Genomic DNA, 72,089 nt, shown 5'->3' on the forward strand with positions numbered 1-72,089 from the left:
CAGATTTGCCACTCCATTTACATACAAGTTTTTATCTCTCCTACCTGGAACGATCGAGTCAACACAAGACGACGAAAATATTTTTTTTCCTTTAGCTGAAAAGCTGTGGATACAAAACAAAGGGCTTCAGATTCAACGGATCGGTTTTTTGATTCGTTTTCGAAATTCAACTAAAAATCCCACTTCAAATCCCGCCCAAAAATGAGAGACAAAACCCTAATTTTTCTACTCCTATAAATGCCTCTTGAACACTTCAGTCGGGGGGGGGGGGGGGTTGTTTTCGGTCATCAAGCCTTGGTTTTTATCTTGATATTCTTTTAAATCAGAAAGTACTTCTGCGAAATATAAGATTTTGAGGCTGAAAATTATCATCAACATAGCCTCAGTCTAAAAATAGCCATATATTACTCCATTTCCATTTTCCGAGCTGAAATTTTAGTTACTTTAATCGGGTTCGGGAGTGTAGATTCGAGACCGTCGACGCCTTATTCGCTGCACCAACAAAAGGTCATTGACTCTCCATCTCTTTTGCTTCAGTTATGTCCTTTGTGTTTAATATTTTAGTTCATTTATATAGAATTCAGAATGCTAGTTAAGGTCTAATCGTTTAATCTCAATCGGAATGGAAATGAGTTATAGCTTTGTTTCGATTTATGTCGTTGTGCCGTTGTTGAGATTATTTCTCTTTTCATCGAACTTGCGAAATATGAGCCCATTACAGTTCTCGCTACCCTTTTGTTTGTCCAAAAATGAACTAGCTTAAGGGGATTAACGCAAAGTATAAATTAGGTTCTATTTGAATCATATCTTCGAATCTCCTCCCACATTCTTTTTTTAGAACTGTCTTCAGATCGTTGTTACTAATCAGTAAAGTTATTAGTCTGTTGATTGATAAATTTATTTGAAGCGCAAGAATGATTTCTTGCATAAGGTTGAGTTTGTTTTATGCTTTGAGATTTAGTTTAGTTATAAGTTAATAAGGATTATTCGATGCTTTCAGCCTGTTTGTTTTGTCATGTTTATTTGCTAGTTCTGTTTTAGTTTGTTTTAAGTCAAGAACCAGCTGGTTTGATTTCATGGACAGTTTGATTCTACCTCTACGCAAAGTTGTAAGAATCATGCCTATAAGATATTCATATATGAATACACTCTATTCCATCTCTTGGGCTAATAATGTCCCCTGTCGCTTAGAAACAGCGTGCTAGATTTGGATCTCCCCCCATTTATTTTCAGTTTGTTATTTTGTTTCAAGAGTGAAAATAACCGTTTCAGTCAACTGCCCACAATGTCTTAGTTTGATTCAACTCTTCTATTTTCTGCATAGTTTCAAATTAGGGTAGCAGGTATACCGTGTCCTATTTTGCTTAAGGAAATTAGCGTAATCAGTGTTGAATCTTTGTTTAACAAAATTAGTTTGTACTCTATTTGGATTATGTATTCGCGTCATGGTATTAACACTAATTTTGCTTTAAAGTAAGTTCGTGCTAGTGCAGCCTATACATATGTTTGAGTACCAGGATTCTGTCATTAGTTTTCAGCGTTGAGAATTGGATAAAAAAATATGTGCATTCTGTCGTGGAGAACTCCAGTTTTGTAATTCTCAAATTCTGCCTTTACCTCCTTGCTATATGCCTTCTTTGCTGTTTTCCTTCAGTTTGATATAGCCTAGATATGTATGCGCTAAGTCAAATTAGGAATCTTAAGCTTGCAATTATTTTCTTTGCTGATACGCTCAAGTTCTTTGTTAGCAAACACATGTATTCTCTATTTTGAAAGAAAGGAAGTTTATATGGGTTCTTTAGTGTTTAATAAGATCGTATGAGACAGTTTGATACAATACTACTACTAGGTGGTTTTCCCCATTTTTTAGTTGTTTTAGTCGATTGCTTCACGTTGGGATCACGTTTACAGCCGACGAGTTTAATGACTACACAATGCCATAATCGCCTGAGACTAAGGCCCATAATAGATCAATCTAGTTTGATATAGGATGTGTATGCGCATTCATGATGACATTACATGGTCTTAGTAATATTTTGTCTAGATATCATGGTCAGTAAATCTGCTTGGCTGCGATACAATTGGTTTAAATATCCTTAAGGATAGATTTCTGTCTCCATTTGATTAAGTACTTACTCGTTATTTGTCTCGCTGATTCAATTGTGTTCCGTAAATGATGTATTACACTATGATAAGAATGGACGAATGCAATTTTCTTTGTTTCCACCAGATCTGCCCATATGATGAAATCAAAATGGATCACTGCTCTATTCCTTCTTTTGAATCTAATTTTATGTATTTGGCCTTATTTGTGGATTACATACTAATCTTTCCTTCATTTTTTATGCATGACCTTCGCATACGAGTCCGAGGGATTCGTCTTCCGCATTCGATGTTGGGCCGAGGCCCAATGAAATATCGCTTTCCCCTCTCTGTCCGTTCAGTCCGCAACAACAAAATAAAGAAAGGAATTTTTCTGGGCCAAAGCTCAAAAGCTAATGGCGCAGCAGCAGTTATATAATGGGCTGAGCCCACTAATTATATTTTCCTCCTCTCTTTACTTTTACTTTGTGTGTTTAACTTGTATTATGTAACTAACATTTTACTCTGTTTTGGGCTTCTTAGCTAGAATGAACCTTAATAGAACTAGTGGCTTAGTATTAGTATAATAGGTAGTTAATCTCACCAACTACAACCTTTCTATTTATATTCTACACTATTTATAACATCTATGACATTTATTTGGGTAATTGATTTTCAAATAGTATGCCTACATGTCTTTAGGTTAAAAGAATCACGATTCGCTCTTACTATCTTAGGAATTTAAAATGTCACTAATACGCAAGTATTAAAAATAAGTCTAGACTTTTCTATATCGCAATAATCATTGAATACAATTTTTATCTAAAGTTCGCGTTTGTTGAATCTCCTCTACAAGTATTATTTTAAACAGCATTATCATACTCTCGCCTAAAAGCCTTAAGGGCATTCACGAGTCATATTTTTAATAGCATTGGAAGTACTCTTTTTTATAAATTATTATTTTCTACAAATCCTATTTCAAACAGCATTCTTACATATCTATTTACAACTTTAGTCATACTTATAAAGTTACGTTCTTTTCTATAATACTATATTCACACTTAGCCTAATTAACTATAAGTTCGGTCCGTTAACCATTATTAATGGAATTTAGAGGATGCCTAATACCTTTCCTCTAGATTAGTTGAACCCTTACCTAGATCTTTTGATTTCGTAGACTTTAAAAACAAATCAACTTTGGATAATTACTCTAATTACTTTAGGTGTCCTAATTCACCATAACTAATTAGGTGGCGACTCCTTAACTTTAAATAACCCCGGAATTACCCGGATGTTGTAAACTATTTTGACCCCGGTTAAAATAGGGTTCTCTTCGTTTGTCTATCAGGACCTGCAGACATGAAATGTAGCGCCCACGACAAAAGGGACGTCAGTATGAAATAATATACCGAGTATGTAAGGCAACTGAATAACTGTAACTGATGTAAATACAAAACTAAGAACCAAGGATACTCTGGAAGCACACTTACCTGCTCTGACTCATCTCTTATATAATATAATAGTATAGCTAGCCGACCATATATAGGGCACGGTGTAACTCTGTCCGGTCATATAAGGCTCGATATTTCTCTGTATATCTGTCACGACCCACCTAATGGACCATGACGGGTACCCGGAGCTGACTACCGAGCACCACTCATCATGCTATCTATCATACTTAACCTGGACATATATCATTTTCAACATAGAACTTGTCAAAGGCCAATTTTCGAATCTCCAAATATATATATATATATATATATATATATATATATATATATATATATATATATATGCATGAGCTCACAAGGCTATAAAGTGATGTACAACATATACACTGAAGAAGTCTTATAACATCTACAACCCACACATAAGTATCTACGATCCTCTAACTAAAGTACTGAAATCATGAGGTCGGGACAAGACCCCTCCATGCCCCAATATATACACAAAAAAATATACCAAGAAATGGCGACTCCGAAATAGTGGATTGCTCCTGCAAATATGCTGAGTAGGCTCCTAAGCGTCTGCACCACCTCCCGGTGTACCTGTGGGCATAAACACAGCAGCCATAAAAGAAAAGGACGTCAGTACGAATAATGTACTGAGTATGTAAGGCATGTAAATCAACATAATTAGTAAATGAGAGAACATGAGCTGAAGAGATAACCTGTGACTGATTTCCTATTAAGGCGGAATCATGCATGCTAACAAGAAACATCATATCATGCATACATATATATAAACTGCCCTACCATATAGGTACGGTGTGATCATCATTAGCCCGCGTCCGGGGTAAACATCTCAAGCCGCTCACTAGTGGTGTCTGCCCATGCCATATAGACATAGTGTAATCATCATCATAGCTGCCCACTACGCCTGTCGTAGTGGTGACTGCCCAGCCATATAGGCGCGGTGTAATCATACGTATACATAACATAATGCATGCATGGGAGCTCAAGAAAAGCTATAATTCTATCGCAGTGGCGTAAGGTCGGCAACCTCTGATTACATTATAGAATATCCATCATCGTTACGCCTCACCTTGGAAGGACTAATATCATGAGGTGAGACAACAACAAGAGGCAACATCAATGAAATCATAAAAATAGGTTTATCAAGCTCATGAAAACATCATTATCATCATCACTATCATAGAACATATCTCATAAGAAGCCTTTGAGAATCTTTAACTCTCATCTTTTGGGATGTAAGAAGGTCATGGGAATATAGGAAAGAAATCACAATATAAGAGTCATGCCTCTGAAAGAAGGGGACTAGCCTTACATACCTTTACGTCTCCTTAACGACTAAGCGTTCTCCTTCCAAGCTCACGACTCTACATCAAGAGAATTCGTACAAGATTAGATGATTGAAAACATACTTAAGCTTAAGCTAAAGCGACTAAGAGCTAATGGAAAGTGGGCAGCATATCCTACGTTTCAGCGACTTTCCCCATATAATAACAACTCCCAAGACATCATAATCAATAAACTTCTTCAAGTTAAATATTATCCAATTCCTACATTGCCCTTCCAATGTCACCCATAACCATAACTATGACATAACACCCTATACATTCTCATACAATACTCCTTTAACATCATTTGTATTATTTACCACAAGATTGTTCTCATAACATTTCAAGAACTATAATTCAAGTCAAGTTATTATTCAAGAATATCATTATTTCCCTATTTGCACTCCATACTCTTCTTCCTTCCATAATCCAAGTCTTTCAACCACTCAATATTCTTAATAACATGAATTGAACATAAAACTCACCTTTGATGATGTAGGAATGAACTTTGGATGAAAGTACTTCACTTGGAGAAAACCCCACTTCAATACAAAAGGACTTCTTGATCTCTACAAACCCTAGTGAGCATCTATACGCTTGATTTTTACTAATTCTTGGTGTTTAATCCTTGATTTCCCTTGGGTATATGATAATATGGTGTGAGGAATGTTCTAGAGCTTCCAAGACTTAGAGAGAAAGTGAAATCTGAAAATTATGGACAAGGGTCGTCTATTTATAGCTGAAACCAGAAAATTCCAGAGAGGCGGTTCGACGGCCGGGTCGACGGTCCCGTCGAGACGATGACGATCTGTCGACTTGTCCCATCGAGTTGTGCCAGCAGATTCTAGTTTGCAAAAATGTGTTGATGGTGCACAGTGACGGTCCGTCGACGGTGACTAATATCTGTAGAATTTCCTGAATCCGTTCAGATTTCGTCTATTCGATCCGTTCAACTTTTAATCCTGTAAATCACCAGGAATACCTGCTGGTACATTTGTGTATGGGGTAAGACACTCTCTATCTTAACTTTCTCCAATGAGCATTCCTCTCTTTCCTCGAATGTCTTTAGAAATCTTAATTAGAATCATTAAGTATCTTTTCTTACTTGTAGGGACATCATATACACCTTAACTTGCATTAGTCTACTTACCGCACAACAACATGAAATTTTTCGAGGTGTAACATTCCCCCCTCCCCCCTTAAGAACATCCGTCCTCGGATGTTAAATTCCCGGGGATTTTATAGAAATTTTGCTGGAGTTTCTCCTGTAATATGGCACATCATCCTGTCACAACACCCCAAAATAACATCGCCTTACAGGGCCACAATAACAACAGTAAGAAAACATGGCCACACACGACCAAAAGCATTAAAAGAAAGCATTACATACCTTATGCCAATGGCGTCTCGTCTTGAACTTCTTCTGGGGGTGTAAACAAATGCGGATATTTGGACTTCATATCTTCTTCCACTTCCCAAGTCATTTCCTCTCGGTTATTGTTTCTCCACAAGACCTTGACTGAGGCTACCTCTTTGTTTCTGAGTTTCCGCACTTGCCTATCTAGTATGGAAATGGGTACCTCTTCATAAGCCAACTTTTCTGTAACTTGAACATCATCCACTGGCACGATTCTAAAAGGGTCTCCAACATATTTACGGAGCATCGACACATGAAAAACTAGATGAACCGATTCGAGTTCTGGAGGTAAATCTAGTTCATAAGCCACTTGGCCCACCTTGCGTACAATCTTATAAGGCCCAATATATCTGGGACTGGGCTTGCCCTTCTTGCCGAATCTCATTACGCCCTTCATCGACGATACTTTTAAGAACACCCAATCATTGATTTGGAATTCCAATTTTCGTCGGCGATTGTCTACATAAGACTTTTGGCGACTTTGAGCTATCAACAATCTATCTCGGATGAGCTTGATCTTATCCATCGCTTGTTGAATCAAGTCTGGAGCTATCAGTTGGGTCTCCCCAACTTCAACCCATCCAATTGGCGATCTACACTTCCTTCCATAGAGAGCTTCATATAGAGCCATCTGGATGCTGGAATGATAACTGTTGTTATAAGCAAATTCAATAAGTGGCAAATGATCATCCCAATTGCCTCCAAGATCTAATACACATGCCCACAACATACCTTCCAAGGTCTGAATAGTGCGTTCAGCTTGTCTATCGGTCTGTGGATGAAATGTTGTGCTGAGTCTCACTTGAGTTCCCAAACATTCTTGAAAGGATTTCCAGAATTTAGCAGTAAATTGTGCTCCTCTATCTGTAATAATAGACACTGGGACACCATGAAATCGCACTATTTCTTTAAGATACAGCCTTGCATAATCTTCTGCTGAATATGTAGTTCTAACTGGAAGAAAATGGGCTGATTTTGTAAATCTGTCCACGATTACCCATATGGAATCATACCTACGCCGGGAACGAGGCAAACCTACCATAAAATCCATGTTGATCACTTCCCATTTCCAAGTTGAAATTTTCATAGCTTGTAACAATCCTCCTAGCTTTTGATGCTCGATTTTCACTTGTTGGCAATTTGAATACTGAGCTACGAATTCTGCTATATCTTTCTTCATTCCATCCCACCAATATATTAACTTAAGATCATGATACATCTTGGTTGCTCCTGGGTGAATAGAATAACGAGAGCAATGAGCTTCTTCTAGAATCTGACGACGTAGTCCTGCAACGTCTGGAACACATAGCCTGCCTTGATACCTGAGAATTCCATCTGCAGAAATCTCAAATGGTGACTTCTCTTTCTGAGAAAGTGTATCCCTATAGTGACTCAACTGGGGATCTTCATATTGGCACCTTTTCACCTCCATGTCCAGGAATGAAACAGATGGGTTGTGAATATCAACTCCCACATTGCCTGAATCGATTAAATGAACTCCGAGGCTAGCTAGCTGGTGGAGCTCACGAACTAATTCTTTCTTCTCCGGCTGAACATCACATGGACTGCCCATGGATTTGAGGCTAAGAGCATCAGCCACCACATTTGCTTTTCCTGGATGGTATATTATACTCACATCATAGTCTTTCAATAACTCCAGCCATCGCCTCTGTCGTAGATTCAACTCCTTTTGCTTGAAAATATACTGGAGGCTCTTGTGATCCGTATAAATATCAACATGAACACCATACAAATAATATCTCCACATTTTCAAATCATGAATAACCGCCGCTAATTCAAGATCGTGGGTTGGGTAGTTCTTCTCATGTTTTCTCAGCTGCCTGGAGGCATAGGATATAACCTTCCCGTGCTGCATCAACACGCAGCCCAATCCGACACCGGAGGCATCACAATAAATAACATAACCTTCTGGCCTTTTTGGTAGCATCAGAGCTGGGGCTGAAGTCAATCTGTCTTTCAATTCCTGAAAACTGTGCTCACAAACATCGGTCCATTAAAATTTTGCTGATTTCTCAGTTAGCTTGTTTATGGTGCTGAAATAGAAGAAAACCCTTCCACAAATCTTCTATAATAGCCTGATAATCCCAAATAGCTTCGAACCTCTATAGGCGTTGTAGGCCTCGGCTAAGTTTTTACAGCTTAAATTTTCTGAGTATCGACTCGTATGCCATCAGCTGAGATAATATGGCCCAGAAAAGTTACAGAATTCAACCAGAACTCACATTTTGAAAATTTTGCATATAACTCTCGAGTCCGAAGAATTCCAAGGACAATATGCAAATGATCTGTATGCTCTGTTTCTGATCGAGAGTATACCAGAATGTCATCGATAAATATGATCACAAATAGGTCTAGAAAAGGTCTGAATACATTATTCATCAAAACCCAAATGACATTACCCGAAATTCATAATGATCATATCTAGTTCTGAAAGCCGTTTTCGAAATGTCTTCTTCCCTAACTCTCACTTGATGATACCCCGATCTCAGATCAATCTTGGAAAACCACTTAGCACCCTGCAGTTGATCAAACAAATCGTTGATTCTTGGAAGAGGATATTTATTCTTTATCGTCACCTTGTTCAATTGCCTATAGTCAATGCACATTCGCAACGAGCCATATTTCTTTCTTACAAATAGGATAGGTGCTCCCCATGGCGATGAACTGGGCCTAATAAATCCCTTCTCGAGCAAATCCTTCAGTTGTGCCTTTAACTCTTTTAATTCTGCCTAAGCCATTCTGTAAGGAGGAATAGATATAGGTTCGGTGTCCGGCAACACATCTATAGTAAAATCAATCTCCCGTTCCGGTGGGAGACTTGGAAGCTCATCTGGAAATACATCCGGAAACTCATTTACTACCCGGATGGATTGAAAAGTTGGTGGCTTCGCTTCGGTGTCATGAACCCGGACCAAATGATAAATATAGCCTTTTGCAATCATCTTTCTTGCTTTGAGGTAGGAAATAAACCTACCCCTAGGAATCGCTGTGTTACCTTTCCATTCAAGCACTGGTTCCCCTGGGAATTGGAATCGGACCATTTTTGTTCTGCAATCCACATTGGCGTAACAAGAGGCCAATCAATCCATGCCCATAATCACATCAAAATCTAACATTTTCAGTTCAATCAAATCAGCGTTAGCCTGACGATCACATACCACAATCACATAATTTCTATATACTTGTCTAGCTATCACCGGGTCACCAACAGGAGTAGACACCTCAAAAGGTTTAATGGGCTCAGGTTTTACCCCAACACAACCAGCAATGTAAGGAGTGATATACGACAAGGTAGAACCCAGGTCAATCAAGGCATAAACATCATAGGAGAATATGGATAGTATACCTGTAACCACATCAGGGGAGGACTCCAGATCCTAGCGTCCGGCTAAAGCATAAATACGGGGTCGAGGGCCACTCGAACTAGATGCTACCCCTCTGCCTCTACCACAGCCTTCTGAAGCCTAAGGAGTCTACCCTACGGGGCGCACAGACGAAGAAGAACCTGCTACTGATCTTGTAGCTGAGCCCCAACTCTACCACCTATCGACGGACAATCACGCATCATATATCCAACCTGACCACAGGCATAGCAAGTATCTGAACCTCAGTGACACTAACCCGAATGTAATCTACCACACTGGCTACATCGTGGTAATGGTGGTCTCCTCTGACTAAGATCTCCCCCAAACTGGGAACCCAAAACTCTCGAGCACTGACCCTGTCCGGAATAAATGGGGCGGTCAAATCTCCTGCCCGCAAATCGAGGAGGTGCACTTGTCGCATACAGGCCTGAGTATCTGGAATATGACTGCCTCTGACCCCTTCTATACTCGCTACTAGCACCGGCAGATCTGGTCCTCTTGCTCTGCCGTCTATTCATATCATGCTCACCCCTTTGCAGCTGTTGTTGCTCTTCTAAATTTTGAGCGTGTCCTGAATACTGGAGATGTCCATCCCCTCCTGTAGCGAAGCTGTCAAACAATCTTTGAACTAATGCGGCCCTAAGTCACTCACAAATCGATGTACTATATCTCCCATATCCGCTACCATAGTCGGAGCATATCTAGCCAATGAGTTGAAGTGAAGACTATACTCCCGAGCACTCATATTTCCTTACTTTAAATTCAGAAACCTGTCAGCTCGGGCCTGACGGACCTCAGGTGGCAAATAGTGGCGAATGAAAGTATCTATGAATTCCTGCCAAACCGGGGGAGGTGCATTCTCCCTTCTCGAAGATATCCAATTATTATACCATAGAACAGTGACATCCCGCAATCTATATGACGCTAACTCCACTGACTCAGTATCAGAAGCATGTATAATTCTCAGCGTCCTCAACATCTGGTCTATAGAACCTTGCAGGTCTACATCCGGTTTTGACCCGAAAAATTCTGGCGGGTTCAAACTTATAAAATCATAGGCTCTGGCACTTGTGGCTCTATCACCCAGACCCGCACTCTGTCGCTGAGCCTGGGCGGCAACTAGCTGAGTCAACAGTTGAATAGCCTCGGTCATCTGCTGACCTGAAGCACCCGGTGGAGGAACTGGAGGCACTGGAGCTGGAGCTGAGGCCCCTTCCTACTCCTCTAGAACAGGTGGAGTGTGAGAGGTATGAGATGAAGCCTCATTATGGGACTCACCCTCCTCTATATTTGTCGGTGGCTCCTGTTCAACCCGCCTTCCTGTCGCAGTCTTGCCCTTCTGGGAGGTTGTTGCTTTTCTCTTTACCGGCATCGCTGAAATCATAACGCACAATTAGGGAAAAAAATCTTATAATATAGCTCTACCGCGCGATCTATGAAGAAGAAAAACGATCATTGTTCCTAAATGCCCCACAGCCTCTCATTTATAAGTGTGGCACGCTTCACACCCATAAACAAGACTCTACTGGACACGGCTCGTAGACACACCCGAGGACGAAACTACTCTGATACCATTTTTGTCACGACCCAACTAATGGACCATGACGGCACCGGAGCTGACTACCGAGCACCACTCATCATGATATTTATCATACTTAACCTGGACATATATCATTTTCAACATAGAACTTGTCATAGCCCAATTTCTGAATCTCCCAAAATATGTATATATGCATAAGCTCACAAGGCTACAACGTGATGTACAGCATATACACTGAAGAAGTCTCATAACATCTACAACCCACACATAAGTATCTACGAGCCTCTAACTGAAGTACTGAAATCATGAGGGCAAGACAAGACCCCGCCATGCCCAAAAATATACACAAAAGAATATACCAAGAAATGGCGACTCTGAAATAGTGGAGTGCTCTTGCAAATCTGCTGAGTAAGCTCCTAAGTGTCTACACCGCCTCTTGGTCTACCTGTGAGCATGAACACAGTGTCCATAAAAGAAAAGGACGTCAGTACGAACAATGTACTGAGTATGTAAGGCATGTAAATCAACATAATAAGTAAATGAGAGAACCCGAGTCAAGAGATAACTCCGTGGGATCGATTGCCTATTAAGACGGAATCATGCATGCTAACAAGAAACATCATATCATGCATACATATATATAAACTGCCCGACCATATAGGTACGGTGTGATCATCATTAGCCCGCGTCCGGGGTAAACATCTCAAGCCGCCCACTAGTGGTGTCTGCCCATGCCATATAGACATGGTGTAATCATCATCATAGCTACCCACTACGCTTGTTGTAGTGGTGACTGCCCAGCCATATAGGCGTGGTGTAATCATACGTATACATAACATAATGCATGCATGAGAGCTCAAGAAAAGCTATAACTCTATCGGAGTGGCGCAAGGTCGGTAACCTCCGATTACATTATCGAATATCCATCATCGTTACGCCTCACCTTGGAAGGACTAATATCATAAGGTGAGACAACAACAAGAGGCAATATCAATGAAATCATAAAAATAGGTTTATCAAGCTCATGAAAACATCATTATCATCATCACTATCGTAGAACATATCTCATAAGAAGCCTTTAAGAATCTTTAACTCTCATCTTTTGGGATGTAAGAAGGTCATGGGAATATAGGAAAGAAATCACAATATAAGATTCATGCCTCTGAAAGAAGGGGACTAGACTTACATACCTTTACGTCTCCTTAACGACTAAGCGTTCTCCTTCCAAGCTCACGACTCTACATCAAGAGAATTCGTACAAGATTAGATGATTGAAAACATACTTAAGCTTAAGCTAAAGCGACTAAGAGCTAATGGAAAGTGGGCAGCATATCCTTCGTTTCAGTGACTTTCCCCATATAATAACAACTCCCAAGACATCATAATCAATAAACTTCTTCAAGTTAAACATTATGCAATTCCTACATTGCCCTTCCAATGTCACCCATAACCATAACTGTGACATAACACCCTATACATTCTCATACAATACTCCTTTAACATCATTTGTGTTACTTACCACAAGATTGTACTCATAACATGTCAAGAACTATAATTCAAGTTAAGTTATTATTCAAGAATATCACTATTTCCCCATTTGCACTCCATACCCTTCTTCCTTCCATAATCTAAGTCTTTCAATCACTCAATATTCTTAATAACATGAACTAAACATAAAACTCACCTTTGATGATCTAGGAATGGACTTTGGATGAAAGTACTTCACTTGGAGAAAACCCCACTTCAATACAAAAGGACATCTTGATCTCTACAAACCCTAGTGAGCATCTATACGCTTGATTTTTACTAATTCTTAGTGTTTAATCCTTGATTAACCTTGGGTATATGATAATATGGTGTGAAGAATGTTCTAGAGCTTCCAAGACTTAGAGAGAAAGTGAAATCTAAAAATTATGGACAAGGGTCGTCTATTTATAGCCGAAACCAGAAAATTCCAGAGAGGCGGTTCGACGGCCGGGTCGACGATCCGTCGACTTGTCCCGTCGAGTTGCGCCTGTAGATTCCAGTTTGCAAAAATGTGTTGACGGTGCACAGTGACGGTCCGTCGACAGTGATTGATATCTGCAGAATTTCCTGAATCCATTCAGATTCCGTCTATTGGATCCGTTCAACTTTTAATCCTGTAAATCACTAGGAATACCTACTGGTATATTTGTGTATAGGGCAAGACACTCTCTATCTTAACTTTCTCCAACGAACTTTCCTCTCTTGCCTCGAATGTCTTTAAAAATCTTAATTAGAATCATTAAGTATGTTTTCTTACTTATAAGGACATCATATACATCTTAACCTGCGTTAGTCTACTTACTGCACAATGACATAAAAAATTTTGAGGTGTAACAATATATCTGTCCGACTATGTAAGGCTCGGTATATCTCTATCCCGCAATGTAAGGCTTGTTATATCTCTCTCCGGCCATGTAAGGCTCGGCATATCTCTGTACAGTAATAGTTTTTATAATTGTATATATAACCCCTCTACTCGTTCTACTAACATAGAACAAGCAGGAAATGACGATAAGTTCCTAACAAGAAATACTATGACATGAGTAAGGTGAAACAATATGAACATAGGAACTTTATGATATACTTTTTCCTCATACGATTGTTCAACTCTTTCTTGTTATGGATTCATGCCAATGAAAGAACGGGGCATACCCATTACATACCTTAGTCAAACTTCCTTTAACAATTCCAACAAATATACCCCGTACATCACGTTTAATCTACAACAAAAGATAGGGAAACTATCGTCAAGCTAACGGGAAGCTAATATATGGTATATCGAGCAGCAAGCTCATCTCACAACATATTCAATATGTGTTTACATCTCTTCCTTTCTTCATAGCACACATAGCAACCACAACAATGACATACTCAAGCTATTTAATCAAATTCCATCCATATAATTGTCACAATATGAACTCAAAGTAGCCCAACAACTACAACTCACGTACATGACTTCAATAGCCGATTCCCGCAAGTTCTTACTTCGAGCAACTATTGTAATGCTTCAACAAGCTCATATATACATAGAACAGAGTAAATCTTACCTCAAACAACGAAGGAAAAGAACTCAATTCCACTAAAGCTTCAAATCTGAAATTTCTTCAACCTGGGGTAAGCTTCCAGCCCAACAACGAAGGAAAAGAACTCAATTCCACTAGCACCACATAATTCTCGAGACTTGATTCACGTTGTTTATACTTAACTTTGGTATTGGATCATAAGAGAACCTTAGGATAGGTTTTTGGGATGCTTAGGTTCTGGAAAATGAATGAAATAAAATGTTAAACTCAACCCACCGATTTATACTTAAACTTGAAATTTCCACCGCCTTCATTTTGCGCTAGGATCTGCGACACAAAATACCATCTGTGAACGCAGATCCTCATGCATTTCTAGGCAGTATCCTCCCCCAAATCCTTGGCCAAAATGAGTCTCATTCTGCGAGGCATAATGTCTTCTGCGACACAGAACACTCCTCCATCCTGACGAACTTCGTCGAAACTCATTTCCTTCGATTCGTTTAACCTCTAATCCCCATGATAGTTACTTAACACTTGATAAACATCGTTTGAGCACTTAAAACCTCAAATATAATCTCGTTCTTCAGACTTACGTCGACTAACTTACAACAAACTTAATGTACAAAAGTATGGGATGTAACATCCTTCCCTCCTTAGGAACATTCGTCCTCGAATGTGGAACTCTCAGAGACTTATGAAAATTTTGACAGAGTCTCCTCTATAAACTGGACTATACTTAACCTGCCACGTAGCCAGAAAACACACAATATACACCACATAGTGCTATAAACAATCAACGACATCTCATTGGCCCATGCGGCCATCAATATCAAATAAAAGTAACTCACCTCGAGTATAAGTAATTCTGCATCTAGGAGTGTTGTGATGCTTCAATCTGAGTATCATCTGACCATAAATTTGGGGGGGGGGGGGGGTTAGTCTATAAGCACATAATACAACTAAGGTAATCTGTACTCAAATCATAGTTTATTTGGACTCCATTTCCTTCTCAGCTTTCCGCGTCATCTCCTCGACGTTCTTGTTCTTCCATAGTAATTTCAAGGAAGCCACCTCTTTGGTCCTCAACTTGCGGACTTGTCGATCTAGAATAGCAACTGGATCTCTTCATAAGACAAGTTTTCTATGATCTGAACATCATCTGCTGGATAACCGGATAAGGGTCTTTGATACACTTACTCAACATCGACACATGGAATACCAGATGAACGGACTCTAGTTCTGGAGGTAACGCTAGCTCGTAAGCCACTTGGCCTATCCTGCGAATGATCATGTGAGGACCAATGTACCTTGGGCTGAGCTTGCCTTTCTTATCGAATCTCACAATGCCTTTCATAGGCGATACCTTTAAGAATACCCAATCGTCAACCTGAAACTCTAAGTCTCATCGTCGCACATCTGCATATGACTTCTGGTGACTTTGGGATGTCAATAATCGCTCCTGAATGAGCTTCATACTTCTTTATAGCTTGATGGACCAAATCAGGACCTAATAGATCTGACTCACCTACCTTGAACCATCCGATGGGAGGTATGCATTTCTGCCCATATAAGGATTCATAAGGAGCCATTCTGATGGTGCAATGATAGCTGCTATTATACGAAAACTTAATAAGTGGAAAGTGATCATCTCAATTCCCCTTGAAGTCTAGCACGCACGCTCTTAACATGTCATCTAGCGTTTGAATTGTGCACTCGGCTTGGCCGTCTGTCTGTAGATGAAAGGTTGTGTTAAGATTCACATGTGTCCCCAAACCTTTCTGGAAAGATCTCCATAAGTTAGCTGTAACTTGTTCCCCTCTATTTGATATAGTAGATGTTGGAACGCCATAGAGCCACACTATTTCCTTAATATATAATCTCGCATAATCCTCGGCCTTATTATAAATAGTCCTAACTAGTAAGGAGTGGGCTGACTTCGTGAGTTTATCAACAATCTCCCAAATAGAATCGAACTTACGATATGAACGGGGTAAACCTGTAATGAAATCCATATTAATCATCTCCCATTTCCACATCGAAATCTCTATATTTAAATTAGCCTACCGGGCTTCTGATGCTCTATCTTTACTTACTGGCAATTAGGACACTGAGTGACGAACTCGGTAATATTCTTCTTCATATCATTTCACTAATAGACTCCTTTAATATCATGATACATCTTAGTCGACCCTGGGTGGATAGAATAGCGAGAATAATGAGCCTTCGCCATAATCTATTGTCGAAGCCCTGCAACATCTGGAACACATAGTCAGCCTTGATATCATAAGACTCCATCTTCTGTTACCCGAAGGCTAACACCTCTTTCGCTGAATCTTCTCTCTAAGCTACAATAAAATAGGATCATCATACTACCGCTCTTTCACTTCTGTTACTAGCTATGATACTACCGTGTCCTGAATTGCAACTCCGCCATCCCCTAAGTCCAATAATCCGACTCCCATACTAGCTAGCTAATGTAGCTCTCGAACTAACTCTCTCTTCTTGAACCCTAAATAGGATAAATTGCCCATGGATCTAGACTATGGGCATCAGCTACAACATTATCCTTCTATGGATGGTATAATATATCAACAGCAAAAATTTTCAACAACTTTAGCCACCATCTCCACCGCAAATTTAGCTCCTTCTACTTGAAGATGTATTGGAGGCTCTTATGATCTGTAAAGACATCAACATGAACGAACGCCATATAAGTAATGCCTCCAAATATTGAGTGCATGCATAACTGCAGCCAACTCTAGATCATGGGTCAGATAGTTCTTCACATGCTTCCTCAACTGTCTCAAAGCATACGCAATTACCTTACTATGTTGCATCAAAAAATATCCTAACCCGACGACCGAAGCGTCACAATAGACTGCATAGCCCTCTGAACCTTTTGGAAGTGTTAGAACTGGTACTGATGTCAATCTGTCCTTCAACTCTTGGAAACTTCACTCGCAAGCATCTGTCCACTGGAACTTAGCTGCTTTTTATGTCAGCATCATTAATGGTGCTGAAACAGAAGAGAAACCCTCTACGAATCTCCTATAATAACCTTCTAACCCCAGAAAATTGTGAACTTCTATCGGAGTTGTAGGCCTAGGCCAAGTCTTCACGACGTCTATCTTCTGCGTATCAACTTTGTTGCTTTCGTCTAATACAACGTAGCCTAAGAATGCCACAGAGTTCAACCAGAACTCACACTTGGAGAACTTCACATATAACTTACGATCCTAAAGTACTTGGAGCACTGCTCGCAAATAATTTACATGCTTCGCTTCGAGCGTGAATAAACCAGGATCTCATCAATAAATACAATCACAAACAGATCTAAGAACAGCCTGAATATGTTGTTCTTCAAGTCTATAAATTTTGTCGGAGCATTGTCAGCCCGAAAGACATCGCAAGGAACTCAAAGTGACCATATTTGGTCCTGAAAGCTTTCTTTCGAGGTATCCTTCTCCCGAACTTTAACCTAATGGTACCGGACCTCAAATCTATGTTCGAGAAACATTTGACGCCCTGCAACTGATCGAATAAGTCATCAATCATCAAGAGCGGATACTTATTCTTTATAGTCACCTTGTTCAGCTGCCGATAATCTATACACATTCTCAGCGAGCCGTCTTTCTTTCTCATGAATAATACCGGTGCACCCCACAGTGAAGTACTGGGTCTGATAAAGCCTTTCTTGCGAAAATCCCTCAGTTGTTCCTTCAATTCCTTTAGCTAGGAAGGAGCCATTCTATAAGGAGGAATCGATATCAGCTGCGTATCTGGAAGTACATCTATGGCAAAGTCAATCTCTTGCTCTGGTGGAATACGTGGAAGCTCGTCTGGAAACACATCTGGAAACTCACTAACCACTGGAACAGACTGAAGAGTCGGCGGCTTTACATTTGCATCTCTAACTTGGACAATATGATAAATACAACCCTTAATAATCATCTTCTTCGCCTTGAGATAGGAAATAAACCTACCTCTCGGTGTTACCACATTACCCTTCCTATCACGACCCAATCGGAGGGCCATGACGGGCACCCGGAGCTAACCCACCGGGCACCTCTCATCGTACATTCACATTCACATCTAGGGGATCCACATGGCCTATTAACAATTCTATGCCTCAATAATGCCATTTTCAACGGCTAAAACACCTTTATATCAACGTCAACAACTATGCCCATATACATAGACACAAGCCGACGAGGCTAACAATGTAATATACCAAAATATGAGTCGACAAGGAAAAAGACAGCTACTATACATGACTATCTACGAGCCTCTAAGAAGAGAATGAAACATCATCATAAGGACGGGACAGGGCCCCGCCATGCCCATATATACACAAAAGAATAGTACCAACAGTTGCAGCTCTGAATCAAATGAAGCTCCTCTATGCAGTCTCTGAACAAGCAGTCTATGGGTCAAGTCTATCTCCCTGTCCACCAGCGGGCATGACGCAGCGTCCACAAACAAAAGGACGTCAGTACGGATAATGTACTGAGTTTGTAAAGCATAATCAATAACATAATAGAAGCATGAAAGATAACATAAGAAAGAAGAGTCATGGGGTAATAGAGCTATTTATACCTCTAGCGACTTTCATCATATTTACTTACCCTTTTTCTAATGGGAACCTTCCATTACATACGCATATACATATAGTAGTATCATACCCGACTATAGAGGTTCGGTGTCTTACGTACCCGACCATAACAAGGTTCGGTGTCTCGCGTACCCGACCATAACAAGGTTCGGTGTTATACGTACCTGGCCTTACCAAGGCTTAGTGTTATCCGAACGCAACTGCAGTAGTGCGCGCGCGATAGATATCGTACCCGGCCATATAAGCTCAGTTTTCTTAATAATCATACTTAGATATATACATGCATATACATAGGAGTACATAAGTATCATCAACATCATCATCGTCATCGTCATTTTCATTATACCTTTCTTTAAAAGATCAACTATCATAAGATGGGACTAATAGTGTCATGGGAATACCAAGAACTGTGAGCTTTAATGATTCTAGGAAATGAAGTAATCATGGAAGACGTCATGGAATTCATGTGAAGGTATATGACAAATGGGAACTGTCACGCCCCGAATCATGGCCTGGGCGTAATACGGCACTCGGTGCCTGATTACATGTGACCGAGCGAACCATATGGCTTGCTGAATCATCATGAGGCATACATGAGCGGAAATATAACGTGAAATGCTTGATGAACCTTTGTAAAAGATAGTAAGTCATAATATTAAACATAAGTACTTGGTTAAGTCATGAATGCGGACAATATCATAAATGAGCCAAACCGGCTAACCAACTCTGGAAGTCTAACATGACACTTGTCTTGTCTAGTCTATGAAACCTCTAACAAAAGTCTGATCATGAAAACATACTCGCTGGGACAAGGCCCCCAGCATACCTATAACTGCAAAGCTAAATAAAGAAAGACAATGTCTAAACCCCGAATGAGATGAGGCTCACCAATAAGCTAGTACGTGCAGATCCTAATGAGCAGAGGCGTTATCCTGTAAATCCATATCTGCATCGTGAAATGCAGGCCCCCGGGCAATAAAAGGGGACGTCAGCACATTGAATGTACTGGTATGTAAAGCAACTGAATGAAATAAATGTGGCACATGGAAGTAACATGATAAGAGCGGAAACTGAAACTGAAACCTGGTAATGAACATGAGTATCCGACATGAACATGAATGCATATATAACATGAGTAAAAGCATTTTAAGTTGGGAGAGCATTAATATAACCGACATGTAATCACCACGTTAACACGTGGCATCTGATTTCTGCCCGACCAGCTAAGCCATCTTATACCTTGCCGGGATACAAGACATGAACATGACATGAATAGATCCAAATCCCTCAATGGGGAAAAATATAAAGGTATCATCCTAACTGGGCGGAACGATCCTTATCCTACGGTGGCAAACATAGTTTCAGGCTGTCTAAGCCTTCTCGGTAATCTGTGCAACTCTCAAAAATATGAACATGATATAGTTGGCTAAGAGGCCCATGAATTTCATAAAACATGACTTGTATTAAACATGAGTATCTTGTATCATAGCATGGATATTATAATATAATATAATTGTATGAAAACTTGTAGACATGTAAGATATTCATGAAAATAAGAATTACATTTAATAACTTGCATGTAGGAACCCATGGAATGCAAAGTATGGGTTTTCATGGATTACGGATAGATTCTCAATAACCAAAAGGGACTATTAAGAATACAATAACGAAGTAATCATACAATTATAGTATATCATGGGACATGTACTTAGGGTTATCATGAACATGGCTAAAACCCTAGTTTTGATGTAACTTGTATGATCATGGAAGAACGTGGCGTGTGAAAGAAAAAAGATATTCTCACACGTGGATAGAAACCTTACATACCTGGTAATACTCCAAAACTTGAATTAAAGACTTGAACTTTGAAGAAGATTTCTAAAATCTTGATTCTTGAACCTTAAGATGGGTTTTCTTGAAAACCTTAGGTTAGGAATGATGTATTCTTGATTATTAATCATGGGTACATATTAGAATTAACTTGGAATGACTTAGAATGGCTTACCTTAGAGTATCTTGAGTTTGGGAGAGAAGAATTTCGTCCTTAGGGTTTGGGAGAATGAAAAATGGGAACAAAATAAGACCATACCCATTCTAAATGAGTTTTCTGCCAAAAACGGTCAATGTGTGTCCTAGGATGTACGGGTCGTACTTGAAAGTACATCCAACACTCCTTGGGCGTACATTAGGTGAAATTTCCAGTGAAGATTTAGCTCTGCCACCCTATAGTAAAATGGCCATAACTCTTTGTACGGATGTTCGTTTGACCTCTACAATATACCATTGGAAAGGTATTTCAAATATCCACAACTTTCAAGAAGCTCATTTTCTCAAATTACTAACGCAATTTCTCGAAAACTGGTTATGAATAAAGGCTGTCTCAGATTTAGACGGATTTAGAAGGCCTTAAGGACTTCACTTTTTGATTTGACTTCAAAACGACTATCTATCGCCAGAAATCATCCCGAAGGGATTCATATAACTAGCATGTCATTATAATACTAATATTACCCATTAGGACCTAACTCGAACTTACTGGATGTTACCGATATTGTTTAGTATGAGAGTACGAGGTGTTACAATATCTCCCTCTTGGGATCATTCGTCCTCGAATGATGGGCCGTGGTTAAGATTGGGAATGGACCTGGCTTGAATACACGAACATGAAGGAACATAACATGAAACATGGGACATGAAATGACATAATTACATGCAAATATAAATACTGAAGCTTGAGACATGAGTGGTGGATACATGACATGAGAGTGAAACATGGACATGACATGACATGGACTATGGGAATTTACCTTGAGCGTCCTCTGCTTGCTCTTCGAACAAATAAGGGTATCTGGATTTCATATCCTCTTCTGCTTCCCATGTAGCCTCTTTAACTTTCTGACTCCTCCACAGGACTTTAACTGAGGCTACTTCCTTAGTTCTCAACTTGCGAACCTGACGGTCAAGAATAGCTACGGGAATCTCCTTATAAGTCAAACCGTCCTTAATCGTTATAGTGTCAGCAGGAACAACTAACAACGGGTCTCCCACACACTTCCTCAACATGGACACAGGGAACACTGGATGTACAACAGCCAACTCTTGGGGCAACTCAAGTTCATAAGCTACTAGACTGACCTTTCGTGAAATTCTGTAAGGTCCAATATATAGGGCTGGGCGTTCGGTATTCGGTTCGGTATTTTCAAAGTTCGGGTTCAGTAATTCAAAGCATATACCAAATACCGAACTTTCAAACTTCGCTTCGGTAATCGGTAAATCAAACTTCGGTTCGGTACGGTATTCGGTAATACCATATTGAAGTCGAAGTCCACTGTATTAGAATGCAAGTATACTATGCAAGGGTCAATGTAATTAGTAACAACAATACAACATATTCTTAAAATAAATTGGGCGTAAATTGTATACCAAACTAGACAAAAGTTCCGTAATGAAGACATTCTAGTTAGATCTTTAAAAATCCTTAAGTTATTTCAATAACAAACGACAACCCCAAAAAGTAGCTACTTATAAATTCTTAGTCCAAGATCTCATAAGTCATAATACAGCAGCTTCCAACAACAAAAGAATAACAGTGTAGATAATTTTCAAAGCAAAAGAGCGAAATTGTGAAGATGTTGTACACTTTATCGCCTAATCGTCCTTAAACGGAAGCTCTAGTTGTGCACTCCAATTTACCATCTACGACTATGAAAGAAACCAATTGGAGGCTTTTCCTTTGGATGCTTGGAGCCATAGTGATCAACAAGTTGGTTTTGATTTGCTAGTGCATAAGAAAAACAAAACAAACTTGCTTAATTGAAAGCCTCATAAATCCAACAAAGACCATTGCATGCCTTGAGAAAAGGAGTACAAGACATATGTTGACAATTCAACATAGAACATGTAGCATTTGATTAAACCTAGTGCAACTATAAAGCAAGTTTTAATCATTTGTGGTACAAACTTTTTCCCGATCTAAACATGTAATATGACGGACCTAAAATACAAATCGCTTATAGCTCTTGAACGCAAAATCCGCAAGGCACCGAAGCCTAATTAAATGTAAATCAAATGCCTAACAAGATTCACTACTTGAACATAACAGGTAACACATGAATGAACTAGCAAAGACACGTATATTAATGTTGTTAAGCTTCTTAAAGACTCGAGAAGATAATGAGTTTTTTCACTAATACGCGTTCTGCCTACATGATCAGCACTAGAACAAGTACTCACAGATAACTAGCAAGAAAATGAACATGTTCTCTATTCTGGGGAGACAATGCGCATAGCGTATATTTTGGCAAAATGGACGACCTACATTACCGCATTCAACCATGCTTTAGAATATTAGAACACATGCCAAGAGAAGTTAGAGAGCCGTTAAAGTGAAAGATACAAACACCTGACTAGTGAATTAGGCAATGCCATGCAGTTGTCAGCTTTTGTTATGGAAGTTACATTTACCTTGTAATATTTTGTAATCTTGACACTTTTAACTAATAACCATTGAAGATTACTTTTTTTAGATGACATAATGTAGAGAAATAGGATCATTATGGGAATGCCAAACTTCAAAAACTCTGCAAATGCATGTTGCCTATTTCACAAAATACTCGAGCAACATACAACTAGGGCACAAGCTTAAAACTAAATTCAAATTTCATCATAAATTACTCCATAAGTAAATAAATAATAAAGTCTCAAGGCTTGGAAAACTATGCAGCCACTGAGTGGCAACTGTTTTTCCATGATTATGCAGCTGAGCTGCAAGGACTTTAATTTCTAAACTAGCATAATCGCAAAACATCAAAAGTTGTATGTCGATTTTGTATAGTTAAGGCAGATGAAGAAATTAAGAAATTCAAGCTGAAACTACTAAGGACAAAGGAAAACAACCTGCAGTTACTAATGAGCAAGACACAGGTAAAGGAAATCATAATCCAAGGCAGTCAAAGTTTAAACAAGCAAGTTATCGAAAATAGAAATCATGTTATTAAGGTGTTGGATAGTGGAAAGCTGGTTGGCAATGTTAAAGACTTATACAAATGGCAAACTAACAAGGGGAAGAAGCAGGTTAAGGATAATGAAAATTCTCAACAGGTGGTTGGGCCATCAGTAAAAGAAACAAATGGCAAGAAGGATGCTAATGGGGCTGATCAGTGATCATAAGCAGCAGCAGTCGGCATTATCAAAAGTTAAAAGTACTGGTGGAGAAATGAAAAATGAACATTTTAACTCTAACATGGACACATTTTAACACTTGAAGTGAGGGGAGAAATGAAAAATGAAAATTCAGAGCCTAATACCTGAGGCATCTTGCGATTACAAATCAAGAACAAGGGAATCTTTTGAGCTATCAGCCATATCTAAAAAGAATTTAAAATGTGTCAACAATTAAACTAAGTAAAAAAATATAAAAATAAAATACAAAAACTGAAAAACATACCAAGTTCAAGTTTCATAAGTTCATTAAAATCTTCTTCAACATTTATGGGATAAGGCTCATTTCGACGCCAATCTTGAAGACAAATAACAGCTTGCACCAATTTTGGAGTCAAAGAACTCCTAAACGAATCAAGAATACAGCCCCCGGTGCCAAAGGCACATTCCGATGCCACACTAGAAATTGGAATTGCCAACACATCACGAGCCATCTCGGAAAGAATTTTATATCTAGGAGAATAAGCTTTCCAACATGACAAGATATCAAAATTGTCCTCATCATCATTCGGCTCTAGTTCTTCACTAAGATACTTTTCCAACTCTGACTTACCACCCAAACCTGTACCATCTTGTTTGTTCCTCTTCATTTGGATCCTATTTCTCACTTTTGTTGATTTTGTGCTAGTGTTAGAGCTAGATGAATCCGATGTCTGACTCGATAAATCAGAGAGAGAAGATGATCGAGATGCATTAGAGAATTTTGCTACATACTCTTCAAACATAGATTTCATGTAAGTCACCACTTCATCTTTTATTTCACTCCCCTTTTCATCTCCAAACATATCCTCAAGTGCGCGCCAACATACTCAAGTTTGTTACGAGGATCTAAGGTAGAGGCAATAAAAAGCACTTTATTCATTTTTTCGAGAGCACCCCAATACTTGACAAACTTTTCTTTCATTTTTCTCCCATTTTTGCCAAAGAAGGATCATCGTCTTCCATACACTCTCTTAAATGATTGTGAAGCTCAACTATATCTTCAAAGTGACCATTAGAAGTGACATAGAGTGAACCTGAAACCTTCTCAGTTAGATCATAAAACCTTTTAAGAAATATTACCATATTTCTCACCTTTTGCCAATCATCACTTTCAAGTACACCGCAACACTTCCATCTTCACAAACATGAGTAGCAAGATAAGTTGACAATCCACCATCTTCAAGATCAAACCTATCAAATGCACTCTCAAAATTTTGTGCGGCATCCAACATCAAGTAGGTCGAATTCCACCGGGTTGAAACTTCTAAACATAATGACTTCTTACTGTCTATGTTTTTTAGTTCACAACATTCCGCAAATTTTCTAATCCTTGCTGGAGATTGTCTAACATATTTCACCATTTGCCTAACACGTTTGATAGATGGACCAACTTCTTTCATGCCATCTTGCACAATAAGATTCAAAATGTGAGCCATACATCTCACGTGAAGATGGTTACCACATTTCATGTTAGATCCCCAATTAACCATTTGTTTGTGTAACTCTTTCACCATGACATCATTAGAAGAAGCATTATCTACAGTTATAGTGATTATTTTCTCCAATTTTCAATCAAGCAAACACTTACTAATACAACGGGCCATTTCGTCACCCGTACGACTAGTAACAACCTGAAAGTTTAAAATTCGTTTATGCAAGAGCCAATCACTATCAATAAAGTGTATTGTCAAACACATATAATTTATTCTCTGTATAGAAGTCCATGTGTCTGTGGTTAGACAAACTCTCGGTGATGTTTCTTTCAAATACTTCATAAACTTTTGTCTCTCTTCACCAAAAACTACATAACAATCCCTAGTCACTGTTCTACGGGAGGGAACTCGGAATAAAGGTTGGGTTTTTTCATAAACTTCTTAAAACCTTCCTTTTCAACAAAACGAAAAGGAAGCTCATCAGGATTAACATCTCAACTAAAGCCCTTCGAGATACCTCTTGATCAAAAGTCCAAGTTGCCCCATCACCCGTTTCACCTTCTAATGGAAAGTTTAAATTTGATTGTTTGTACTTAGAATTGGAAGTGTTAACCTTATTTGGATTTTTAGGACAAGTTTTCAAATGTTTATTCAGTCCACTTGTTCCATTTTTAGTTGCATCAGCTAAGAGAACTTTACCACAATACTTGCACTTTGCTTTATTAATTCCATCTTCTATGAGCTCATCATAATGCAGCCAAGCAGCAGATCTTGGTTCTATAGCTTTCCTCTTCACAGTCATTGGATGTTGTTCAACTTCCGTGTTGAATCAAGAGACTCGAAGAGGTGCGCTTCACCGACATTGGTTGTTCGACTTGTTTCATCTTCCATCTAAACATAGAAGAGATTACAAATGTTATAAGACATAAATTGCAAGGGATTAAGTATCATTTCTACTTAACATAACATGGTCACTTTATTTTACTTGTTTTCTGCTTGCTGCAAAAAATGTCATGTAGGCCAACAGGATGAATCCTTAATCCAAACTAGTGAATACAACATACATGGACGAACCCCCAAGTTAAATCAATTCAAAATTATTATCAATCATCTAATACACACACAATCGGAAGCTTACTTCCGTGTTAAACATCTAAATGAGTAAATTTGAATTCCATTACGGCTATCGATGACCAATTAGGAAAACAAATTAATCAAAAAAGAAGGATATTTTCCCCCAAGTCTCAGGCTTAACAGAATAACTTATTTTCTTTAATTTAAGTTTTCTCACCCGAAAGCAAATCCCAACTGATCACACCCAAAAAAGAAAAAAGACAAAAAAAAGGAGAAAATCTTCAACCCGTTTAATTTCCCGAAACGAAGAGACAATTTTAACAAATATCTTTCTTTCTTTCTCTCCCAAATACTACTGCTATGGATACTATCCATTCATATCTTTCTCTCCCAAAAACAACAACAATGAAGCATTGGAAGTGTAAAACAAAATCAAAAAAATACAATACGGAAGCTATTAAAGAAGCTTAAATTAATGAATCTCACCATTGTTTTCTCCTTGAGGAAGGAATGAGAAAAACCTAATGTGAGCTGGTCAAGTTTAGACTCGTTAAACACGTCAGAAACCAACCCAACACCAGTAATCGACTTCAAAACGTTGTCATTCATGCAAATAATGCCAGCGCCTTCTTGACCACGGTGTTGAAGCGCATGGAGGGCTAAAATCTAAATAGCAAAGTCTAAAAGCTTCAGAGTCACCATAGATACCAACAACACCACATTCTTCACGGGGTTTTTCGTCATCATCAAAATAGGAATTGAAAGAATGGGTTAAAGGGGTGTTCGGGTTGGGTTTGGAAGATGAAACGATATCGGTTAAGGGGTTTTTGGAGGCTGAGATGATCCCGTTTTTGGAGGCTGAGATGATACGATGTCGGTTAAGGGGTTTTTGGGAGATTTTGTGTGAAGTGAACTGATCGATGAGACGATGAAGGTGAAGTGTTAGGGTCTTAGGGATTACAGTGTTAGTACTTAGTATTGGGATTTTTACGGATTTGGCTATTGGATTTTTGGATTTCAATGGACTTGAAATGTTTTTACAATGGGCCTTTAGCCCCTTACTCCTTTAGGGTGTACAGTATTGGTATTAATTTCGGTATTTGGTATTTACCGAATTACCAAATGGTATAATTGTAAATACCGAATACCGAAACCGAAATACTAAATTTTATATTTTAGTACCGAATACCGAACCGAAAATTGAATTACCGAAATACCGAAATAGCCAGTTCGGTTCGGTAATTCGATTTTCGGTATTTTATGCCCAGCCCTACCAATATATCTGGGACTAAGCTTCCCTTTCTTCCCAAATCTCATAACACCCTTCATAGGTGAGACTTTAAGGAACACCCAATCATTAACTTGAAACTCTAAGTCCCTTCGCCCTCACGTCCGTGTAAGACTTCGGTGTCTACGGCGAAGCTTTCAAATGCTCTTGAATCAACTTGACTTTCTCCGTCACGATCGACCAAATGCGGCGGCCCCTAACAACTCTGCTTCACTGACTTCGAACCAACCAATTAGTGACCCTACACCTTCGCCCATACAGAGCTTCAAATGGTGCCATCCCAATACTAGCATGATAACTGTTATTATAAGAAAACTCAATGAGAGGCAAGTGGTCATCCCAATTACCTTTGAAATCTAAGACGCATGCTCTTAATATGTCCTCCATAGTTTGAATAGTACGCTCTGCCTGGCCATCGTACATCTGCGGATGAAAAGCTGTGCTAAGGTTCACCTTGGTACCCAATCCTTTCTAAAAGGATTTCCAGAAGTTCATTGTGAACTGAGCACCAAGATCTGAAATAATAGACACTGGGGTCCCATGCAATCTGACAATTTCATTAATATATAAATTGGCGTAACTCTCTGCTGAATCCGTGGTCTTGACTGGCAAAATGTGCGCCGACTTAGTAAGACGGTCAATAATCACCCAAATAGAGTCATGTCTTCTAGCTAAACGAGGTAGACCTGATACAAAGTCCATATTGATCATTTCCCATTTCCAGACAGGAATATCAATATTCTGAGCCAAAGTTTCCCAAGCCTCTGGTGTTCGGCTTTCACTTGCTGACAATTCTGACACTTAGCTATAAAATCTGCTACATTCTTCTTCATGTCATTCCACCAATAAATCTCCTTAAGATCATGGTACATCTTAGTGGAACTTGGGTGAATGGAATACCTGGAGTTATGAGCTTCTGACATAATTCTCTCTCTGAGCCCATCTACACCTGGAACACATAATCTACCACGGTATCTCAAGGTACCATCATCTCCCCCTTGTTTAAAAGCCGTCGTCTTATGCTTGTGAATCCCCTCTCCCAGCTGCAACAAGTAGGGATCACTAAACTGTTTGTCTTTGACTTCAACCACTAAGGAGGAAAGAGCTCTATTCTGAACAACCACACCGCCATTCTCGAAGTCAAAAAGTCAAATTCCAAGACTAGCCAAACGATGAACTTCCTTGGTCATAACTCTCTTATCTGCATCAATGTGGGCTAAACTCCCCATGGAATGCCGACTAAGAGCATCGGCTACAACATTCGCTTTCGCCGAATGATAGAGAATATTCATATCATAATCTTTAAGAAATTCGAGTCATCTCCTCTGCCTAAGATTCAGCTCCCTTTGCTTGAAAGATATCTTTACGCGAGGCTTTTATGATGCGGAAAATGTCAACATGCACTCCATACAAATAATGAAGCCTTATGTTAAGTGCAAAAACTACAGCTGCCAACTTTAGGTCATGCGTCGGATAATTTTTTTCGTGAACCTTGAGCTGACGAGATGCATAAGCTACAACCTTACCATGTTGCATTAAGACACATCTGAGACCCACTCCTGAAGCATCACAATAAACTACGAACCCTCCGGTTCCCTCTGGCAGCGCCAAAACTGGAGCAGAAGTCAATCTCTTTGTCAACTCTTCAAAGCTTCGCTCACAAGCATCTGACCATTGTAACTTAACCTTCTTCTGAGTCAACTTAGTCAACGGAGCAGAGATAGAAGAAAATCCGTCTATGAAACATCTATAATAGCCTGCCAGACCCAAGAAACTTCTTATATTAGAAACTGAGGTAGGTCTGGGCCAACTCCTTACGGCATCAATCTTCTGAGAATCAATTTTAACACCTTCACCTGAGATCACATGGCCTAAGAATGCCACTGACTTAAGCTAAAACTCACACTTTGAGAATTTTGCAAAAAGTTCGCGATCTTTAAGAGTCTGCAACACTATTCTGAGATGTTTTGCATGATCAGCCTTATTATGGGAATACACCAAAATATCATCAATGAAGACAATGACGAATAAGTAGAGATAAGACTTGAAGATCCTGTTCATAAGATCCATGAAAGCAGCTGGCGCATTTGTCAATCCAAATGACATAACAAGAAATTCAAAATGGCCATAACGGGTTCTGAAATCGGTCTTCGGAATATCAACTTCCTTAACCTTTAACTGATGATAGCCTGATCTGAGGTCAATCTTGGAATAACATTGGGCGCCCTGAAGTTGGTCAAATAAGTCATCTATTCTAGGAAAAGGGTGCCAGTTCTTAATGGTGACCTTGTTCAAGTAACGGTATTCTATACACATACGTAAGGAACCATCCTTCTTTCAGACAAATAAGGCGGCGCACCCCAAGGCGAACATCGGTCTAATAAACCCCTTGTCAAAAAGATCTTTCAACCTGGGCTTTTAACTCTTTTAACTCTGTTTCGGAGCCATTCTGTATGGCGGAATAGATATCGGCTGAGTATCGGAAAGTAGATCAATTCCAAATTCAATCTCCCTGTCAGGAGGGACTCCTGGAAGATCTTCGGGAAAGACCTCTAGAAATTTATTTACAACTGGGACGGACTGGAGAGTTGGAGTCTGGGCATTTGAATCCTTGACTCGAACTAGGTGGTAGATATAACCTTTGGAAATCATTTTTAAAGCTTTTAGGTAAGAAATAAATCTACCCACGGGTACTACCGAATTACCCTCCCATTCGCCAGGCGGCTCATTAGGAAACTCGAATCTTACAACTTTAGTTCTGCAACATATTGTGGCATAACATGAAGCTAATCAGTCCATGCCCATGATCACATCAAATTCTACCATCTCTAACTCTGTTAAGTCAGCTATGGTTCTACGGTGATAGACTAAAACTGGGCAACCCCTATAAATACGCCTAGCTATGATTGACTCTCCTAATCGGGGTGGACACCTCAAAGGGTTCATGCGCAACTTTTCAAAGTTCAAACCCAAATTTCTTAGCAAAAAAGGGGTTACATAAGATAAGGCGGATCTTGGGGTCAATAAGTAAGTAATATACTTCAAAAGTGAAACCTGTGGATTGTACTCGTGACAAGATCCGCTCTAGCCTCTATATTTGATGACTTCCGTCAATGCATACAAACGGCTCGACCACCGCCCGTATTCTTGGTCGACTCCGCCGTTCCACGCCCGCCCCCGATCGGGCGATTGTGATGAGCCGCTAAATTTGTGGACCTGTACACATTACCTCCAAAGACCTTGCCTGGGACGACGACAAATCTCTCTCTCGAAAATGACCCCTCTAGCCACAACCATGGCATATATCCATACCCATAGGACACTCGCCTGGGTGTCTCTTACCACACTTGCCGCATATTGGATTGGTATAAGTCGACTGACCCACACTGCTTTGGTAAGAACTTGATGGCCTGAAAGTGCTTTCTTATCATTACAAGACTTAGGGACCTGGGCTTTCTTTGTCATGGGGACAGAGCAGTCCCGCCGACCCGTTCTTTTAAGAACTTTCTATTTCCATTACCTCTGAACTGTCCGGTAGACTTAACCCTCTTGTTGAACTCCTTGTCTTTCTCTTTCTGCAAGGCTTCCTCCTCCTTCAACCTTGTCTCGTTCCCTTGCACAAAAGCAACCATCTTGGAGATAGTCATCCCCTCATTCACCTTAAGTGTTAATATTGTTGTCACACAAATGGGAATCAAGACCTCCAACGAACCTTCTCACCCTTACTCTCATGTCCAACACTATACGTGGAGCATGCTTAGCCGACTAACAAATTCCAAATAGTAATCCGAACCGACCCGCCATTACGCAAGCTTGACACTGTTCGGCTTTAGCCTCCCCGACTCTATTACATGAAATGGTCCAGGAATGCATTTATAAATTCATCCCATGTAGCATCAGGTGCATCCTCACCTCGGAATAATTCCCAAGATTCATACCAAGTGTTAGTAATGTTCTGTAGCTGATGAGCTCCAAAAGTAGTTGCTTCTGTTTCTGTGACCGACAAAATCCTGAAAATTTTCTGAAGAGCATCAATGTAGTCCTGAGGGTATTCATCGTTCTTTGTCCCCGTGAAGAATGGGAAATTCATTCTGAGAAAATCCTTAGTCTTAGAAGACTCTCCATTATTTCCTGAACTTGACCCCGGTATCCACGACGTTGGACCGAGTTGCTACCGGGTTGAAGTAGCATGTTGACAAGACTTCCAACATCCCCAGATACAGGAGCAGTGTCTTTGTAGGAGTGGTTAGTCATGGGTCTCCGAGTCGGAACGGTCTTTCGCGAGTTGCTCCTGTAGTAACTCTCACGTCGTGGTCATACCTTCGGTGTATTTCTTTTTCGCAGGCATTTTCTGAAAATACGAACACGCACGAATTAGAAAGGCATCCTAAAAAGTACTGCTCTAACTGCACGATCTAGAATATAAAGGAAGTGAGACAATCCTAAATATCTTGGTGATCAACCATTTTATATGTACGTACTCACACATATAAAAGTGATCCGACTAATCGGACACGGTTTCATAGCTCCCCAAAGACACTTGAACCTAGGCTCGATACCAAACTTTGTCACGCCCCGAACCATGGCCTGGGCGTAACACGGCACTCGGTGCCTAACTGCATATGACCGAGCGAACCACATGGCTTGCTGAATTATCATGAGGCATACATGAGCGAAAATAAAACGTGAAATGCATAATGAGCCTTTGTAAAACATAGTAAGTCATAATATTAAACATAACTACTTGGTTAAGTCATGAATGCGGACAATATCATAAATGAGCCAAGCCGGCTAACCAACTCTGGAAGTCTAACATGACACTTGTCTTGTCTAGTCTATTAAGACATAGATGCGGTTCTAACTACAGCCTGAACTGGAAGCTTCGCCTCTACCTCGACCTCTACCAACTGACGACTGTGACTCGTGCCCTGAGGGACGCACTGACGAGGATGACCTGCTACCGGGGAATCCCTGGGCCGTGCCATGCCACCCTCGCCCTCTCTCGTGAAATCTCTCGTTATGTGACCGGACGACCACATGGATAATAAGCATGTGAACCGTACTAATATCGCCGTAATGTGCATCTTGTGATTATCACAATGCGGCGCGGTTACCTACGTACGCACACAGACACATGCTGCTTTGATGCACGATTAACAAGGTTTGTCCACCTAGTCTTAACGGAATGTGTGCGCGTCGATAATATGACACGGAACGAGGAGAGGGTAGTCGGTGGCTGGGTGACTTTGCCATAATATGGTGTCTGAAACCACCACGGTAACCGGCGGACCTCGCTCTTATCTTTCTTGCCTCTCTGTCCTCTTGGTAACCGTGTGGCGTCTCGCTCTGCGGGTTAGAGCGGCTTTGAATCGGGGAGGACTCCATCTTGTGCGTTCCGCGGGGGGCTGGTCGGCAGCAAGGGCCCTCGACATGCTCTGGTGCAGAATCTGCTTTATCAGCCGGGGTGAATCGTGGTGCGTCCGAGGTCGACGAGAGATAGGGCGTGCTGGCCGTGAATCAAATCGGAGACAATACCACCGAACACTCATATTGCCCCGCTGAAGGGCCAAGAACGGATCAACCGCCTCCCAATCTGCGAAAGTAATGGTCTATGGGGTTGCCTGCGAAAGTCACCGCACTCTCCGGGCTAGTGCCTCAGTCCCCTCGAACTCTCCCATCCCTCGTACCGAAGGACGCGCTAAGTGTCTTGCACCCAAAGGTTGCCAGCTCTCTTGCCTCAGCCTCGAAGCATGCATCTCCCCGAATTTCGTGAAGGCGATCGGCGAAATTTTGTGGATCCTCATCCCGACTTGTCCCCGTATGCTCTGGAGGGTCCAAAGCTATAAACTCGCGAACCCTCAGACTATTGGGTCCCTCAGAAAGCCCCGCACTAGCCGGTGCTCTCGGTTGTCGCTACGTAGCCACTATCTGTGCCAATAAATGTACTGCAATCTTGATATCCTGATCAGATGGCACAGGATGGGGAACTGGAAGTGCTGTCTCTCTCGGAAGCTTCTCAGGCAGTGGAGGAGTCGAAGATGGTTGAGAGGGTGTCTCACCATGGGCCTCAGACTGGGCCACGTCAGCTGGTGGTACCACGCTGGTACCCTCACCTGCTGCTGCATTAGCCTTCTGGCTAGTTGTGCTCTTCCTAGTCACAGGCATTTCTGTATACAAATACCAAGCGCAACTCCTATGACTTAGCTCTACAACACGAATTGGATCTGAAAGATGGGTAACGAACTCCTAAATACCTTGTAGTTTCCTGTTTATATAATGTGGTGCACAACATACTTTTAAACAAGCTTCTACTAGACACGGCTTGTAGACTCCGTAGGATAGACCTGCTCTGATATCCAATTAAACCCGATCCGCAGCCCACCAAATTAAAACCCAAACCACATTAAATCCAAAGACTCACCACCATAGTTAAATTTTTTTCATCCTTACCAAAAAAACAACGAAGGATTATGACAAATGGTAAATTTGAAAATGATTATGCCCTTTTTGAATCAATTAAGCTTCACTTGAAGACTGGGAATGGAAAAATCCAGTAACAAGCTCTCAAATTATACCTCAATTTACAGCCGAAATCCCCCACTAATTTGCAATTGAAATTCATTCAAAAACCACCTCAAATCTTCTTCAAGAAACCCCAAATTTCATATATATGAACTTCCCAATACGTTCCCGATCTTTTGCAATAATCCCACTCAAAATGAAGCTCGGATGCGAAAACCCGGAATTTAAACTCAAGCTCCGAGCTCCATTAACGGCTGTCATTGGAGTTTTCTTGGTTGGTTCTTCAAGTTTTAAGCTCTAATCCAGTAGCTACTACTCTTAAAAGCTCTTAATAGTGACTCCCAAGAGATTTACACAAGGAACAACAACTACAAAAAAATTTGAACCTCCATATTTTATTATTCGAAGAACCCAGGTAGCTGTGATGTTCTTGTATATATGGAGAAGTAAATGACTCCAATTTTAGTTGATTCACGCCTTAATTTGTCGTTAAACAAGCACTTAACATATATCTTGCTTGTTCTATGATCAAGTGTGTGAAACAGAATTTGCTGCCAGTTTGACATAGCCTAGCCACGCATAGCATTAATTTTAATAACCTGCAAGCCATATATTTGTACAGGCCAATTAGCTTATTCACCTTCATAAACATTGTTAAACTGATACTATAAGTTGCGCCAAACAAGCAAAACTAAGAAGCATTTGCTAGTTTTTTTTACAATCATTATGATTGATCAACTGACTTGTTTGTCCTTGGATTTTCACAGCATAACAAACAGAAGGAAAATGGGTTGGAGTGTTTATATTTAGGGTTAAATTAATTAAGTGGATCGGGGCGGGTCAGCAAAAGAATTGGGTAATTTCAATTGAAATCGGGTTTTTAAATTGATTTGGGGTTTTCCATCCAAATAGGGGTACGGATGTGAAATTTGAAGTCGGCAGGGGTATATTTATCCACAATCACTAACGGAGGGTAAAGTTAGTTATTAAAACAAAATAGAGGGGTATATTTAGCCCTTTTCCCTTTCTTTTACTTTTTTTTAAGGGGAAATTTCTACAATGTACAATCTAGCATACAAAATTACATTTGTGTAGCCATATTTTTAAATTACAGCCCGCGTAGCCACTTTTTCACGATATACAACATTATACAACAATAAATAACTTTATACACAGGTAGACAATGTATCAACCTTGTATAAAAGTGTATAATAATGTATAAGAGGTGTTTATACACACTTGTACACTGGTATACAAGATTATATAAATTTATACAAGAGGTGCAAAACACTTTTACACTAGTATACAATATTATACAAACTTATACAAGAGGTGTTTATATATAAAGGGGTTCATACATAATGTATAGAGGTATAATGTATAGAGGTGTTTATACACACTTCTACGCCGTATAAAAGTGTAGCGCTACAGTTGTGAAACAAAATTTAAATACTTAAAAAACAAAAAGAATAAAAAATTGCATAAGGAAGAATAAAACCATCAGCAGTTGCTGTTGCTGATTGTGTTGCCGGAGAAAGCGACTAACTCGGGTAATTTTTAAAACATGGGCTAAATCGGGTAATTAACTTTCCTAAATCTACATAGAATGTAAAAATCCCTTTTTTAATGACAAGGGAACCCACGTACCGCTACCCATCGAGTGCGCACACGGTAAACCCCGCTCTTGTGCAATAGCTCTCAAACCACACAGGAGAGACAACCCGCACTAAGTTTTCTTTTACTTTTTAAGTTGTGCCACATGAGTATATTTAAGGGATTTTTTCATTTTAACCCATCCGCCAAAATTAATTACGAGAATTGCCCAAAATATACAACATAAGACATGAACTATGTATATTTATGAATACAATATGTATATTTAGATTTTAGTTTTATTTTTTTGGGTAAATATGTATATTTATATTTAATATAAAAAAATATACATTTGCCGGCTGTCTTTTAGGGCGGCCCTAAAAGGTAATTACCTGAGTTGCGAAAATGGCGGACTAGTTGTGTTTTCCAGACTGAATTTACATTTTCTGTAATATAAATGTAGTTGAGTACTTTTTTCATTATAAAAGTAAATTTTATGACATTGGTACAATAAATTGAAAGTTAGGTGACCATTCGTAAAATAACCACACAATACAATATTCATCGGCCATACCTCTTTCTGCTAAAGATTCAGATGCTATACGTTTCATTATCTTTATAATAATTGATATTGATATTACACAGCTCACCGTCCACCATTTAGATCAATCTTCAGTATTTCAACTGCCTGCCTTTTTTATTTTTCCATTTTTTGCCCATGTATCTTTTGTTCATATATGAGACTTCAGACATGTGCATCTCCTATTTTACTATAAAACAATCTCAGAAACTGTTATACCTTCACTTCCATTCAGCTTGCCAAACCAAATGTCATGCCTCATGGATTTTGTAAGAATGCATATGGTACTATTGAAGCTTAGCACCCCGAAAAGGTTCCATTGAAGTTGAGCAGCACGAGTAATGAAACACCGTATGACTGAGAAGTGAGAACTACAAGCTCATGTCTGCTGGCAAGCTCCTCTCAAGGAAATACAGGCTGCAATAGGAGAGAAGGTAAAATTACAGCAAAAGTATAAAAGAAAAAGAAAGGAAGCGAAGGAGAAAGCAAAAGCAGGCAACGAAATCAATATTGATAAGGTAGGTGCCATGCCCATGACAAACAAATTTAGAAAGGAAGCGACCTTTACAACAACTATGTAAATACAGCAAGATTCCTTAGTAATTATTTGTATCAGCAGATGAAAGAACTATCAGCATTGGTAGTATGCTGGTATTACTGAGTTCCTTAATTACTAGCATTAACTGAAAAATGGAGTCCTCCATAAGATTATACTTCAACCATTAGCATCTAAAAGTTAGTATACTTCCATTTCTATAGTATAGATTATGTTAAAAAAAAATTGGATCAAGCAAAGGAGGTTCCACCAGATCAAAAGCATGGAAACAAAAAAAGAAATCAAGTTGCTGTCGAATACATGTAATGTAACTCATTGAAGCTCGGAACCTTTCAAGTGGAAGTACAATATTTAGCAGTGCCTTGTAACAACCAGGAGTAACGTTGATGTTGGCAGAAGTTATCTCACCTGGCAGACATGAAAGCCATTCCAAAGAAGACAGCTTTGACAGCTCGCTTCTGACCGGCATAGTCAAATGCCAATGGAAGCATCTCATGTAGGGTTAAAAATGCCATCACCCCTCCCACTGAAAGCAACATGATCCATTAGAGAATACAATAATTCAAAATTATATGTTTTTACTTTCTCATCAGTCAAGAAACTTCAAGTAAATAAAAATCATTTCAACCTGCTCCCAAGAGGCCCTCCAGAATTTCAGGATTCAAGCTGCTTGGAAATAGATATCCTGCAGTTCATTCATGTTTAAAGAAACTAATGAAATCTGAACAAATTCACTGTTTCATGTACACTTTTATGTTCTATTTAAACTAAAAGACATGAATATCAGGTAAAATCTTAACCTTCTCAAGAAAAAAAGACATGAATATCAGGTACTAACCCACAATAATAACACCCAGGGGCTCTGCAAGACCTGAAAGTGTTGCCAATTTGAATGCCTGCCATTTGCTGAGACACATAGACTCACCATATAAATTTCAACTGTGTAAGAAAAAAATGAGATAGCGCATACAACAATATGATCTTGGTAAAACTGATTATGTTTGTTCTTTAGTTATTGCATGACCAACTAGAACATTATCCTTGCAATGCCATTGATAGAGCCTTGATAAATTGTTCTGAGCAGAGGAAATTACCAATCAAAGTGACGAGAGCATCTTATTGCTACCTTTTGTTGGAGAGCAGGAGCAAAAGGGTTTCATTTAGTTGAGCTTTCTTACTATCTGCATTTTAATTTCTTATACTCTAAAGCTCCAGCAACTTTAGTTATGTGCATGTAAGTCTTTTAATTTAAATAGCCTTACTGTAAGTCTTATGATTCAAATAGCCTTAAGGCCTCTAGCATAAGTATGTACAGATAACACGACTCTATGGCGAAACCACATTCATTTGACCTGACTTAATTGAAGATAGGATGTTTACGTGCTTGGAGTCCATAAATAATTAGAAAATTGACCTAATAATAGAAACCAAGATTGACGCAATAGCAAAAGATGCTACCCTTATTAATACTAAGTTAGTCTACTAGGAACCATTACCTCTGTGTCGCAAAATAAACTGGAAGTGCAACAGCAACACCCTGCAAGCACATCACATAAGAACATCTAAGAACAACATGTTGATTGTTAAAATATACCTATTTTGGCAAGACTATCCACTGTTTTACAGTAGATACCATACCAGGCATTGTCAATCAATCAACCATTCAAGCAACTATGCCTCAACCCTAACTCAGCTAGGGATTTGGTATAATATGGAAAATGTTCGAAAGAATTAGTGCTCAGAATATGCACAGGCCTTATCTTCAAATATGGGCCATACATGGCTCTTGGATGAACTGATAAGCACATTCATTTTGTTATTTAATCAAAAACAATCTGCTCAGCGGAGAAAAATTGAATAACATGTTCATAGAGCCAAAAATGAATGAAACCAAGAATAATACAGCAATCAAGTACATACACATACACATTGGGATAGGATAAGATATCACACATTATAGCTGTGGTAAGGAGTCCATTCCTGTATACTTGCACTCAAGAAACAAACAGAAATCAGGAAATAGACTGGTCGATTTGTACGAAAGCATACCTCTGGTATGTTGTGTAAAGCAATAGCAAGAGCCAAGTTTAAACCAACTCGAAGTCCCTAAAAGAAAAGCATGACAAAAACAGAATCTAAACAATCATAAGTTTATAACTGAGGATCAATTGCACTGCAAGTTTAGTCAACATAAGAAGAGTGAATTTAGGTGAAGTTAGATGGGACTGCAGTGCCTTAATGCAAACAATTTAGATATATGGGCTTGTTCCGTGAGAATGAAATGATAAATGAAGATGTTGCACATAGAATCAAAATCGGAAGTTAAAATATAAAGTGTCAGCAGGGTGTTATGTAATTGAAGGATGCCTACAAAAGTGAAAGGTAAGTTCTATAGACCACTTATAAGACCAGCAAATGCTACATGGGAGTGAATGTTGGGCCACTAAAGTTTTAACACATCCGCAAGATGAATGTCGGAGAAACGCAGATGCTAAGACAGATGTGTGAACATACAAGATTAGACAAGATTAAAAATGATAACTTTCACTAGAAGGTTCAAGTAGCACACATCAAGGATAAAATGAGAAAATGCCGGTCGAGATGATCCGTTCATGTCCTGCGTCGACCGCCAGATGCAGCAATCTGTAGCTGTGATACCATGGTAAGTGAAGGTATTAAAAGAGGGTGAGGTAGACCTAAAATCACATGGAAGGAAGTTGTCTTGAAGGACCTAAAATATCTGGAATCCATGCAGAGTTGGCGAAAGATATGGCACAACGGGAGAAAAAGATTTGTATAGGCGATACATATTAGTTAGGATAGACATGTTAGCACTTTTAAGAGGAACTATGGTGGTTTAGCCTTTCAGAGATTTATACATTTAGAAAATATAAAAAAGTCTAATACCTTGTATCTGTATTTGCATACCATTCGCATGAGATGAGTTTAAATGGAATAACATGCTCAGTGAAGATAGCCGATCTTAACTTGTTTAGGACTTAAGCGCAGACTGAGATCTTTTGTCTATTTCAAGAAAAAGACTTCACAAGTGTCTTCTCACCAAACCAAACAAAGTTATAACCATTACTCTTTCTGCAACTAACAGGTAATGTATCAGTAGCAGCATTAGTTCAGCTTGCTTGAAGCCAAACAAGAAAGTTAGTTTTCTCGCACTTCCATTCTTATATCCGAACAGCAAACGGTACCTAAGTTTATCCAAAAATCTACGTGTAGAGACGCAAGAGAAGAATGCCTTCATGCAATTCCCTGCCCTGTAGTTCAATGCAGTTGGTCCAGTAGACTGACCATAGAAACAATAAAGGAAAAGTTGGGAGTTGATATGGGGAATCATCCCTCTCCAATGTAACAAGAATGAGGTTGAAGCAGATTATGACCAGAAATACTGGGGCTGTTGACTGCGTTGTCCTCATTTATTTTTTGTTCTATGCAATTTCCTTTTTCTATAAAGGTTGTCCCATGCAATTTATATCCAAGAAATGTCTACTTTATGCACAATAAATATGTTGAAAAGTTTTTCCAGTTATCGCAAAGATGGTTTTTTGCTACAATTTAAGCATTTTATTAAGATATTTCACATTACCAAGGGGGTGTTCGTATGAAGGAAAATAAGTGGATTTCTTATTTTCTTGTGTTCGGTACGTGAGCAAAAAATATTATCCTAAAAGCATTTGTATATAATCTAGACAAAATACTATGGGAGGTCGGGGTGGGTGTAAAGGTGTGGGGTGGTGGGTGGTGGGGATGGGGGCTACGGGGGTGGGGAGGACACAATCAATGTGGAATGTCATTTGTGGAACTTGTTTTCCCTAATTCCACTAGGGAAGTCATTTTCCTCATTTTTAAGGAACATGTTTTCCTAGAGAAAATGTTTTCCAAAATTTTGACTAACCGAACATGGGAAAATTGGTTCCTCCATACTGAACACACCCTAAGTGTATGTATCTAAATTTTAATGCTGACACTTCCCCAAACAGAATAAAACCAATATTTTGTAAGTTGAACAACCATGACTAAACAAGTTTCTAAGTAATTTACGTTTCAAAATTATCCGTATTCTATGCCCCCATAAAACATGTTAAAGAATCTTTTCAGTTATCACAACAATTGGTTCTCGCTCTTAATTTGATTAAGATATTTCACATTACTTAAATGTATGTTTTCTAAAGCTTATTTGCTACTTTTCTTTTAATCTTCAACCACCGTTACGGTATTACCTAACAAAAGGCGTGTCTTATAAAACATTTATGAAGACCAGCAATATTATATGAGAGTGACTATCAGTTCTCTAAGTTAAATATATCAAAAAGCTGAATGTCATAGAAGTGTTGATGTTTAAGATGGAGTAGCACACAGAGAATAAATAGAAGGTCGCCTCAGATGCCTTGGCGATACCCTGTGTAACCTCCATATTCACCGGTGATGATGATTAAACGTGATGAAAGGGACTGAGGCAAACCAAAAATCACATTGAGGGAAATCTTAAAAGGCCTATACCCCCTTACAAATAATGTGAGCTTAGCAAAGAATACAACAACTGGAAGTAAGGAATCTATATCAGTGTTATCAAAAGCGAAAAGCGCAAAAAAGCTCTAAGGTTAGCTGGGTCTTTAAGCGCAAAGTGCAAATAAAGCATGGGCTTTAATGAAAAAAAGCGCAATGGTGCAAAAATACAAATATATATATATATATTTAGTCCAAGATTAATAATAATAAGCATGAATAACAAATATATGGGCAAAGAAATTGTAAAATATTACGATAAAGTGAAATATCAATCATCTAGTGTCACCTCTCCAAGAGGACAAGGAAAAGTATGTCTTAGAGCCTTGATGACGACACTAAAGCGAGGCGAAGCGCTCAACATGTTTTGAGCCTCGCTTCAGGGCTTAAGCGCGCCTTTGATAACACTGATCTACATAGACGATACCAACTAGTTCAAGTTAAGGCCTAGTTGTTGTTGTTACACTTACATTAAATCCATTGTTTTCCACAAGTGCTTTATTCTGGTTAGAAACTTGTATGTTTATGTAGTAGGTGTAAGTCTGAGATTTTAGAGTCTCTAGTTTTGGGGAGTACCTAATTTTCCTTAAAAGACAAATTATTAGTACGGAATGGAATAGGGTAAAGATGATTCTTTTTTTCGATGACGGTGGTGTCCGGGCCAACTTGTGTGCCCCTCGACTATCCCACGGGGTACCTCTTATGGATATAGACGATTCATATAGCCGACTCCAACTAGTTTTTGATTTGAGGTGCCATTTATTAATTGAAATATTGTTACTCATACGATTCTTAAAATAGAAATCGTAGGTTGAGCAACAATGACTAAAGTGATTGTTAAAGAAGATTATAAACATCCAACAATCAAGAAAGGAGGACTACCTTCATTGATCCAAGGAACACAGCCATCCCTTCAGGAAAGTTGTGCAAGCTTATACCTAGATATAAAAGCCAATAAAAACAAATAAAATGTAATACATCTTATATTGAATGAAAAGTATGGATCAAATGCATACATCATTCTCTTCTATTTCCATACTGCTACTCCTCCTTTCATCTAATTCTATGAAGTGTAGTTTAAGAAGAATCAGAGATTGAGAAGTCAATTGGACTTGCATAGTATGTGGGGGTACAAGTAAATGTTTGACTTGACAAATGACTTTTGATTGCTAGAAATAGGTGCAAGTAATATAGAATTCTTATCTGTAAAAGTCTCGAAATTTAGGAACATCTCATACTAGGAAATCTTGTACTATGACTTTATCAAACTTTTTCAAATATTCCGAATTATTATGTCCGCTGACTTGTAGTACTTTTCATGCAGTTTTCAAATATGTAAATTTTATTGCAGAAAAAATGAAGAATTTATGCCCAGATTCACACCAAAAATTAGGGGCTCTGAACCACTTATCCCGAACGGCTTCACATAAAATAGGACGGAAGGAGTATGATTTTCAGCTGCCTATTGAGGAAAACCTACTTTTACTACGGGTGTGTTCGGTATGGAGGAAAATGTTTTCCTAGAAAATAAGTGAATTTTCACTTATTTTCTCATGTTCGTTTGGGTAGTGGAAAATAAGTGAATTTCTTACTTATTTTCTCATGTTCATTTGGTTGATAGAAAACATTTTCCGGAAAATACTCATCCAAGCCTCACCAACTCCAACCCAACCCCACCCACACCCCACTCCCACCCACCCAACTACTCCCCCACGCCCCCCTCCAAAAAAAAATTTTCTTTTGATTTTTTTTTTTATTCCAAAAGTTTTAATTTTTAACCACGCAAACATTCAATTTTTATAATTGTCAACTTTTTTTCAATTTTTTTTTTGGAGGGGAGGTGGGGTGGGGTGAAAAAAACCAAAACAAATGTCAACTTTTTTTTCAAAAAAAATATTTTGGGGGGGGGGGGGGGGGGGGGGGGGGGTGCGGGGTGGGGTGGGGTGGGGGTTGGAGGGTGCAAAAAACCGAAAAAAAGGTCAAAAAAATTTTTTGCTTGGGGGGGGAGGGGTAGGGGTGCGGGCGGAAAAAAAGTCAAAACTTGTTTTTTTTTTTTAAAATAATTTTTTTGCTGGGGGGAGGGGGGGCGTAGGGTGCCGGGTTTGGGTGGGGGGGGGGGGTGCAAAAACAAAAAAAACGTCAAAACTTTTTTTTTCAAAAATATTAATTTTTTTTTGCGGGGGGTGGTAAGGGGTAGGGTGCGGGGTGCAAAAAAACAGTCAAAACTTGTTTTTTTTTTAAAAAAAATTTTTTGCTGGGGGGAAGGGGGGCGTAGGGTGCGGGGTTTGGGTTGGGGGGGGGGGGGGGGGGGGGGGCAAAAACAAAAAACACGTCAAAACTTTTTTTTCAAAAATATTTTTTTTTTTTGGGGGGGGGGGGGGGGGGGGGGGGTAGGCGTAGGGGAGGGCTAGAGTGTGGGGTAGCGTGCGGGGTTTGCGTGGGGGTGCAAAAAACCAAAAATAATGTCAAAACTTTTTTTCCAAAAAAAAATTATTTTTGGGCGGGGCGTGGCGGGTGGGGGTGGGGTGGGGTGGGGGGGGGGGGGGGTGGGAGTGGTTGGGGTTTGGTGGTAGGGTGATTGGTGGAATGAACTTGTGAACTTGTTTTCCCTATTTTTATTAGAGAAGTCATTTTCCCCAATTTTGAGGAAAATGTTTTTCAAAAGAAAATGTTTTCTAAAATTTTTGACCAAACGAACATGAGAAAATTGGAAAACATTTTCTGGAAAACGTTTTCCTCCATACCGAACACACCCTACAAGAAGAATCTGACATATTACTCTGAGCATATATAAGTCACACCATGACAGTCCAAATGGAGAGCTTCGCAACAGACAATAAGGAATGAAGGGAAAGGAATGGTTTAACTACAAGACTTTGTACATCTGGCACCTACTAAAAACCCTTAGCTTAATTGACGGGTAAACTTAATTCTAATGACAAACTAGATAGGAAAAAGAACTTGAGTAAGCTTGTAATATTCTTCTCATACCAGAAATGGGTACTATAAAGGAGCATGTAACCTTGCACTGCAGAAACTGAACAAGCCTCCAGATAAAATTATGCAGGCCACACTATATCCCTCTTAATGAATTTGCTCAAGATTATGCTTTACTTGGGGGCTATCTACTTATTATCAATCTAAGTTAACGACCTAATAAAACTCTCATGAAGGTGGAGTGTTACTACTTCAGAGACATTAAAATGAAGATTTATTTTAAGCATATATGTACTCTTGCATAAAATATTAGTAGTGAGACTCTGAAACAACGAGAAACCTCAAAAGTAGGCTTCCACACATAGCACTTCATCAGGCCTAGTTCACAAACATTTGGAGTTCTTGAAATGAGAACTCAAAGGGAGGTTTTACAGCATAACAGAACCAAAAATGCTGTAAATTTTATGGAATTATCAACAAATCAATACAGCAGACTGACCTACTGCTGTGATGATTCCACTAAATAATACTTGGCGGCGATGCTTCTTCATAATATCCTTACCCCTATCATCTCCGTCTTTCTGTTCTCATGCAGAAAACCATTTGTATTCTTTAATACTTTTTGCATGAATGAGATTTTCTCCTGTAGAAAACAAATCACGTCATACCTTTTTGCCTTTGGCACTTGAAATGGGTGCAAGTGTAGGTTCTGGGATGAAATTTGCGATAAGAGCAAAGAAGATAACACCTGCAAAAAACTGACAGCCCAAAGATTCGCAGTCAAGATCCAAGAACTGTATTTTTCTTCTTTAAGGGTGTGTTTGGTATTGAGGAAAACATCTTTTTCCAATTTTCCTATGTTTGGTTGGTCAAAATATTTTGGAAAACAAGTTCTTTTGGAAAACAAGTTCCTTAAAAATGAGGAAAATGAATTCCCTAATGGAAGTAGGAAAAACAAGTTCCATAAGACACAAGTGACATTCCAAGTTCATTGTCTCCTCCCACCCACCCAACGACCCTAATACCCAACCCTTGGACCATCCCACCCCCATGACTCCCGAACCCCCACCCTATCCCACCCCCACAGTGTTTTGCTAGATTACATAGAAATGTTAATGAGATAATACTTTTGCTTACTTACCAAACCTAGAAAATAAGTAAGAAACCAACTTATTTTCCAAGAAGACATTTTCCTTCATACCAAACACACCCTAAGTGGAAAACAGATTGATAAAGTTCAGAATGAAATTAGGAGATAGCTCACCCAGAGGTTTCCCTTCAAGAAGCCAATGGAGTTTATAGCATTATGAGCCAAGTCAAAGAATGATATGCTGAGCATAAGACCAGCAGCAAACCCCTGCACAACCGGAGAAACTATTCAGGTCTCTCGGATTTACACCGTTGAACATAACGAGTTCTTTAAAGCTCGGAAAGCTTAAAGCATCAGTATTTAAAAATCAAATGATCCTTTTCTTCTGTTCAAATGCTAAAATACTCAAGTCCGAGAATATATTAAATAACCGACAGTAAACATCTACCAAGACAGCATGCTAAACAAGCAAGTGACAGATAAACCATGAATCACTGAAATTAACCATTTTATTTCTGACATTCTTACATATACAATTAAACATCACCTGTAAAAGTCCTAGCATCTTCAAGTTTGGAGACTGGTTAATAACCACCAAAAGCGCACCTGCTCAAACGATAAGACAAAATTAGATCAGATAACTAAACTTTCTTAGGAGGACCTTATAGCTTCAAATGCTCAAGAAACTGAAAACAATGGCGGAGCTAGAAGCTGAGCTACAGGTTCAGCCGAACCTAGTAGCTTTAGTTCAAACCTTATATTTACGTTAAGAAATTCACTAAATATGTACAAAAATTAAATTCAGAACCCAGTTACTACATTTCGTATTGCTATTATAGAATTTAGAACTCATAAACTGCAAATCCTGGCTCCAACTCTGACTGAAAACACACAAAGGAGATGGAAACAACCACCATAAAGTAATAGCACCATCAGCCCCCACTCCCCAATGTGCTTTATATAGTTTTTAAGAGGGAACTATGTATAAAAGTTGAAGTTTTAGCAGTATGGTTTTCACTATGCTTACACAAAAGACACCAAGGATTGAGCACAAAAATGAAAAAGACACTTGACTTCCATTACTCAAAAGTATACCTCATTTGTCCCAACTTATGTGGTACACTTCCCTTTTTGGTCTATCCAAAAAACAAAAAAAAAACCATTTCTATATTTAGAAACAATTCAACCTTTCAAATACCCTAAATAAGGTTATGTATTGCCACATAAACCTTTATGGCTTAATCAGACCACAAGCTTCAAAGAAAATTCGTTGTTACTTAAAATGGGATAGAGGGAGCATTATTTTTCTCTAACTATATGATAATTAGGGAAGAAAAACATAACATTAGAGCACTTATCAGATTGTGATAGAAAATAGAAACTATTCCAAACTGAAAAAACAACTAAAAAAGGAACTTTTGAACTCACCTAAAGAGGTACTCAAGCCACCCAACATTGAAAGACCAAGTGCAACAAGAATTTGAGAATCCATAGCAAAACCCTTTGCTCTGAAGCCCAGAAAAAATATCTATTTGAAGCAAATGGTTATCAAGAATAAATAATTTAGGCTCTAGGAAAGAAGAAATCAAATCTTGGAGCCTGAATATACAATCAAATATATGAGAGAATGTGTATATTTGAAGAAAGAGACAATGGAAACTGAGGGGTCCAAGAAATTACAAACTTGTTGCTTTTGGCTATGCAAACTTCTTAATTCTATTATTGTCTGCAGCTATTAATTGATTTCTTTTAATTAAAACAATGATGCCATTAGGATAAAAAAAGATGAAGGAAATTAGTTAAAAAGGATTTTACTGAATAGAGAGGTATATGACCCTCGTATCACCCTGTGTATATATGAGCAATTTTGAAATAATAATATTTTATGGAGGGTCATTTAATCAATATACTCCTACTAGTTTGAGAGCCATTATTTGTTTTTAATTTGCAAATGTACAATCACAAGTTTTATAATAAGTCAAATTCACTTCTTCTTCTTTTTTTTTTTGTTTTTTTTGGTAATTTGTAATTTATGTCTCTAGCTTCTAACCCATTTGGCCAAATTTTTAAAATTTAACTTATTTTGAAAAGTGTATTTTTCAAAGTGTTTTTTAAAAAAAATACTTTTTGTGAAAAATAATTTGTATTTGGTCAATTAATTTAAAAAACACTTTTGAGCAATAATTGATATTTGACTAAATTTTTAAAAAGTGTTTTTAAGTGTATTTTCTCAAAAGTATTTTTTCAAAAAGTACTTTTGGAAAAAAACTATTTTTTTAGCTTCTGAAAAACAGCTTTTGATACTCTCTATGTGCACTTTTTTTCATCAAAAAACTTAGTCAAACGCCTCAATTTTTTAAAATAAGCACTTTTAGCCTCTCAAAAACTTAGTCAAACGGGCTATTACCCACTTAGACCGTAGGTGAATGACCTAAGTTCTCAAATATTCTAGACAAAAATCTATAGATGGCCGATTATCTCAAATTGGAAAGAAAAAAGCATTGTGGTTATGTTAAAGTCTATATGAGAGTTTGTTTTTGTCCAAAAAAATGTTTCTAAAATTATTTTTTTCCATTTTATAAGCTAAAGGTGAGTTACATTAAATTATGTGTGAATAGTTGTTAAAATGAACCGTTATTAAAATGAAGGGAGCATCCCACAACTAGTAGAATTCTGAAGCTTAACAACTCCGTTTGCTCTTATCAAGTCAAAAGAAATTATTTACAAAAATAAACCCTGAATTTTTAAAATTTTGAAGTTACTGAAGTTCGAATGATATGATATGTATGTTGAAACAAATGAATATAATCAGATTTTTTTATAACAGTATTAACATTTTATTATAACGATCAAATTTTCTTTTAGAATTAATTTTTATTCTCTATAATAATATTTCATTATAGCAGCTAAAAAATAATTGAATAAACTAAGTCGTTATAGAGAGGTTTGATTGTATAATCAAAAGGAAAAGGAAATTGAATGTAACAAGTGATGAATAACAACTTGAAAAACAAGAAGTTAAAAGGTAAAAGGTGTTGTAAATTATATTTGGTTGTCCATTAACTTGGAGACCAAGTTCAACTTGGAAACCAAGTTTAAACTTTGAATTATGCAGAATTCATTTTCTAGCTTGGTGACCAAGTTAGTTACTTGGCCACCAAGTAACCTCTCCTCTATAAATAGGACGTTTATTTATACATTTGTATATCAGTTTAAAAGTTGAATAATATATCAATCTCTCTCTATACACTTGTTTTGGTGTATTTACTTTATAGTCTTTATTTTATAATACGTTATCAACACGAAATTCTGCCATCTCGAGCAAATACTTTGAAAGCCTCGAAGGTATTGACTTTCTTTTTCTTAATTAGTGGCAAATCTTTCTAAATGTGTATTTGTTACCTTAGATATATCTGGCAAAAGCTACCTGACTTGGGTTCTTGATGCCGAAATTTATCTTGATGTGATGGGTCTGGCAGACACCATCAAAGATAAAAATCAAGCATCGAATCAAGACCGTGTCAAGGCAATGATATTCCTCCGCCATCACCTTGATGAGAGCTTGAAAATGGAATATCTCACTGTTAAAGATCCTCTTATGCTGTGGAATAATTTGAAAGATAGATATGACTACCTGAAGATGGTTGTGCTTCCACAAACACATTTTGATTGGATCCATTTGAGGCTACAAGATTTTAAATCTATCTGTGCATATAATTCTGCCATGTTTAAAATTATTTCTCAGTTAAAATTATGTGGTGAAAATATCACTAATCATGATATCTTTGGAGAAAACATTCTCCATTTTTCCTGCCTCGAGTATGCTCCTGCAGCAGCAATACCGAGAAATGAGGTTCAAGAAATATTCTGAACTAATTTCACATCTTCTAGTGGCTAAACAATATAATGAACTATTAATGAAAAATCATGAAAGTCGATCTACTGGTACTATCCCATTCCCTGAAGTGAATGAGGCAAATTTTCACCATTCTAGGCATGAAAGAGGTCGTGGCCCCAGTCGTGGTCATGGCCATGGTCGAGGAAGAAATTTTAATCATGATTCTTGTCTTGCACCAAATAATACCCTTCACCACTAGGAGTGTAAAAAGAAGGATGAAAAGCATGAAGTTGTGCAAAAGAAAAATTCAGAAAATAAATGCTACCGGTGTGGAGGAAAGGGGCACTGGTCACGTACCTGTCGTATGCCAAAGCATCTAGTTGAGCTTTATCAAGCCTCCCTAAAAAAGGCAGAAAAGAATGTCAAAGCAAATTTTATTTCTGAAGATAATGTTGAGACCGTGCATCTAGATGCGGCAGATTTCTTTGAACTCCCTGAAGGAAAAATAGATCATCTGATTGGTGAGGGATCTGTAATAGTTTAGATATTTTCATCCATGTTGATACTATTAGCTATAATAGTTATGTTTCCATAGTTATGTAAATAAAGTTTGTGTAATGCTTTGTTTAATAATAATATCTACTTTAATGTTCTCTTTGTCTATTCTTTCATTTTGAAGAATATATGGAAATTCCTAAATTTTGTTTGGATCAATGACCAATCATGAAGATATTTGTGTGATTGATAGTGGAACAACGCATGTCATATTCAAAGATGAGAAATACTTTTCTCACTTGCTTAGTAAAAAGGGAAATGTTAATACAATTTCTGGCAATTCGAAATTGATTGAAGGCTCCGGAAGAGCTACGTTATTTCTGCCTATAAGGGGACGAAGCTTGTTATAGAAGATGCATTATTCTCTTCTAAATCCCCAAGAAACTTGTTAAGTTTCAACCATATCCGCCGTAATGGGTATCACATTGAGACATCAAACAAAATAAATGATGAATATCTTATCATTACAAAGAATGTCTCCGGCCAGAAATATATTTTGGCGAAATTATCAACTTTGTCTTCTAGCCTGTATTATGCAGAAATTAGTACGATTGAAGCACACTCGATCGTAAACCAGAAGTTTAATGATTCAAGTAATTTTGTGCTTTGGCATGACCGAATAGGTCACCCTGGATCAATAATGATGAGACGAATTATTGAAAATTCAACTAGGCATCCACTTAAGAACCTGAAGATTCTTGAAAGTGGTGAATTTTCATGTGCCGCTTGTTTTCAAGGTAAATTAATAGCTAAGCCATCACCAATGAAAGTTGACATTGAATCCCCTACCTTTCTTGAGCGTATACATGGGGATATATGTGGACATATTCATCCACCTTGTAGGTCATTCAGATATTTTATGGTCCTAATAGACGCATCTTTAAGATGGTCTCATGTGTGCCTCCTATCGTCTCGCAACCTGGCATTTGCGAAATTATTGGCACAAATAATAAGCTTAAGGGCACAGTTTCCGGATTATCCCATTAAGGCTATACATCTCGATAATGCCGGAGAATTGACGTCTCAATCTTTTGATGATTATTGTTTGTCAGTTGAGATAAAAGTTGAACATCCTATAGCTCATGTTCATACCCAAAATGGCCTTGCTGAGTCATTTATTAAACGCCTACAATTGATGGCAAGACCACTACTTATGAAAACACGATTGCCAACTACCGTTTGGGGCCATGCTATCTTACATGCAGCATCTCTTATTCGTCTCAGACCAACTCATTATAATAAATACTCCCCGTCACAATTAGTATTTGGTCATGAACTAACTATTGCTCATCTCCGAATCTTTGACTGTGTTGTATATGTACAGGTAGCACCACCATAGCACACTAAGATGGGCCACCAAAGAAGGTTAGGAATATATGTTGGGTTTGAATCACCCTCTATTATTCGCTACCTTGAGCCATTAATGGGAGATTTATTCACTGCTCGATTTGCAGATTGTCAATTTGATGAAACAAATTTTCCATAATTAAGGGGAGAGAGAAAAGAAATCAAAACAGAAATTGCGTGGAGAGTTTTATCACTATCTCATTTTGATCCACGTGCCCCTATATGTGAATAGGAGATCCAGAAGATCATTCACTTGCAGAAAATAGCAAATCAATTGCCAGAGGCATTTGCTGATTTGAAAAGAATAACTAAGTCACATATCCCTGTAGAGAATGTGCCTATCCGAATTGATGTCCCAAAGGGACAATCTACTAGTGTCATAGCCTTTGAATCTAATACACGCCTGAAGCGTGGTAGGCCAGTGGGTTCTAAGGATAAAAATCCTAGAAAAAGAAACACGAAAAATGATCAGAATGACACTATGAAAGAATATCATGAAGATATTCAAGATCTGATTAATCCGATATTCCCGAAGATATCGGGGAACCCGAGACACGAGTGAGTAAAGAACTATCATTAAGTTCTTCTCGTGATGGATAGATTTGAATCGATCGAAGATTATGGTGAATAATGTTTTTGCATATAATATTGCACTGAATATTATGAAAGACATTGAGGATCAGGAACCTCAATCTATCGAAGAATGTCGACGAAGATATGATTGACCAAAGTGGCAAGAGGCAGTTCAATCAGAATTGAATTCACTCGCTAAACGTGAGGTTTTTGGACCAGTAGTCCAAACACCTAATGGTGTAAAACCAGTTGGCCACAAATGAGTCTTTGTGCGTAGAAGGAATGAGAGAAATGAAATTGTGATCTATAAGGCACACCTTGTTGCATAAGGATTCTCTCAAAGACCCGGTATCGATTATGAAGAAACATATTCACTCATTATGGATGGCAAAACATTTCGATATCTCATCAGTTTAGCTGTACATGAAAACCTTGAAATACATCTAATGGATGTGGTTACAGCTTACCTTTATGGTTCTCTTGATAATGAAATTTATATGAAAATTCCTGAAGGATTTAAAATGCCTGAAGCAATTAGTTCGACGTCTCGGGAGATATATTCAATCAGATTACAAAGACCATTATATGGTTTAAAACAATCAGGGCGCATGTGGTATAATCGCCTAAGTGAGTACTTGATAAATGAAGGTTATATAAATGATGCCATTTGTCCATGTGTTTTTATTAAGAAAACAAAATTAGAGTTCGTTATACTTGCTATTTATGTTGATGACATAAACTTAATTGGAACTTCAGAAGAGCTCCAAAAGGCGATTGAATAGTTAAAGAAAGAATTTGAGATGAAAGATCTCAGAAAAACAAAACTTTGTCTTGGTTTGCAGGTTGAACGGTTAGCAGACGGGATCTTTATCCATCAATCTGCTTATACCAAAAAAGTTTTAAAATGATTTTACATGGACAATACGCATCCTTTAAGTACTCCAATGGTCGTCCGCTCACTTGAAGTGAATAAAGATCCGTTCCGACCTCAGGAAGAAAATTAAGAGCTTCTTGGTCCTGAAGTACCATATCTTAGTGCAATTGGTGCCCTAATGTATCTTGCTAACGCTATAAGACCTGACATAGAGTTCTCTGTTAATTTGCTAGCAAGATATAACTCTTCTCCTACACGAAGACATTGGAATGGAGTTAAGCATGTATTGCGATATCTGAAGGGAACTAGCGATATGGGTCTATTTTATGCTAACAATGATAGTACAGATCTTGTTGGTTATGCAGATGCAAGTTATTTATCTGATCCACATAAAGCTCGATCTCAAACAGGCTATCTGTTTATATGTGGAGGTCTTTGCTATATCATGGCGATCTACAAAGCAGTCCATTATTGCTACTTCTTCGAATCATGCTGAGATAATAGCTATTCATGAAGCAAGTAGAGAATGTGTGTGGTTGAGATCAGTGATACATTTCATCATAGAAAGATGTGGCTTAAAGTGTGATACAAAAATACCCACAGTATTTTATGAAGATAATGTTGCATGCATAGCTCAATTAAAAGGAGGCTTCATAAAAGGAGATAGAACGACGCACATTTCACCAAAAAGTTATTCTTCACACATGATCTCCAGAAGAATGGTGATATTGATGTGCAACAAATTCTTTCAAGTGACAATCCTGCAGATTTGTTCAACAAATCTTTGCCAACATCAACTCTTGAGAAGATGATATTCAAGATTGGAATGCGAAGACTCCGACATCTGAATTTTGGTCTTCATCAGGGGGAGTGAAATACGTGTTGCACTCTTTTTCCCTTAACCAAGGTTTAGTCCCATTGCGGAAAGCGATAGTGAATCCCGAACTTGCCCACGCTCATCCAAACCGGCCACAAAAAGCGATCGGAAAGTGAAGCCCTTCCTTCTAATCCAAGCCGGCGAAGCCGCCCCTACGGCATCCCTTTCAGGTGCAGTTGACGTAGAATTTAGGTAATTTAGAAAGACTAAACGTACTGATGAAAGGGAAAACTTAGGAAAGAATAGCGTTGGAGAATCCTTCTTGGTAAGATTTTTAATGAGGCAGCTCTCAAAGCGTATTACTAGATATGTGTACTCTTTTTCCCTCATTAGGGCTTTTTCCCACAGGATTTTCCTTAATAAGTTTTTAACGAGGCACATTATCTATTAATGGACATCCAAGGGGGAGTGTTGTTAATTATATTTGGTTGTCCATTAACTTGCAAACCAAGTTCAACTTGGAGACCAAGTTTACTTGGAAAACCAAGTTTAAACTTTGAATTATGCAGAATTCATTTTCAAACTTGGTGACCAAGTTAGTTACTTGGCCACCAAGTAACTTCTCCTCTATAAATAGGACATTCATTTATACATTTGTATTCAGTTTAAAAGTTGAATAATATATCAGTCTCTCTCTATACACTTGTTTTGGTGTATTTACTTTATAGTCTTTATTTTATAACAAATGGTAGTTAAAAACAAAAAAGGGAAAAAGAGTATATATGAATTTACGACCTAACTTTTAAGAAAATTCCAAACCAATATTCAGGGGCGGAGCTAGCCCTTCGATCTTGGGTTCGGCCGAACCCAGTAGCTTTTGTTCGAACCATATATTTGTATTAAATTTTTTGTCAAATATGTACAAATTATTAATTAAGAACCCATTAACTTTAAAAAATTAGAACCCTGAACCCACAAACTTTGAATCCTGGCTCCGCCTCTGCCAATACTACTAACAAATCAAATTAACCAACAAGGGTTGTGGTGGGATAGATAGAGTCTTCCACCTTTAACCAAAGCTCTCGGATTCGAGCATCATTTTTTTGCACGGATTGCCCTTCAAAGGTGCTGGTCTTTAATTTTTGGCCCTCAAATTGTTGGTCTTTAATTTTTTTCCCTTCGCTTAAAAAAATGACCGAAAATACCTCGAGGTTCTGGGTTCAAACCCCGCTTAATAAAGCAAAAAAAAAAAATCTCAAGGTAAGGCTTCTTGAAAATTCTGCGTTAAGGCAGAATTTAGTTATTCCTTATAAGGCAGAATTTGCCTTAAGCTAAAAGTTTGCCTTGCGAAATTTTGTAAGGCATAAATTTTGTTTTACTCTTCTGGAATTCTACAAAAGTTAAGCCTTAACTTCTACCCGAATAAACCTAATTTTGCTACGAAACTCTGCCTTGCAATTTTTTTTTTTTTTTACTGAGTAGGGATTCGAACCCAGAACCTCAGGGTATTTTGGCGAACGGAAAAAATTAAGGACCAACAATTTGAGGAGCAAAAATTAAAGACCACCCCTGAATAAGGGCAATCGTACAAATTGCCCTTCCAGCACTAGGTATGAAAAAATATCCTATTAGGGAACGTTTCCCTCTTAAATAGGCCTTACGCGACTGAATTAGTCTGAGCCCAATGTGGGTACCCAACACTGGACAGTTTTTTGCAAGGATTTCCCTTCTAAGGAGTCAGTCTTTAATTTTTGTCCTTCAAATTGTTGGTCTTTAATTTTTGTCATTCGCTTAAAAAAGTGGCCGGAAATGCCCTGCGCTTCTGGGTTCGAACCCCACTCAAGAAAAATATAAAATTTCGCAAGGCAAGGCTTCGCGAAAAGTCTGCCTTATAAGCCACATTCTGTCGTAAGGCAAAAGTTTGTCTTGCGAAATTTTGCAAGGCAGATTTTTTTTTTTTTTACTCTATTAGAATTCTACAAAAGTTAGGACTTTTGCCTGAATGGGCCTAATTTTGCTACAAAACTCTACCTCGCGATTTTCTTTTTTTTTGACTGAGCCGGGTTTCGAACCGAGAACCTCAGGGTATTTTAGGCGAAGGACAAAAATTAAAGACCAGTAATTTGAGGGGCAAATATTAAAGACCGCCCCTGAATAAGGGAAATCGTACAAATTGCCCAACATCAGATGAAAAAAATCAAATTAAATATATCACAAACTATTAATTAAATGATGTTGATAATTCAAGAAAAAAAAAACACATAAAACTCTGGCTAAATCTTTAGTCAAAATTAATTGATTTTAGTAAGTCAATCAATGACAAGAAATATTGTAACTATATGATCTAAAGACTTTTCCTTTTATGAGATAAAATTATAGTACATCTGTTGGGTCAGTTTTGCTACACAATTTAGTTTGTTGGGTTGGGGGGGGGGGGGGGAAGGAAGGTGTGAAAGATAAAAAATGGTACTAGATAAAGAGAAGGATCAGACAAATTTCCTTTTCTTTTTTTGACTTTTAGCCACCATAATTTTTTTTTTTTTGGCAGTGATTCGAGTTGGGTTTGGAGAAATTCAAATCAATGCTACTGGTCAGGTCATTTCGCGAAAGCGTAAGTTAGTGATGTTTTCAGCTATTAGACTTTCACCATCTAAAGTGTAGCATTCAGGCTGCTTTGCCTAGAAGAAGGACGGTTATATTGTCTCCCACAGCTCCGTTTTCACGATTTAGGTTGCTCTCATTTCGCTCACCACTACTACGGGTATCTCTATTTCTTTCTCAGATTACATGTGGAACAGGTAGTAAGGGTTAACATTTTTGTGGATACGGATATTCCTTGTCATTCTAATCTTGATATAGTTCCAACAGGCCTATTCTTTGACTCTCCTATAGTGTATAGTATATTCTTTCCATCTTCCTACTAGGATAGATATTCTAACAACAAACTACCTAGCTTACTCAAACTGAACTAAGACTGTCCAAGTGGAGTATAGTTAGAATGAGCACTTTTGTTTTGAAAGTGTTTTCATATAGCAATCCATCGCGTTGATAATAACACTTAGAGTAAAAAAACGATTGATGCTCCACCTCAGGGGCCTGTGTGCCTTGTTTTCAAGATCCGGTGGATAGCTTTTATATTTCCTCGGACTTCCATTCAGATGGAGCGACAGTCTTAATTCATCAACCAAAGATGAAATAACAGAGACAATTTTTAAGATTCAGACATGAGACACTCAAAATTTCGTGCTTCGAATTCATGCGTTTTTTTCTTGCTCTTGTATAAATAATCACTAAGAGAAGTATAAAATTCCATTTATCATAAAAAAATTATTTGTAAAACATAACTCTTGGAATAAATTAACCATTTTTTTACCTTGAGCAAGCTGGCTAGCTATGATATGGAGGAGATACAACAGGTGCAGGTGTTCTCTATGTTAAGTTCTACCAACAACTCAGGGGACAACATGAGAAGGTTCCATGGTGAAGAATACTTTGCAACACAAGTGGAATTTCATCTTATAGCTGGCTAACTTTATACAAGAGATAGGTTCATAAAGTGAGGCTTGGTCAATGAGGTACACTGCCCATTATGCAACAGTGAGGATGAAAGCGTAGACCACCTATTCTTCTCCTATGGCTATTCTATTTGTATATGGGGCAAGCTTTTGTCATGGCAAGGCTATACTAGAGAATGCATGAAATGGTCAGAAGAGTTGGCATGGTCAGAATTATGTTAGTCTGCTGCATCTATATATTATGGCAAGAGAGAAACCTGAGAGTGTTTCAATCTAAATGTAGGAGCCAAAAGTGTTAATCAGGCTGATCATCGGGAATGCTAATTTTAGGGCAAGTTTGAAGCCTATGTTAGCTAAGAGAATTGGTAAACTAAATTTCTATCCATAGTGCTACTCTGCTAATATGCTACTGAGTGGTCTTGTTAGTTAAGTTTTTGTTGATTGCTAAGGCTAGGGACTATGTCCTAGACTTGGTTGTTATTTTTTGACGCGCTGTACAATTTCTTTCTTTGGTAAATAATATAGTTAGTTACAAAAAAAATGACCTGCATTCTCAGATAAAATAAAGCATAGAAACTAGAATAGACTTCTCTGCTTTAGTCTTTTACACCGAAATGGAGGTAACTGTTGAACTGTGTATTACCACTGCATTAGGAGAGTTGTACATGTGTGTATTTATGCTTGTACCAATTAGTTAGTCAGTCAGGTAGAAGAGTGATGAGCTATAGATGAGTTGTCAATTAGTTAGTGATTAGCTGTGTTATGATTAGGAGGTTATAAGTAGACATTGTAAAGCATGTTCTCGGATCAAGTTCATTCTATGAAATCAGATATTTTCTCTCATTGCAATATTTCTCTCTTTAACTTTCTTCTTCCTCACTCATTGATAACCGCCATGAAGATTTCTTCATCATTCTTCTTCAATTTAACATGTCATCAAAGCAGTGTTAACTGCGATTCTGCAAAACCTAATTGCAATTTCTCATTTTTTATTTCATTTCTTCATTTCCGCAAAAAGAAAAAAAAAATCACTCAATTTGTGATATGAAAACCTAACAATGACTGGTGATAATTCCACAACTATGAGTGGAACTGCACATACAAACAACTAAACACTTGATCCAAATGATCCTCTGTATGTTCATCCATCAGACTCTCAAGGAGTTGCCCTAGTTCCTCAATTGTTAACAAGAACAGAAAATTATTCAGAATGGAGTAGAGCAATGCAATTATCGCTGCTTGTGAAGAACAAAATTGGATTCATTGATGGATCGTACAAAAAGGAGAGCTATATGGATGATGAATATCGCCTTCGACAATGGGTTTACCAACAAACGAAAGGACAATTATCCACCTCCAAAGGCTCACAATGCAAATGTAAGAGAAGAAGGACAGATTAGTGGTCACAGCTCTCAGAAACATAATGGTAAGACTATGTTTGGGGGTGGAATCATACAGCCTCAACCAGTGTTCACACAACAACAGTTTGAGCAGATTCTAAGAATGCTGACCAATCTTGACATGAACAAGGCTCCTGCTGAAATGGAAAACATGGCAGGTATATCCTCTAATTCCTAAAATGTATGGATTGTTGATTCTGGTGCTACTAATCACATGACTGCATGCTTAGATTTACTATCTTGTCTTACTTCTGTCCTTAAATCAAACTCTAAATCAGTCCACCTTCTTAATGGAGACAGTACACGAATCACTCACACAGGCTCCTGCACCCTTGTTAACTCTCAAACACTTCATAATGTGCTCTATATCCCTAATTTCGAATATAATCTACTTTCAGTAGCTAGATATACAAAGGAACTGAGATGTTATGTCTCTTTCATTTCGAATTTTTGTATCATTCAGCACCTATTTAGTGGTAAGGTGAGGGGGAACGGTAGCTTCACAGATGGACTCTACATTCTCTACCCCACTTTACCTGCTACCATTCAAGCTTCAACATGCTTATCCACTACTGTTCCAACTAATTCCAGCTTCTTGTGGCACCAAAGGATGGGGCATGCTCCATATGCGCTTTTTACAGAGAATTCCTACAATAAAGCAACACTTTGCTCTTTCAAATTCTTGTGATTGTCATGTTTGTCCATTAGCAAAACAGTCTAGACTTCCATTTACTTCTAGTATTTCTAAATCTAGTTTTGTGTTCCAACTTGTTCATATGGATGTTTGAGGTCCATATAGAGTTTGTACCTATAATGGTTTCAAATATTTTCTCACTCTTATGGATGACCATTCTAGAATGACATGGACTTTTTTTTTTATGAGACTTAAAAGTGATGTCTATGTTGTTCTCAAAGACTTTATTCACCTAATAGAAAATCAGTTTTCAGTTACTACTAAAGCTTTTACATCAGACAATGGATCTAAATTCTTCAATACCCTCTGCATTGACTTGTTTAAACACAAAGGCATTGTCCATCAGAGTAGTTGTGTTCACTCTCCACAACAAAATGGTGTTGTGGAGAGGAGCACAGACACCACTTGGACATTGCTAGATCCTTGAGATTTCAGGCTAATGTTCCCTTGAAATTTTGGGGTGATTGTTTACTTACTACTACTTACATTGTTAATAGATTGCCTAGTCAACTATTTCATGGTAAATCCCCTTATGAATTGCTTCATAAAAAAGCACCATCCCTTCATCACATGAGAGCCTTTGGTTGTCTTTGTTTTGCCACTAAAATAGACTTCTTAGATAAATTTACCCCTAAGTCTATTCCTGCTATCTTCATGGGTTATTCTTCAGTACGGAAAGGTTACAAGCTTTATGATATTGAGCTTGAAAAGTTTTTTATCAGCAGAGATGTTGTCTTCAAGGAACATGTATTTCCCTTCAGACACACAAAAAATCAATTTGTTCTTTCTCATTCTTTCTTTCTTCCTTTCTATGATTCACCAGTTCTTCCTTCTACTACACTTAGGGGTGTAAATGGGTTTACAAAAACTGACTTAACCGACCGAACCGCATCGTACCGAACCGACTTTTAAGTTTCTTTTAGTAAAACTGACGGTTTTTATATAAGTTTATAACCGTACCGAATAATTGGGTACGTTTTTAATTTTATAAAAAATAACCAAAAAAATACCGAACCGTACCGAATAATGTATGTGTAAAATATATTTTATATATTAAGTTTAAAAATAATAAAATATTAAATTTTTTGCTTTAGACTCGGGGTAATGGAAATGACTACAAGTTGGTGACGTACTTAACACCCATCTTATCACTGAAACCTAATATATTACTCCTATCGAAACTAAATTAGACTTATTATATTGCTCCTATCAAAACTAAATTACTTGTAACATCTCGAGCAGCAACAAGTAGCTACAAGGTATTCCAATGATATTGAGTAGCAAACTACAAGTTGTTAGATATCTTTCCTCTCGTATGATTTAAACTTCTCTTATTGGTATACTTAATCTTTGTAAATTCAGTTCTTGTTTCACATTTTAATTGATTTCTTCCCGCTTGTTTGATCTAAATTATATTTTTTTTTTTTGCTTAACAATGTTTAACAATATCGTTATATAGTAGTATGAATCTCTAATCTTTTTGTCTTTCATGTATTCTTGATTCATCACCTTTTAAACGGTAAAAATGTGTAGAGAGTATTTGTCAAAATCCTACACAAGTATATATGGTAGCGTGTTCTAATTTTTACTAGTGACCTTTACATTTTTTGTCAAAAAATAACTGAACCGTACCGATAACGAAGAGAAACCGAGATGATGGGACAGTTTCAAAAAGTTTAATTTTGGTTATATAAAATAAAATAACCAAAAAATTGGTATGGTATAAATTTTATAAAATAACCGCCCGAACCGAACCATTGACACCCCTAACTACACTATCACCTTCAACATCTCATGATGTTTCTTCTTCTATCTCCTCTGATACTTCTTCTATGCCTTTTTCTTCCTCCTCTTCTCCTGTTATTCCACCATCTTCCTCTCCTCCCAGTCCTTCAACGTCTCCTCTTCCATCAACCTTTGCACCTTCCTATCCCAGAACCTCTCCTCCTTCTTCTTCCTCTTCCCCTCCTCTTACTTCTCCTTCTCCTATAGTATCCCCTAATCCTGTTGCTCCTATCCTTCCTTCTAGGTAATCTGGTAAAGTTACAAAGCCCCCCATCTGGTTAACTGATTATTTACATCCTTCTCTGCCTTTCTCTTCTTCTACTTCCACATCTCATCCTATTCAACATTCTATTGCCTACTCTCATTTATCTCCTCATTATCAAGCCTTCCTTACCTCTTTTTCCTCTTAAACTGAACCTTCTTCTTTCTCTCAAGTAAGTAAGGACAAGAAGTGGGTTCAAGCCATGCAACTTGAGATTGATGCCTTAGAACTCAACCATACTTGGGAATTAGTTGATTTGCCTCCTGGCAAGGTTCCTATAGGATGTATTGGGTGTATAAAATAAAATACAACTCAAATGGTTCTATGGAGAGATATAAGGCTAGGTTAGTAGCAAAAAGGTATACTCAATAGGAGGGTTTGGATTTTCATGATACATTCTCTCCAGTGACAAAGTTGACCACTGTCAAAACTGTTATTGCAACTGTTGCACTTAAGAACTGGCCTATCTACCAGTTAGATGTACGCATTGCGTTCCTTAATGGGGATATATCTAAGGAAGTATACATGACATTGCCATAGGGTTTCAGCAGTCAGAGGGAGTTTAAAGTATGTAGACTGCTAATATCCCTCTATGGACTAAAACAGGCTTCTAGACAATGGAATCTTAAGTTGTCACAGGCCCTGAGCAATTCTAGTTTCATTCAGAGTAAATATGACTACTCTCTATTCACTAAATCCTCTAAGGGGAAGTCTGTGTTGATTCTTCTCGATGTAGATGATTTGCTAGTAACAGGCAATAATCTGGAGACAATTCAAGATGCCAAGGCGGTATTGCATAATAACTTCAAGATGAAAGAACTTTGTGAACTTAGATACTTTCTTGGAATTGAATTTGCTAGATCCAAGGAAGGTATATTAATGGCACAGAGGAAGTATGCCCTTGAGATGGTATCAGAATCAGGATTAGCAGGATCAAAGACAACAGAAACTCCAATGGAGCAGAATTTAAAGCTCACAAGTAGTGAGTTTGATAAAGCTCTCAGTGAAGCAATAACTGATGACAAAACTCTCAATAAAACACTAGCTGATGAGCTAATGGAAGATAGGGGGAGATATCAAAGGTTAATTGGGAAGCTGTTGTATTTAACTATCACCAGACCTGATATTGCATATACAGTGCAGAATGTGAGCCAGTTCATGCAAACACCTAAGAAGTCTCATTATGAAGTTGGGTTATTGATGTCTAGTTCAGGATCAGAACATGTTACAGCATACTGTGACTCAGACTGGGCATCATGTCTAATGTCTAGAAAATCTGTAACTGGATATTGCATTAAATTGGGATCCTCTCTCGTATCTTCGAAAGCAAAGAAGCAAAACACTATATCTAGAAGTTCTGCTGAAGCAGAATATAAGAGTATGGCTCATACAGTTGTAGAGTTGGTTTAGTTGTATGGACTAATGAAAGAATTGACACTGGAAGTAGAATTACCAATGGTATTTTGTTGTGATAACAAGGCTGCCCTGCAGATTGCGGCTAATAGAAATAGACCATGAGAGGACTAAGCACATAGAAATAGACTGCCATTTTGTAAGGGAAAAGCTTCAAGAAGAATTAATCAAGACATAACATGTAGCAAGCCAAGCGCAACCAGCTGATGTTCTGACTAAAGCACTAGGACACCAGCAGCATACTTATCTGATTAGCAAGTTGGGAATGAAAGACAATTTTTCATTCACAACTTGAGGGGGAGTGTTGAACTATGTATTACCATTGCATTAGGAGAGTTGTACATGTGTGTATTTATGATTGTACTAGTTAGTTAGTTAGTTAGGTGGAAGAGTGATGAGCTATAAATGAGCTGTCAATTAGTTAGTGATTAGCTGTGTTATGATTAGGAGGTTATAAGTAGACATTGTAAAGCATATTCTCAAATCAAGTTCATTCTATGAAATCAGAGATTTTCTCTCATTGCAATATATCTCTCTCTAACTTTCTTCTTCCTCACCCACTGATAACCGCCATTTGATGTTATCAGATTTCTTCTTCATTCTTCTTCAATTTAACAGTAACAAATGAGTAATTTTTGCTCATTTAATAAGGATTTGTTATGTAGGTTTTTTGGGTCTAAAACAACAACAATAACAATCCAATGTAATATGAGAAGTAGGGTCTTAGAAGAATGGGTGTACGCAAATTTTACCCCTACCTTTTATGGGGTAGGAAGGTTGTTTCCGATAGACCCTCAACTCCATAAAAACATTTTTTAAAACAGATTTAAAAAATATAAAAGTAACGAAGTTAAGATGAAATTATCGATGGAAAAAAAATACTAATAGCAAAATTAGTAACGATAAGAAAAACGATATATTATATATAGATTTATTTTGTTACATGCATACAGAGGGAGTTTTGCTCACTAGTCAATACTTGTTTTTCTTTTCTTTTTTCTAAAAATATTGTATTATGTAATTGTAGATTCAGTACTTTTTTTTTTTTTAAAAAAACAAAATTAATAGACATACAGGTAGGAAAATGGCGAGGTGGGAATAAAACCCTCACTAACAAGTAAAAATCTAGGTAGTCAATTAATTGATCATGATAAAATTTGAAATATTTAGAGATTATTTCAAGGTAAAAAGGTTAAAAATATCTCTGAATTATTTGAAATAGGTCAAGTTTATCTTCTCTTATATTTTTTGCTCAAAAATACACTCGTTGTTAGTCAACAAGCTCAAAAATACCCTCCAATTGACCAAATAGCTCAAGAACACCCTTCCCATAATGATTATCCTAAAATAAGAAAAAAATGGGTCAAATCTGCCCTTGAACTATTTGAGATGGGGTAATTTTACCTTCCATTTATAGTTCGGAATAAGGGTTTTTAATAGTGGAGACTTGAGCAAAAGTTTATAAGGGAGATTATGAGATTACTTTTACTACTATAAATGATAATTTTATACGGTGCCAAAAACTTTATATTCTTATATTGTTATTATATTTCTCACACACTCACCCCCCTAACCATCCCCACAACCCCCCCCCCCCCCCGGCAAAAAAAAAAAAAAAGTTAAGGGCAAAATTGGCTCATTATTCCTTGTTTAGAAGCAACCGTTACTAAGAAGGTTTTTTCGAGCTGTTTGGCTAGTTGGATGATCTTTTTGAGTTGATTGACTAGCATGAGGGTATTTTGAGCCAAAACCAAATCCGAAGGTAAAATTGACCGATTTGTTCATGGCCCTTTTTCAATTCAAACTTGAAATAAAAATTTGAAATTTGACAAAAAGCTTTTAAAAGAAAAGTTTTTAGCAAGAAACATCAAATGCCATTTTTATATTCAGACACAACTTTAACTTCCAAATATCTTTTTTCAACTTAATTTTAAATATACTTCTTCTTCCTTTTCAAATTTCAACCAAATCATATCAAAATCCGACTCTAAAAAGTCCCCTTAGATTCAATACGTCTATATACAAAATTGGGTTTCTTTTTAACAATAATAAATAAATGAATGTATAAAGTATCATTGTTATGCTGATCAGCAGCCGGCCTCCCCTGAATTGTCGGGAAACAAATGACTTTACATTGGGAATTCGTCAGCAGTGCAACAACTTCACTTTTTCTTTAAATTGATATTTTCTGTTCTTTGCTAATCCACTCAAATTCAAATCTGGGAAATGCTTTTTCTTTTTCTCTTCCCGAAAAAAATCATTCGAAATATTCAAACTTAACGATAAAGAGGACTTTTGTATATATTAAAAATGTTAACGTTGCGTGCTTGCCAAATCAACTCCATGCCAGGTGATAACCTTTATCTTGGTTGAATTATAATTGAATGATATTACTATATAATCAAAGGTGATGATAAAGTGGTAAATAACTTTAATCATTATTTAGAGGTTTGAGGTACGAATCCCAAAAATAAAGTCACCTTTGGTAGCATATTTTTTGGGTAAAAAGTACACCCCCATTTAATAAACTCTACACAGCACGAATTCGAATTATACCAACTACCATATAATAATAAAATAAAATAAAAGGGATCTAAGCACGCATTCGGTGTCCCGCTTGTAGCGATTGGTTGGGCTAGCTAGGCCGGTTAGAACCTCTTCACAGTTCTCGATTCTCATTGAAACAGGAAAGAGCAATATAACTAAGGCAGATTGTTCTTTCTCAGCTGGCATCTGCCCAATTGTTAATTGACTTCTAGGTTATTTTTGAGATGTTTTTGCTTTAGATATATACTATGTATGTCGATGTAGCAAATTATTTGTGATCATTTAACCCTTAAGTATTCAAACGTCCAATTATTTTAATTATAATAGTTTACAAAGTAATTGTCTATAATGTAAGTGGGTTAAGAACCATGAGATTTCAGGTTTAAATTCCCGCGCAGACAAAAATATTTGGTGATTTCCGAACTTCTTTGGCGCTTCATGTATCAAATGAATGAAACCCATTTAATCTTGGAATTTAAGGAGACTCTTTATAATCTAGGGTAACTTACACAAATAGCTATAGTTTAGGAGCTTCTAACCAACTGTAGCTACCTTTTACTTATTACGGTTCGTAGCTAGTTTTAGGACAATTCGCGTGTATTTGAATGTATTTGAATACACTATTCAGTTGTATCTAACCTTATTTGATGTCGCGAGTATCTGAATGTATTTGAATACATATAATCTTATTTTCTTCAAATACATGTGTATTCAAAATGAATGTATTTCAGTTTATTTAAATATACGAAGGAGCTGTGTATTTCAGTATATTTATTGATGCATCCTTTTGTTTTGGCTGTATTTGAATGTATTCGAGCACCGATTAGCAAGGTCGTTGTCAACATCGTAAAGGCTAAATGTGTTCGACTGTATTTGAGTTGTCGCCAGCTAGTATTTCATTGCTATAAAGTGTATTCAGGTGTATCAAACAATGACAACGGTAAATTTGTATACAAACAACAAAAAATCAATTACAAAATTCAGATACACTGTATTTACTCGAAAAATTGTATACAAACATATGTACATAGATCATTCAAACAACACATACAGCCAAATACATCTAGTCTGCCAAAAATTCAATTAGTCAATACATATAACTTATATTTACACTAAAAAATGACGAATACACTCAGATCTGAGACACAAGGAGAAGAAGATATGGATTCCGGCCAAAAGAATACACTCAGATATGAGATACAAGAAAACATACAAGGAGAAGAAGACATGGATTCCAACCAAAAGAATACACTCAGATGAGATACAAAAAGGAGACGAAGCCATAGATTCCGGCCACATATGTAAAAATTCCTCTAAAATTGAGAAAATACACTCAGATCGACGAATACCCTCCGGAGAGGTGAGAAAGAACCTCCTTGTGAAATTCAATGCCGGAAAATCTCAGCGGTATCTCTATCCAGATCTGGTGACGAGCAAGTGTTATAAGATGTATAAGATGTAATCACGAAACAAATAATATAGGCATATGATTATAGTATTTGAGAAGAACAATAGAATATGGCATATAATTATAGCATCTAACAAGTATAATAGAATTTTGTGGTGGTCGGAGGTGATGGATTGTCACTAGAGATTTTTTTTTTTTTAATTGTTTTTATTATGTAGGGAGAAGGGAATTACAATGTGGGGATTCGAACCCTCACCAACAAGGTGAGAGTTCAGATAGCCAACCAACTGAGCTATAACTGGAGTTTGAGTTGTCCATTTTAGGGATTAGAGAGAGAGGAGCTGGATTTGTGGGATACTGAGTGAGAAAGAGAGGGCGTGTGAACTGATCTTTTCTTTTATATGAAAGATCTGTATAAGATGAATCTCAACATATAAGATATATGTCATGGGTGTAGCTACGGATGGAAAATATAGCTACGAATGGTAATAAAAATCAAGTGTAGTTATTAACCATAAATATCTCTTAAGAGTTATCTATGTCATGTAAAATTTCCCATGATCTATAGTATGTTATTTTTTTTGCAAAACACTACAATATTAAAAAGTCTTACTTTGTTTCTTAAATTCCAATTTAAGCGCCAAACTAAGACACTTAAATTGAGACAAAGTGTATAGGCTGAGATTTGCTTTTTCACCTCAATTTTCTTAAAGGCTGGAACTTTATATAGCTAACAAGTACATGTGTGATTATAAAGTACAATATACTTTCACCTTCAATTCTCAAAACCTAAGTCGTAGATACTTTTAAGGTGGTAATCTCAAATTGAATAAACACCAAGCAAATAAGTATAGTTCAGTGCAAGGACTATAGGTGCAATAACTCTTAAGGCCAAAGCAACGGAATATTAGCTTATAATCACTGTTGAATTAAAGATAGCTGAAAAGTTTTTGAATTGGCACAACTAAAAACATATTCACTTTCCTGTACCCGATTAGTAGTTCTATGAGCAACTTTTGATAATAGTTTAGTGTTAGTATTACTTAGCTGTTTTAAATGTTGTTCAATACACCCAACACAAAAGAGAGAGCGAGTTTCAAACACACAGAAAGCTAAGCAGCCTGTCTGGACTTAAATGAGTTTCAAAAATAACTCACCCGTCCACAGACAAAGTATTAACACTTGTAATGGGAAAAAGGCTAAGCCATCTCTTTTGTGCAAATCAACAGCATGACCCAAACAGTAAGACACCACTTGCATCTAATTTCATTATTCTTTAAAAAACAAAATAAAATCTAAAGCATATGCACTTCTATGTTCTTCCAACTGTCAAAGGCGACTCAGAAAACTTCAGTGCAGAATTATTCACATGATTAAATGATTAACAAAGATTGCTAGAGGATGCACGAAGGATCAAGGTAGACAGCACCAGAGCTTACAGATGCCCCTGAGTATTTCCACCTCAAAACTTTTAACAGTAAAACACATACATATAGAATCAGTCCTGTCTGCATACTTTTGCCAAGAGAACTACATCATTCCTCCGTGGGGCTAATCTATTCATCTAGGGCTCCTTATTAACCGAACGTCTTTTAGCATTTTCCATGGGTGAAAGTTAGGGAGTTAGGATCATAGCCCCTTCCAGTAATCTACATCATAACTTTTCAAGTCTAAACGTTAAACCAACAAAACATGAAAAGCTTTACTCCAAATTCTTGCACGATCAAACAGTTTAGCCGATACCATAAAAAGTTTGTTAATAACAAAAAATCATAATAGAACAGAAAACCAAAAAGGATAATAAATTGAAATCGATACAGTACGAACAGAAGTTACCACAAAGCTGGTTAAGGGGAATCAGTAGAACCAAGCAAGTCGAAGAAGAAGAGCAAAGCGAGAAATATTCAAGCAGGAAGTATCAAAATTTGGCACAAAGAACACAGAGGAAGCAATGATAACGATGAGAACAGAGAGCAACACAGCAAGCAAAATATTGACTGCACACCCACGCGTCAAATCTGGAAGAAAGGGAGTAGCACGTGTGTGATAACTATAAGCTTAAGTAAGTTTACATAATACCCTTGCTAACCCAAATTGTATAGCCGGGTTGTCGGATCTTCAACCTGATGCAGGTCAAATTCTGCCTTAATAACCGGTAGCTCCTCTCCTTCCCGATTATTAGTAAGTAGAAAAACAGAAAATCTACACCTACTATTCTATTTCATCTTTTCTTTCTCCATTACCGGTTACGTATAATAAACATGACAGTATCTTTTTATCTGTCTTATTCAGTTTCATTTTTATTGATAAGTCTTATTCAGTAAATCCCTTAAATTTCTCTATCCATCAATTAATCTAAAACAAACGTAATAGTCAAAATTAACACAGATACCAGACTTCATCAATTAAAAAGAATATCTAATATGAATTCTTAGCATATCATACTCCTTAGTTGCCTGACTAGTTTCTAATAAGCAGCATGACAAAACTATCAAAGAGCCAAAACAAGTCTACAATTGTACCCATAATGACTTCCAAGACTTATAAGCTTTGGTTCCAGGCTTCTTTTTCATTGAATCACCATCCGACCATTTACCTATCAAAATAAAGTATCTTGTTTTCCTCTTCAATTTACAAATTGGGTAAATTGTTTCTAGTTAGCCAGCAGCCAGCATAACTAGAGCCCCATTAAAGAACCAAAACACGTCCAGAATTCTACTCATACTGGCCTCCAAAACCTATTTTTCGTCTATAAAATTTAATGTCTCATTTCGTTTTTCGGTTGCACATTTTGGATAACTAGTTTCTAATTAGCCAACGATAAGCATGTATAGAAGCCCCATCAAAGACATAAAACACGTCTAGAATTCTACCCCATAATTGCCTCCAAAACGTAGAAAGCCTTTTGCCTATTCCAGAAGTCAACTTTAACCTATTCTACTCTTTTTTCCGCTCAAACCTCTACATAAGCCAAGCCTAGAAAATTTTGCACACATTCATTGCTGTTCCTGTAACATGATCATAGAAAAAACACCAACGACCACAATGCTTCTAGTGCTATTTTTGTGAAAGAGATTGCTGGTTTGGTTGTTGCCACCAAAAGCAAGTAGCCCATGTGCAGAGCCATGTAAGAAAATAACATAAAGTTAACATTCTAGGTATCGACACACATAACAAATGAAAAATGGAGGAGTTCAAGCAATAATAAACTCGGAAGTGATTTATTCTCTATTTCTTTCATCAATGTCCTCTATTTTGAGTTTACACAAAGAATTGCAAATATCCAATGTCATAAAAAATAATTACAGTCATTTATTCACTAATATTACAAAATTTCTAAACTGAAACCCCATTCCTCAGGGTTAACAAAATTCATTATATAACCTTAGTAAACCAACTATATATCCCTCCATTTCTCTGATTTACCTTCAGTTTAATCTAAAACAATAGTATAATCAAAATTGAAATTTAACAAAACTTCATCATTTCGACAAAAATATTTTTACCATACTCCATAATTGGCTGATCCTTATCCGCTGTAGCTGGAGCTGCTGCACCATCACCCTCTTCCTATAAATTAATAAAGTTGAATGATTTTGCTAGTTTTCAAAAATTAGGAGTATAAATCATATTTCATGGTTTTTTTTTTGTACATTCAACAACCAAATATTCTTTGCAAAAAGTATAACCAAACACAACTCCATCTTTAACTCCAGCTTCAAAAATTCCAAATAAAGTGGAAAAATATTTGTTTTCTATGGCCACTCACCTACTAGCCGTTTGGCCATGGATATTTTTCACTTTTTTCTGGAATATTTTTCTGGAAACCTGTTTGGACATAGAATTGTCACAATTTTCCGGAATACAACTTGAAGTTGAAATCCGGAATTCGAAAAACTCCAAAAAGCTGTTTTCACAATGTTCACTCCAAATCACTCACAAAAATCCAAAAACTAACTCCGATTTGTATTCATATCCAAATACAACTCCAATTTCCAAATACCATTTTCAACTTGAAAACAAATACTACCTTTTTCTAAATTTCACAATTCTTATGTCCAGACGCCCACTAAGACAACAAAATTCATTACATAAACTCATTAAACCAACTATAAATCCCTTCATTTCTCCGATTTCCTTTCAATATAATCTAAAACAATAGTACAATCAAAAATTAAAATTAAACAAAACTCCAATTAGAATTTTTACCATTATGCTCTCGCTGTAGCAGCACCATCACCCTCATCCACATTCCCTTCCATCTCACTAAGCAACTTCTTATTCTTTTCAAGTGCAGCTGCAACTTCAGCCGGCATATACTTCTCATCGTGTTTCGCCAACACTTCACTCGCCGCAAAATAACAATCCCCACTTCTGGCTTTCCCCGTAACCTCTAACTTCCTCTCACTCAAAACCCCTCTCTCTTTCTCCCTCATTTCCTCCGTAAAAGGCTTTATAAACCCTTCCACTACAACCGAATGCCCTTCCCGGAACAAATCGGGCAACGACCCATCATACTTAACCAAAATATCAGTAATCAAATCGGTAATAACAAATTCCATTTCAGGTGAATTGGGTATTGATGTTAAGCTGTTTTCGAGTACTAATCCACCGAGACGGAACTTGGATTTTGTAGGGTTTTGGGAGTGTTTTAGTAAGGCATCTGTTGGGGTTAAGTAGAATACGAGCTGGTCTTGGAATTGGTTAAGGACTATTACTATGAAACCAGCTATGCAACTGAAGGTGATAGCGTAAGTCCATAAGCGGCGAGTTTGGAGTTGACGGGCTTTGGTTGCGATATCCGGCCGGGCTGAACGGTGGGAACGGGCGGGCCGGGAGAGTGTGGATAAGGAATGGAGGGTGTAGATGGGCGGGCCGGGCTGGGATTTGTGGACAAGGGAAATTAAAGGGTGGTGAGATTTGGGGGAATGCAGGATATGGGAAGCAAGACGAGAAGCTAAACGAGAAGAGAGTTTCGAAGCCATTGAGATATTGTGGAAGGAATTAGGGTTAGGGTTTAAGGGGATCTCTCAAGTGTTGTGATTTGTGTTTTGTTGGAGGAGGAAGAATGTAGAGAGCGTGGTCACACAGAGGTTGCTTCTTCCAGGCTCTAGCCGCCTGGGATTCCGTTTCTTATTTTTCAACCAGCAGGTGTTAATGGTTTTAAAAAACCGACTTAACCACCAACCTTATCATATTGGATCAATTTTAGATTTTTTTTAATAAAATTGACGGATTTTATATAAATTTATAATCGTGCTGAATAATTATGTTAGTTTTTAGTTTTAGAAAAATGAACAAAAAAAAATTGAACCGTACTGAATAAATTTATATGTGTAAAATATATTCTATATATTAAATTTAAATATATTAAAAAA

General features: G+C 37.7%; 3 protein-coding genes across 5 annotated transcripts; 1 reads left to right on the forward strand and 2 right to left on the reverse strand.

The window, feature by feature from the left end:
• Window positions 1-36,441: 36,441 nt before the first annotated feature.
• LOC132061817 (zinc transporter ZTP29) lies at window positions 36,442-47,507 on the reverse strand. 2 transcript variants are annotated; one of them, XM_059454465.1, is made up of 12 exons: window positions 47,112-47,504; window positions 46,231-46,289; window positions 45,858-45,950; window positions 45,262-45,351; window positions 45,093-45,174; window positions 42,539-42,594; window positions 39,185-39,241; window positions 38,632-38,672; window positions 37,974-38,041; window positions 37,764-37,820; window positions 37,544-37,661; window positions 36,442-36,996 (listed from the first exon to the last, which is right to left on the reverse strand). In XM_059454465.1, exons 1-12 carry the CDS (start codon window positions 47,173-47,175, stop codon window positions 36,951-36,953), a joined length of 831 nt encoding a protein of 276 aa, XP_059310448.1. In that variant the 5' UTR covers window positions 47,176-47,504; the 3' UTR covers window positions 36,442-36,950. The 2 variants fall into 2 exon arrangements, with proteins under 2 accessions (XP_059310448.1, XP_059310449.1); XM_059454466.1 differs by lacking the exon at window positions 39,185-39,241 and having other exon boundaries at window positions 47,112-47,507.
• A 1,167-nt stretch (window positions 47,508-48,674) lies between these two features.
• LOC132062421 (uncharacterized) lies at window positions 48,675-49,554 on the forward strand. The gene is made up of 2 exons (XM_059454995.1): window positions 48,675-48,708; window positions 49,091-49,554. The coding sequence occupies exons 1-2, from the start codon at window positions 48,675-48,677 to the stop codon at window positions 49,552-49,554; spliced, it is 498 nt and encodes a 165-aa protein (XP_059310978.1).
• A 19,621-nt stretch (window positions 49,555-69,175) lies between these two features.
• On the reverse strand, window positions 69,176-71,876 carry LOC132061818 (cytochrome c-type biogenesis protein CcmE homolog, mitochondrial-like). Of its 2 annotated transcripts, none has more exons than XM_059454468.1 (2): window positions 70,921-71,876; window positions 69,176-69,789 (listed from the first exon to the last, which is right to left on the reverse strand). In XM_059454468.1, exon 1 carries the CDS (start codon window positions 71,694-71,696, stop codon window positions 70,923-70,925), a length of 774 nt encoding a protein of 257 aa, XP_059310451.1. In that variant the 5' UTR covers window positions 71,697-71,876; the 3' UTR covers window positions 69,176-69,789; window positions 70,921-70,922. The 2 variants fall into 2 exon arrangements, with proteins under 2 accessions (XP_059310451.1, XP_059310450.1); XM_059454467.1 differs by lacking the exon at window positions 69,176-69,789 and adding an exon at window positions 69,917-70,281.
• Window positions 71,877-72,089: the final 213 nt, after the last annotated feature.

The sequence above is a fragment of the Lycium ferocissimum genome, chromosome 7 (assembly GCF_029784015.1).
Source record: "Lycium ferocissimum isolate CSIRO_LF1 chromosome 7, AGI_CSIRO_Lferr_CH_V1, whole genome shotgun sequence".
Taxonomy (NCBI): Eukaryota; Viridiplantae; Streptophyta; class Magnoliopsida; order Solanales; family Solanaceae; genus Lycium; species Lycium ferocissimum.

Coding starts and splice junctions, on each gene's coding strand:
- LOC132062421 (XM_059454995.1), top strand. CDS start 48,675: ATGAATAACAACTTGAAAAACAAGAAGTTAAAAG. Junction 48,709..49,090: donor GAAAAACAAGAAGTTAAAAG/GTAAAAGGTGTT, acceptor TTGTTACCTTAG/ATATATCTGGCAAAAGCTAC.
- LOC132061818 (XM_059454468.1), bottom strand. CDS start 71,696: ATGGCTTCGAAACTCTCTTCTCGTTTAGCTTCTCGTCTTGCTTCCCAT.
- LOC132061817 (XM_059454465.1), bottom strand. CDS start 47,175: ATGGATTCTCAAATTCTTGTTGCACTTGGTCTTTCAATGTTGGGTGGC. Junction 45,951..46,230: donor AGATGCTAGGACTTTTACAG/GTGATGTTTAAT, acceptor CCGGTTGTGCAG/GGGTTTGCTGCTGGTCTTAT. Junction 37,662..37,763: donor GGAGGGCCTCTTGGGAGCAG/GTTGAAATGATT, acceptor TGTTGCTTTCAG/TGGGAGGGGTGATGGCATTT.